We start from the raw sequence: 72,089 nt of genomic DNA on the forward strand, positions 1-72,089 counted from the left end.
TAGATACAAATACAAATACTACACAGAGTCGACGTGGTGTGATACTTGCATATCCAAACAACAAAAAGACACTAATTTCAGAACTGAGAGAAAACTAGTTCAAAGCCTCTAACAACTAATAAATGAATATGTGTTTTTGACTAAATTATCAATCAGTACACATCCAATATCCAATGCATTTAGTGTAAAGACGTCATGAACAGGAAGATAAACACATGACCTTTTGCAATTAGTTCATTTGAGGGATCGACAAGTTTACCTACCAGGATCGTTTCTGAATTTCCGGGCACGATGACCAACATTTTCGTAAAAATGAGGATGTGCTATCTCGTTTTGAAATATTTATTTACGGGTACAACCAACCTTCATTTTGCACCATGATTGACAATGCCTAATACAACTTGTGTATTTTCTGCTGTATGTCATCCCAGTCGAGGTCGATTTATTATCAAACTTTTGTCTTATAGATATAAATCTTGCATCCGAGAAAAGTTGGTGTTAAAAAAATTATTCAAAGATCAAATTGTAACGTTGAATTACAAAAAGTGAGTAAGTTTGCACGAAAAATGAAGACAACATGTTTACATAAATATATAAAAGTTCCAGAGGTATAAAATCTTTTATAATATTACTAAAATACTACTCACTGTAAGCGACCAGTCAGTCCTAATACTGTAAGGACATAGAAATTGATAAATATCCGTGCTATACAATGAAGGTAAGTCATATAGATACTGTTCAAACTCTGATCCCACTATGACATAAACTGTTATTGAAATCGATAATATTAATCCTATCCTCTTACAGCTAAACAGGGCTATGTGTAAAAGAGGGACACATAGGGATATTCAAAATAATAAATCGGAAAAATTACACAACCTCATGGTTATAAAAGAAAAAGCCAAACACTAGTTCACATATAATAACATAGAAAGTGTCATGAGAAATGAGTGTTTTTTTTGTAGTTTTGCAGTCTACCTTCTGTAAATTAAATTTTAGTTAGGGATGGTTATCATGGAAATTTGAAGAAAACTCAAATTTTCGTAGATATTTGATAACCTTTGTTTTAAAAATGATATGCATATAAAAATTTAAATGATATGGGAATTGATAAACATAAAATTACCTGGTATCCCTGTTTCATGATGACGTGTATCAATCGATGAATATTAATTCAATAGTATAGTTAAAAAGTGTGGAAAGTTAACGGTCAAGTTAATATGAAATGGTGAAAGTTTGAATGCTGCTTTTTTTTTTGCACTTTGTGTAAACACTGTAAAAACGTTGGATGATTGACTTTGAACTTTAACAATGTTTTTTTTAATTATTAGAACGAGTAATCACAAACCATTAAGATAGGAGCGAATCACTCATTGATGATCAATGAAAATGTACTGATTCAGTTAACTTTTAAATTTACAGGATTTATAGGAATGTACCATGACTAAACGTTATCATAAATAGTAAGATCACAAAAATACTGAACACCGAGGAAATTCAAAGCAGAAAGTCACTAGTCAAATGGCAAAATCAAACGTTTAAACACATCAAACAAATTGATATTAACTTTGTGAGTTGAAAATGTATCCGGTAGCAACTTTTTCATGAAGACGAAATACTTTTAAAAGATAGTAAGAAACACGTAGAATCAAAATTTATACCCGACACAATTCCTTTTCCTTTAAGTTGTTAAAAGATTGGGCCGGGCATGGAGTCAGAGCTTTGAATTAATTTTAAATAATTTCAAAGTTGTGTCGAATCTTAGGCCAAATTTTATCAAGGATTTAGGAGTTTATAAGCGTTTACTGCTACATCGCCAGACACGCGCCCTAGGGTACAGGGAGTAAAACAAACACTCGTCACCACAGTTTACTTACAGTTTAGCTTAATTGTCATCAGCTTTATTTTTTACTTTTGCTCATTTATATCTAGAATAAAGTACGCCCTGAAATATCTTCACATTCAATATTTAGCTTAGAGTCTAGTACGCAATTATTCAATATACTGTAATAGTCTAACTACATGACTACATGATAAAAATACTACATTAATTCAATACTGGAATAACAAATTTTATCATAAATTACACTCTGTGGTATCGAGTAAACGTAAAACGTAATGTTTAACTACATGCTTCCTTGCAAAACAACTACATCAAATCAATACTGCAATAACAAATACATGTATCATCTGTCGCACAAAACGTATGTCGTTTAATAAATTAAACTGTTTAGGATAATTTTGTAAAGTTTGTTTCCTGACAATAAGGAGTGGAAGAAATTGTTGAATATAAGGATATAATTCGAATTCGAACAATGAAAATTTTGATAATACTGGTGAGAATGATGTCATTTGTGTCTATTTATCTTTATTGTACAACTTGGAAATTTTGTCAATACCACTACTAACGGGGAAATATATTTTCAAACTGCGCATATATTTTGAATTGGTGTTCATTATTTTTTTATTAGAATATATTATAAACCACTTACAAACAAATAAAGTTCAAGTTTTTTTTATAAGGTCAAGACATTTAAGTTGATCTATTGACTGTGAAAACAAATTGCACAATGCTTCAAACTCAATGAAACTAATGTATATAGTTCAAATCACGGAGTGTACAAAAGACTGGTCGCGAAAAGTAACCTGTCGCCAATCATTCCTACTACTTTCGAGTAACTGATTTGTACTTCTATTTTGATTGATAGTTACGACTATAAACTTTGTCGAACGCAAGATGTTCAATTTACTTATTATATACGGGAAATGATAAATCGACATACCGAACACAATTGTTGAAACAAATTATGTATTACTGAAATAACCAGAAATATTTGGCCATAACTATTGATAGCATGCTGAATTTCAAACGAAATTGCGATTTAGACCTGTTTAGCTTCTACAGTCAAACCTATCTTAATTTAAACCTCGTTGTAGCTGATTAATAGTCTCCAACGGTCATCCCCAGACACCAAAACCGTTTTCTCTGTAGAAGTTTGCTCATTTTAGAGTTAATGTTTGCCCGAAATTGTGATTTCTACTCATAACAACGGTCATTTTCATTTTTTTAACAACGAAAATGCCATCCTGTTGAAAATAGTATTCAATATTTTGTGAGTGACTTTATCCGGGAACGGTGACCTTTCATTTCAGCAAACCAAAGACATTTTTGAGTTTGTACAATCATATATCAGAATCACAATATTTAGAACAATGAATTTAGATTCAGAATTCCTACATTCCAACTCTTCACTGCAGTTCAGTTTTTATACATAATTCCATATTTTTTTTTTGTTTTTTGTTTTGTTTTTTGTAGTGTGTATTGAATGCATATTTTCTATATTTTTTCAGCATAAACTAATATGTTTTGTGTTTATATAGGGAGATGAGGCCCACATGTTTTCATAACTTGTGTCCAATCCGTCTTGCTACTTTTGCAAATAAAATAACTAAACCTAAAAGTGAGATAACGAAATATTAATCTATAGAGTATCCAGTTCATAATGAGAATTAGAACATATTTTCACCGAAATCAAGCACTAGGAGAAATTTCTCGTGTTTCAGTTCTTTCTGCGATCCTCAATGCTCTTCAACTTTCTATTTTTTTTGGCTTTATAAATATTTTGATATAAGCGTCACTGATGCAGACGAAACGCGCGTATGAACTAAATTATAATCCTGGTACCTTTGATAACTATTCTATTGGAAATGGTATCACCAACTTATTTATTCTTGAATATTTACTCTTTCGAATGTTTCCTACACATTTAGAAAGCCGGATTTTGTAATTTTTAACTTGCTAGATTGTGCGAATGTTAATTCTTCGATTAAATAACCCCCGGTCTTGGCAACATGCAATGATAGAATCAGATTTATTTTATTGGAACTGCATTATTATGATAAAATCTTTTAGGTAGATTCATGTTATACTGCCATCTTGAATTGTGCTATCGCAGTACACAATCAGTCTAGTTATTTGCCCAAATTTGCAAATTTTAGACAGATGTGCAATTGTTATGGTTAGACGGTTTACATATACCAAAAAAACTTGCTGATTTATTGCATTATCCAGACTATTTACTCTTTCAGTAAAAAAAATTAACTGGACTAATATGGAAATATTCATATTTTACTTGTAAAACTTTTTAAAATCGTAAGTTACACTTCTATTTTTATAGACATTGCAATATGTTTGTAACAATTTCAAGGATGGTTTTAAAAGACTGAAAAACATTGATTGAATATGAATTAAGAAATTTAAAAAAGGTAAAGTCCATGTTTTAGGTTTTGAAATATAATATATTGAAAATTTGGTTGAGAATGGGTTTCTTGAGATTTTTCATTTATCTTTTCAAAATATTGTGCAGAATTTGTCTGGCACGAGTAAAGTTTTATCCTGTCAAGTACAAAAAATAAAAATCACACAATATTGTATTACACATACGAAAATAACTATCGCTGGAAGTTAACCAATCAAAAGTTTACCCTTTTTATTCCTGTGTACAATTTTTAGTAACCTTGTAATCTCAAGTTTTTAAATTATTTCATAGAAACAACAAATAAAAAAAATGGTTCTTTGAAACACCTATATATATGTATATGCCACTTATTTGTTTTACTGCAATGAAACGTAGGATTAATTCCCTACAACTATCAAACTCAAGAGGATATTTTGTATCGTCTCTTTTTTGTATTCAACTTTATGCAACGTACAATAAGTTGGTTTTATTACACCTTTTGATAACAGCTTTATATTATGTGAACAAAATTGTAAATTGAATAAATGTTAAAAATGTTTGTTACAATATATTCTTTATCAATATCATAAAAGAAAATGTCTTCAATAATTATTTACACATTGCAAAAACTGTTACGAGAAAGTAATTTGTTTGTTTTCTTATCAAAAGGTAAACAATGTAAATTCAATAAGCATTATTTTCATAAGATAGAAATCTTTAATTTCATTTTTTTAGACTGACTCTCACAGCGTTCATCCTTAAACTTGATGAACAGTTCGTCAAATTTTAAAACCTTTTTTTTTTAAACGTTTGTGCTGCACTTCACCGTTTTGGAAACTGATCTGGCTCTTGCTTTGGAAGACTTGAGATACTTTTCCCCATACATTAACATTGATTTTTATTGTTACAAAGGAACATTTACATGAAATGGCACTTGATTTGGGTTTTATTGTCTTTAATGAATGTGTATCGGGTTGTATACAATGTTTAGATGATTTTTAGAATGAACCCTGATCTTTGTAGAGTGCAGTATGTTTTGTGTTGTGTACTAGTTTTCGGTTAAAAAGAAGTACACAATGTACCTACTCGTATCAGTGTACCTCACCAACACCCTGCTGTAGAGATGCTAACGGTGAATTACTAACTCAAGTGGAAGATGGTGGAGGACTTGGTATGTTATGATGAATATGCACTTCAATAATTTTAAATTTGGAAACTCCAAAAGTCGAATATTCTTACTGAGTTGAAAACAAAAATCAGAATAAAACATAAATCGTTTTTTGTTAATTTTCATTATATATAAAAGTAGGATATCTATCATCATTTAGTATTCTTAAACAAATACCTTGTCAGACGTTTTTGATTACATTTATCGTGTTATATTAAAATCAAACTTTTCTAATTAGCATAACATCATTGTCACTTTATACGCCATGTTTATATATGTCATTTACCATACTGATGCTACTAATTGATCACAATTATTCATTTTTACCATCTTTAGGTTCACCACTTAGTGGAACTTGTTCAAGTGTAATTGGAAACGAGGGGGATATTTGCGATTCTTCTTGTGGTTGCAATTTAGGTTAGTTGCAATTTAGGTTAGTTCTTTTCTAATATACATGTACATGAAGTAATCATAAAAATGCATGCACAAATGTTTTGTATGTCGAATTCATTTGAAACACAAAAGACAATCAAAAGTTTAAAAGAATATCTATATTAAAATACCTTCTTGACTATATAAAAAAAGTATTTTACTGATACATGATTTTTTTCTTATATATATTAAAACTGACGTGGAAAGGTAACACACGGCCAGCGAAAGCTCTTGTTTTGAGAGCCCAGGTGGTCGTGTGGTCTAGCGGGACGGCTGCAGTGCAGGCGATTTGGTGTCACGATATCACAGTAGCATGGGTTCGAATCCCGGCGAGGGAAGAACCAAAAATTTGCGAAAGCAAATTTACAGATCTAACATTGTTGGGTTGATGTTTAGACGAGTTGTATATACATTATGTACACAGCCATGTATCACCATCATAGATGGCGATCCGATGGATACATCTGTTGTAGGGTTGTCACTGACTCAGACGTACTTATAAATATAATTATTTTCTGTGACTGTATCTTACATTCATTTGTAGGATCCTTTACTATGGATAATTTAGCTGATCTGTAACAATAACATCTTCATGCCTTATATATCATGTACTGCAGTACGCCGCTAGATTAAAACTGACGTGGAAAGGTAACACACGGCCAGCGAAAGCTCTTTTTTTGAGAGCCCAGGTGGTCGTGTAGTCTAGCGGGACGGCTGCAGTGCAGGCGATTTGGTGTCACGATATCACATGTACAGTAGCATGGGTTCGAATCCCGGCGAGGGAAGAACCAAAAATTTGCAAAAGCAAATTTACAGATCTAACATTGTTGGGTTGATGTTTAGACGAGTTGTATATACATTATGTACACAGCCATGTATCACCATCATTGATGGCGATCCGATGGATACATCTGTTGTAGGGTTGTCACTGACTCAGACGTACTTATAAATATAATTATTTTCTGTGACTGTATCTTACATTCATTTGTAGGATCCTTTACTATAGATAATTTAGCTGATCTGTAACAATAACATCTTCATGCCTTATATATCATGTACTGCAGTAAGCCGCTAGATTAAAACTGACGTGGAAAGGTAACACACGGCCAGCGAAAGCTCTTTTTTTGAGAGCCCAGGTGGTCGTGTAGTCTAGCGGGACGGCTGCAGTGCAGGCGATTTGGTGTCACGATATCACATGTACAGTAGCATGGGTTCGAATCCCGGCGAGGGAAGAACCAAAAATTTGCAAAAGCAAATTTACAGATCTAACATTGTTGGGTTGATGTTTAGACGAGTTGTATATACATTATGTACACAGCCATGTATCACCATCATTGATGGCGATCCGATGGATACATCTGTTGTAGGGTTGTCACTGACTCAGACGTACTTATAAATATAATTATTTTCTGTGACTGTATCTTACATTCATTTGTAGGATCCTTTACTATAGATAATTTAGCTGATCTGTAACAATAACATCTTCATGCCTTATATATCATGTACTGCAGTACGCCGCTAGATTAAAACTGACGTGGAAAGGTAACACACGGCCAGAGAAAGCTCTTTTTTTGAGAGCCCAGGTGTTCGTGTGGTCTAGCGGGACGGCTGCAGTGCAGGCGATTTCGTGTCACGATATCACAGTAGCATGGGTTCGAATCCCAGCGAGGGAAGAACCAAAAATTTGCGAAAGCAAATTTACAGATCTAACATTGTTGGGTTGATGTTTAGACGAGTTGTATATATATATACAGAGTCGCACTAAAATAATGGAAGTCTAGGATTTGTGATATAATTTTTATTCGTGTCGTTAAATACTTTTGCATTGATATCAAACTAGATTTTAAATTGGTTTATTGAGTCTTATTAAGTCTTATATTAGTTTTATTAGTAGGAATTTTGATTCAAAACAGTGAAGGTAAATCTTTTTTTGTTTCATACAGAGATCTTTTATATAAACTATATAAAACAAAAAAGAAGATGTGGTATGGTTGCCAATGAGACAACTCTCTACAAGAGACCAAATGACACAGAAATTAACAACTATAGGTCACCGTACGGCCTTCAACAATGAGCAAACCAATACCACTTAGTCAGCTATAAAAGGCCCCGAAATGAATGAAAAATTCAAACTAGAATGAGTTTCTTTCATGACAAAATAAAAATCACAAATCACGTACATGTTTCAAATGATGATTAAACAATGAAAAATATAATTTGTTTTATAGAAAATGTTAATCATATAATTTTAATTATAATCTACTCATTTACTCATATAGACAATCAATCCTCTGCGGTAATATCATTTTTCATTTAAAACTCAGCCGTTAGTTCATTCTGAATACTATAAACATTTTATGGAATGCTAATTGCAACAATTATTTAACAGGTTTGACATGTTATCGGCCGATGAGTGGAGCATGCTGTCTTCCACGAAAATGTTATGATTCCAAGTGGGTTATACAACAAGAGCTGTACTGGGCAAATTGCCATCCGCCAAAATGTTTTCTTCCTGTGTAAAATGTGTAACAACGAAATAAAATTTAAAATTTTGTTTTCTTGGTCTATTTCATGTTACACATAGTGTACAGAAATTTGACAAAATCATGGTGATACAAGCAAGGGATTTGGCATAGATGGTCATTAGGAAGTACTTTATCATATTAGAATGGTAGCCAACATGTTTTCGATTTTTTTCACGGCGGTCATCTTGAATTCAAAATTGACATCATTTTGCTCAATCATGGAGATTGAAGAACTGTTCTTACCATTTTCAACGCTATATATGTCATTAAAACTATTTGAAATATAATAAAATGATATGAAAATATGTGAAACAGACAACAATTGTAAAAAAAAATCACCACTTCCGGTTTGGGTCGAAAAAGTTCGTACACTCGAGTGAAATGATAGTGGTATATATATACAATCAAAATTTCCGTTTGATATATCAGTTATTATGTTAGACATGCTGGAGGAATGATTAGTGTCATAATCTACAATATTTTCAAATGTATTCCGTTTTAACAGCTACATGAACACAGTGTTGTACAGTTCAAGCCAGCTTTGTGACACTTACAATTACCAGAACAAGTTTTCTTGCAGCCACAAGTGTAACTCCTGGCAATATGCAGCAATTGCTGCTAATTGTGTCCAATGAGGAATCCACACTCCATCTGCGTTCTCCGTAACCCATCCCCAATCACCAGGACTAGGTAGGTGTTGTCATGTGTGACTGCCTGTCCCCATGCATGGCCACCTCGGTATGTAGCTAGTTTGGTATGATCAAGCAGTGCAGCTCTAGTGGGTCGAATGGTGTCATACTGTCTTTGTTTGGGTGCAAATAGTTCAAGTCTGGATATGTTGATGTCAAATGTTTTTGAAGTCTGAGCTTATCCATCGAATGTTTTATGGTAGTAACTGAGTAAGCTTGATCTAGAAATAATGGCATTAAGCAGCTAAGACTCATTTCAACAGTTGGTCCACGTCTCTCTGAAGAATAAAATGATGATTATTAAATATTTTCGGACGTAATATCTTCACTTATTAACTTCACCGTATTTAACCACTCATATTCATTTTGCAAACTCATGAATAGATAATTGTGGTTAGTTATATTAGTAATATTGTCAGGCAGAATGAGAGGTTCTGGTTTTGTTTTAAGATATGCAGGTTTTATATTCATGTAAGCACCAGGGAGTTCAGGTACCTTTTTAGATTTTGGTTTATGTGTATGTAATATTAACTCATCCCTTTCAACACCGATATTATCTTTAATTGGATGTTGAAAAATAGAGATTCCGGTCCCATTGAAAGATGATTTTGATGTTGTTGAGCTTGGGTTGTGATCTATGTTGTCGACTGCAGCTGTGGTAAACACTTTGCCCTTTAATAAAGGCGGGCATACCACACCTTCATTTAAATAACGTTCAACAACAGCTTCGCCTAGTTGAGTAAAAATTTCCCGTACCCGATCGTAAGAGATACATAACCCATGTTGAAATAATGCATTTTTAAGATATCTTTTCCTAGTTTTTGCAAAGAGTAACACTCCAAGATACACACAAAATGGTGTGTCACGATCAGCTGAATGTTTTTGTTGTACTGTAACCTTTTGGCTGTTTGGGTGATAATTAAACATTAAAAGTTGGGCCACAGCTAAGTCAGACTTTGTAGAAACGTTGTCTTACTGCGATTTGATATCAGGTTCATATTCTATCGTTTTCACCAACTGTAACAAAGGTGGGTTTATGCTATCATCGATATCTCCTGGGACCAAGGATCCAGAAAATGTTGTCTTCGTTGTAGCTAATTGGCAGCGAATCATTTCGGCCGTCTTTGTCATATGCATGGTGTCATTATAATCACAAGCAAAGGCTATAGCTGGTCCTATATCTTTTTCAAACATCAAAAGTACATTTCTGCCCTTTAGGTGTGCTTCCAATTCTGGCATCTTTTTCAATAGCTTGTCCTTCAGTCGAGTAGAATGTACCTGTACAGAAGAAGAACCAAGCTGTGCCAATCTTTCCTCGTACAAGTTTGCCAGGTCTGCTAATCGAAACACAACCGACTCTTCAGAGTTTCTTTGAGTTTCAAAAATGTATGTGACCAGATCAGTTAATGCAGTTTTTTTTCTATATAGTTTCCTCCTGTGTGCAACTGCTTTCGATCTCTGTTTGTCTCTTTGATCTCTCTTTGTTATATACAGCTGCGAGACAAGACGGGTGATACTTCAACTCTTGTGCTATAACATCACAACTACTCAGCTTTGCCAACAGTTGTTTATCATGAAGAGCTGTTGCACAATCCACTAGTCGTTGGTTTAGTTTCATTGTCATTGCCTCTCTTAAGACAGATAAAAAAGGGCAACAGTAGTATACCGCTGTTCAAAATTCATAAATCCATGGACAAAAAACAAAATCGGGGTAACAAACTAAAACCGAGGGAAACGCATTAAATATAAGAGGAGAACAACGACATAACACCGAAACGTAACACACACAGAAACGGACCAAGCATCAGACAAAACACCACGAGAATAACAAATATAACAAAGGTCACTCTTTGTCACAAATGAAACGTTTAAGCACACTTTCAACTGGATTTTGTTGTTGATCTGTAATAGAACGAGGAGTACACCTAAAAAGTTTAGGAGACGTAAAATCACTAAAACTTCCAGATGGTATCGGTGACATATTGCGTTTATGGGCTCTCACAAGTTTAGTATTATTGATATTGAACTTTATCCTACACAAATAACGGTACTTGGCATTTTCTTTTTTCATTGTGCTTTCAATACCATCTCCGTGGTTTAATCGCCGAATATCAAGAGGGATAGGGAGGGCATTTAATTCATGAAAAAGATGGATATTTTTGCCTAACATTGTATATCCTTTGTCTGACGATTTCAGTTGGTCTGTTGTGACCTCCTTACACAAACAACATGTTGTCCAATCAGTTTCCCAACTATCTGCTGAAGAAACTGATAAGCGAATTATTTTCGCCATTTCTAAAACTAAGTAACTATTATATAAACAAAAGTTATCAACAATGAACTTATAGAACAATAACGGAAATATTATCTGAGCAATAAATAAATGCAACAGCAAACTATAACCGAGTGAAACTAATCAACTATTAGAGAAGTGCACGAAGAGTGTGTGTCTATAACATGAATAAATTTACGCAACACAGAGAAACGTCACAGGTAAAATTCTAGAAATTGTATAAAATTCAAGATAACTTTTCAAATTATGCTATTTGATGTATTAACAACAGTATTATTATAGAACTGTGTTAGTAATAGGGATAGAATTCCCTCAAATCAATATCCGATCAGAATTGCAAATAAAACTTCGTAACTAAAAATATGAACGGTGGATAGACAAGTACCGAGACACGTCTTATAACAATGACACACTCTCAAAAAGGTTAACTAGAATAAAATTACTCCCTCTATTGGTCCATAACTTATTGAACCTAATGTAGCAATTGAAGTTTAGTCGAAGATTTGTGGAATATAACGACTGACATTATTTGGGTTATAAAACAGTCATATTCGGGATATTCATAAAACCAGGAGTGGGTTATCGACCGATATTTGACCGAAAGTGATACTTTATCTTAGATAACAATGATTTACTCCATTTTGTAACATTGTGGATACAATACAAGCAAAACGGGCCATACATATGATGTCTGTTCCCTGTGAAGACGTCATTTCGAAAATCCAAGATGGCCGCCATGATCGGATGATTTTTTTCGTGGCTACCCCCCTAATATGATTACATACACCTAAAGTCATGTTCTTACAAAGTTTCATGCTTGTATCACCATTTGCATGATTAACTAACAGGGCAAAGTCAAACTTCATTATGTCATTGTGATATTGGGCATCGTTTCCATTCTTAATTTATCTGTGGATGTAGAAAATATGCCGAAACAAATATTTTGAAATGTCATCATTCTGTTATGTTCATATATACCAAAAGCTACTTTTTTAAGGAGTTATTTGGGCATGATTCTATTTTCTTAAACAATTGAAGCTTGAATGCCTATTAAAAAAGTAAATCGCACTTGTGAGTATTTTCAAAACAATCATGCAGAAAACAAATCAATTGCAAAATTAGGAAGAACTGTTGCAGTTTGTGGATGTTCAAATTCGGGGAAATGTGGCAGAATTGAAGAAACGACATTTGGAACATATTCGCTGTCATCTTTGAACGAGATATTCCATAACGGTCAACTAACTCGTGATGGTGTCCTTTAAGTTTTGAAGAAAAGATTTCAACTTCATCATTCGGAACTTTTGGTACACAAATGTTCAAAGAAACAAATATTGATCTTCATAAAAATTCAAATGAAAGTCCCGTTTCAAATTAGATAATTACAATTAAAAGCTCAAAAGCATCAAACGAATGGAAAACAGTCATATTCCTGACTTGAAACAGACATCTCCTGATGTAGAAAACGGTGATTACACCTGGTTTTATAGCTTACTAAATATAAACGTATGGCTTACTTGTGAGCATTACACCTGGTTTTATAGCTTACTAAATATAAGCGTATGGCTTACTTGTGAGCAACAACCCTTTTACAAGGATTGCTTCTATATTGAAATAGGACAGTTCAGATTTGAAATTTTACTTCAGATATTATTTTACCTTGTAGATTACTTCTCTTATTATTATTTTTTTTTATCTCATACGTCTGCAAACTTCTGTCAATGATTGCATCAATACGTCAAATAAAACAACGAAGGCTGTTTTGACGTTATATGTGCTTTTCCTAAGCAGTTGGAATAGTGTGAATACATTATGTAGAAGACCCTTGCATACAATCATCACTGATAAGTGTCTGTAGACATACGTGTCTTTACGCTTTGCGTACACAATTTTACTTTTCTTATATATGTGATGAGTTTATTAGTTAGATGTTTTGTCTGTTTTCTGATGATTTGAGCACTTTTCAACATATTGTTATAGTAGAAGGTGGCTTTTTCAAAGAAAGCGTGTTTAATCCTGTCACATTCTTAAATGCCTATTATCCCAAGCCGGGAGACTGTAATTCAGCGATTGCTTCTGGTTAATGTTTCATATTTGTTTTCGTAAACTGTTTTGTTTTAAATTATGCCGTTAATCGAACTGTTTTATATTGTTTTCTGTTGGAGAATTTGACAGTCGACCATATGCACAAATAAACACTAGTCCGTGACCCCATGCCTTTCTATTTTAATTCTACAGTTTCAAGCATTAAATGCGTCTTTGTTTTAATTTTAAAAGAAGTGGCGGTCATAATATTTCACCTATTGATATTGATACAGCTACGTTTAGGAGCTATTTTGTGTAAAATATGTACTACTTTCTTTTATGTTCTCTCCGATTGGGTCCGATTTACTGGTTCTATACCTATACGGTATGGGTTGTTTTCTGAATTTTGTAGACAAAACTTTTACCTTAAAATGATACCATCTACTTCATTTGAACTTGTGATATTTCATGAAGATATAATCAGTTCTATGCAAAAATAAAGTAGAAATAAACAGTTATGAAAGTATTAAAAATTTACCCTCATAAATTTTACCATCCCGTTTTCATTGCTTTCTTGCAAATGAAGCGTACATGCAGTTTGTGTCATATATATATATGTGGATATGTATGTAATCAGAGTCGCCTATAGCTTTCATATACAGGAATTATTATGGTAAAATCTAATTTCTTTTTGGTGTATTCATGGCAACAATATTTGTTATAAAATATTGCTAAAAGGGAGAAAAAGATGTCGCATGATTCCCCAAAATTTGGCCAGAAGTTGAATCTCAATCGCTTGGAGTAATACCTTTTTTAATCTGTCTACATATATGTATCAAAAAATCTAATGAAAATCATGTCTTTCATCTCATTTGTTTTGTAAAATTGCGTCAAAAACGTCGTGTAGAAGTAAATATTACATTTATTTCTGGACATATGACCGGTATAGCTATGAAATACGGAAATTCAAAAAATAAAACATGTAAAAAATAATCGTTATGTTCTTATAAACCATCATTGAAAGCTAAATTAGTATTCAGCTGTCTAAAATAATTGTTTTTGCACAATATCTTTCATATTTGAAAAATCCAACATGGCTAAAATGCGAAACCAAATTTCTAACTGTGTATTACTACATTAACAGTTAATATTCTTTTCAAAGTCTCACTTTTGATTAATTTTTCTTTGTTCTGATATACATGTATATCATTGAAGTAAAATAGCCTCTTAGTTTTGGGAATTGGTTGAGTATTGAATACTTGATGAAGGTTAGCATGTTATTATGTTATGTTATGTTATTAGCAGTATACACTTTAACGTAACAAAAACTTTATTTAAAGAAAGATGCCAAGTTAAAGTGTAAAGTCTCATATCTACCTCAATTTTTGTAAAATTTTAAAATTTGCACCTCTTTTGTCTGCATTTTAGTGTTAAAAATCTTACTAAGATCTCTGATGATGCAAAATTGTACAAAATTTAGCAATTTTTTGCATGACAATTGTCATCTTATGTTTTTTGCATACCAAACACTTGTTAAAAAAGTTGGTAAAAGGGAATAAGTTTCTCACTGCTGAATCAACTATGCATTAATATATGCCAACATGTAGCATGAAATATTTATACAAATGATAATTTGATATATTCGCAAAAATACAACGCGTTAGGCCAATAGAGTACAGATATAAGCATAGTGTCATAATGTCTTATTTTGGTTGCTAATGACTGTAAAGAATAAAATTGACATTTCTTGGCATTCATAAACACTTAATCCACTCAGAAATTGATTTGAGGTATGTAAAGTCTTTAATTATTCAATTCTGAGCTTTGTAAGTATGGCATAAGGTAGCAATAAATAGTTAGGAAAAAATATCCAAATTTACCCTCATAAATTTTAGCACCCCTTTTCATTGCTTTCTTGCAAACGAAGCTTACTGTTTGCGTCATATATGTTCACATGTATGTAATCATAATGTCCCATATATTTTATATGTACATGTAATAGTTAAAATGGAAAAAAATATAATTTCTTTTTTGTGTATCTATGGCAACCATATCCATTTTTTGTCATATAATATTGCAAAAAAGGAGAAAAAGATGTCGCATATTTCTCCAAAATTTGGCCAGAAGTAGAATCTAAATTGCTTGGAGTAGTAGCTTTTCTGAAACTGTTTACATATATCTATCAAGAATCCAATGTAAATCATTTGTCTTTCATCTATTTTTGTTTGTAAAATTGCGTCAAAAGCTTCGTGTACAAAAAAGTGTTTGTAACTATTAACAATAACCACAATAAACCTATTTCTCGTACCAAACATAAACTAAAAGAACTAGCCAAGGAATTTGTTTTTGTCCCGGTCGATAAAGTTGCTAATAATATTATTATTGTTTGACGTACATTTTACATTGAGGTTCTGAAAAAAGAAATTTCTAATTCACCAACATTCCAAATGTCTGCATTTTCAGAAAACGACATCTGTAACAAACATAAACCTTTAGCTACCACTTTACAAGCAGAACCAAATACAATGAAAGTCCCAACTATGTATTGGCTTCTGAAGCTACACAAAACACTTTACAAATATAGATTTATTTTGTCTGCAAGCCATTGTTCCACTACTAAATTGTTTATTCCCCTTACCAGTACACTTGGTACAATCAAAATCCTAATAATAAATTGTTTAAATAAGGCCTTCAAAAATAGTGGAATTAATTACTTTTGGAATGTCAAGAACTCCTTGGAAATACTTGATAAATTGCATGCTTATACTGGGGATTTTGAATCTGTTCAAAGTTTTGATATTTCTACCCTGTATACCACATTGCCTCGCATTTTCATTAAGACAAAAAGGAGTAGGTTCAGTAAGACCCCTTTTTGGCCCCAAAATTAAGCAGTTTTGCAAAATTGTGAAAATGTAATCTTTTAGCTATTTTTTGGAAAGTAGAATACTTCTGCTACATAAATATGTGCTGTTTTTGACAATACAATGAACATATATCGTGTACTAGCATCATAAAGTCATGCTTAATTACCGAAATCTTCACAATTATAGCATTTTAGTTAAATTTTAGACAGTTTCCGTCTTAAATGAAAGTGGCCGCATTCGTGTTCATTCATAATATTGAAATGTAAGTTGTATTTGATGATAATACATAACATATATAAAGGTTGAGGATGAACACGGATGCGGCCACTTTCATTTTTGACGAAAACCATCTGAAAAGTGACGTGTTTTGGCATATTTGATAGATTTTTCATATTTAAGCTTCAATCGGAGCGTTTTTAATGACTGAATCAGTTAAAATCTTTTACATAAACTAATCGAATCAATTGAAATAGACACTTAAGTGTTTAAAAAGTGACCTTAATATCTCGTTAGATGAAACTGAAATTTGGGGCCAAAATCGGCCCTTACCGGACCTACTCCTTTACACACCTAATTAAATGGGCATTTAAAAAGTCAGAATGTGAATATATATGTTCAGACTCTTTTAGGTCATTTTTTAGAAGCAATAAACAAAAACACGATGTCAATTGGACATGCTTTGATACTACATATGCCCTTGAACTTTTACTAGATAACATTTTTGTTCGTATGGAGTGTCTGTATATCGTCAGGTTATCGGAATTCCAATGGGGACTAACTGTGCACCACTTATTGCTGACCTGTTTTTGTATTGCTATGAGTTACAATTTATGACAAAAATCAGCAAAGACCCATCGAAACAACATCTGATAAACAAATTTAATGATACTTTAAGGTATTTGATGATATTTTGGCTCTCAATAATGACGACTTCAGTTTGTATACTAAAGAAATTTATACTGTTGAACTTACTTTAAATAAAGCTAATACTACCAATGACCACTGCCCTTTCCTCGATCTTGATATCTATATCACTAACGGAAAGCTTAATTATTCATTTTTAGATGGTGACATTCCCTTTTCACCATCTTACGGTGTTTATATATCTCAACTTGTTCGATTCGCTCGTGAATGTAACAATGTTTTATATTTTAACGAGAGAAATTTATGTATTACTGAAAAATTATTAGACCAGGGTTTTCGATATAACAAACTAGTCAAAACGTTTACTAAATTTTATCTTTGGTATAAGGACATCATTTGTAAAAATAGCTCAACATGCAGGCTTCTTATACGTTCAGGTATTTCACATCCAATTTTGTATGAAAATATTCACTATTGAAACTAAAATTTAAAAAAAAAAAAAAACTTATTAAGAAGGAATATAGTTACGATACTGTTGTCATGTAATTAAAGATTGCATATTTTGGCGTTAATATTGGTACACTTATGGGATCTTTGCATCGGAACTAAACACATTTATTAAAAAAGAAACCGTTATTGGCATGACACGGGTTATGTTCTTCTCATATATGTTATGATGGTATGATATTAAACCCCTAACGGGAAGGATTGTGCCTGATATTCATATGATGAAATCATAATTTTTCAATCAGTTTAATTGAAGTCTGGAGCTGGCATGTCAGTTAACTGCTAGTAGTCTCTTGTTATTTGTGTATTATTGTCATTTTGTTTATTTTCTTTGGTTACATCTTCTGACATCAGACTCGGACTTCTCTTGAACTGAATTTTAAATGTGCGTATTGTTATGCGTTTACTTTTCTACATTGGCTAGAGGTATAGGTCCCAAGTCAAGAGCCTCTGGCCTTTGTTAGTCTTGTTTTATTCTAATTTTAGTTTCGTGTGTACAGTTTGGACATTATAATGGCGTTTATTATTACTGAACTAGTATATATTTGTTGAGGGGACAGCTGAGGGACGCCTCCTGGTGCGGGTATTTCTCGCTACATTGAAGACTTGTTGGTGACTTTCTGCTGTTGTTTTTTCTATGGTCCGGTTATTGTTTTCCTTTGAAACATTCCCCATTTCCATTCTCAATTTTATTATTGTAAATATTACATTGATTTCCTGACCTTTTTAATGCATTTTATTGCTCAATACCTTTCATATTTGAAAATTCTACCGGGGCAAAAATGCAAAACCAATTTCTAACTGTGTATTGCAATACAAAAAATATGATAAGGACCAACGGACGGACGGATAAAAGTTACAGAGTTTACCTGATTTATTTGGAAGCAGTTGTATGTAAAATGTTTTGCAAAAACAATGGAGTAATTTCTTGAATGCTGGATATATACCAGAGTTTTGTTTTCAAATCTGTAAGAAAAACAGGAAATTGCGACAATAATTGATTGAAAATGGTTGTTCTGTTGTGTAATTATATATGGTGAAACTGGTTCATAGTATATGAAAAAAAAAATCAAATGGCCAAAATCTACGTTTTGTTTATCTTTTTTATGCATATATATTAAAAAAAAATCGCATCCGCTCTTTCTCATAAAGATTTTTACAGGGTAGTGTACTATCAGTGAGACAAATAATATCAAAATTATAGAAACGTCTACCAGCTCTAACTCAAAATATTGACAATTCTGTGTTAAAGGGGTAAAATTCAGTTTGACTGCTTCAGACGTGATAAAACTTGACCTTTTTGAATTGGACCAAATCACTACGTAACATAAAGATTCCGCACCCTATTTTTTTAACATGTAATTACATCCCCTACTTAATATTTCATGCAGTTGATATCAAGAAATAAATAGGGAAATTGTATGAAATAAAACATGCAAGTTATACACTGTTTACACTAGGGACTATATTTTCGTAGACAACGAAAACCAAAGGACGATAATTGTGTCCTTGGACCATATGTTGCGATTATATAAAATCAAATCCTCACTTTTAAATCTAGTCACTGAATGTGCTGAATTTCCATTTCTTTAGAAAAATATAAATACAAGCTGTGACATTAGTACAATTTCAATACTAAAGTTTGCTATAAGACTATATTTAAATAGTAAAGCATACTTTTAAAACATAGCTGAATACTAGACTTGATGTAATACGATGTAGTTTTATGATAGAAATGTATCCGCTACTGGAACAAACAGCTTAACCAACTGTTCAGAAACTATCACAATAAATATTCTGCATAATTAAGATTACAAGTTTTATTCGTTCAGATTGTACGTGTTTTGTGAATAATCCGGTTATCAAAAACGCCCACTCAGTTTAGTATAATAAGATTAGAAAACTTCATTTGAAAATAAGAATATAAGGAAGATGAAGTTTTTCATTATACTAGTAAGTATATTTTACAATAGTGGTGTATCTCCAGAATACCTCAAAAAATAAACATGACTGATCATTTGGTAGCTTTTTGGACCAGGGGTTTGTGTTCATATTGCATTTTTGGTATAAGGTCTTTTTTTTTATCAAATCATGATGGTTTTTTTCAGCACAAGTGTTGCACTATTTTTTTTAAAAGAAAGAAGGTTTTAAGGAACACATGCTCATTTAACTTATTAAATTGATCATTTAGCATTCGATAATTATGTAAAAGAAATTCGAGACCGAGTATGACAATTTGACTGTGAACATAACAGTGATAGATGTTGAAACCGTTTAACACAAAGCAAAACTCTTAATTTCTTAATATTTTTTACATTCATAAACGGATATTTTAATAAAAATACATTATATCCAGTTTCCTATCAGCGACAATTGTTATTAAATATATCTTCATTGTTGATACTAACTGCGTCATTTAATGTTATTGTAGAGTATATTAGGGATAGCATTGTGTACCAATTATCATTTAAGATTGAAAAGAAGTACAACATGTACCAAATCATATGACTGTACTTCAACCGAACCTTGCTGTAGGGATACTAACAATAATACAATTACTGCAGACCAGCAAAAACACTATGGTATGTTATTGCTTAACTGTTGCTGAAGAATGTTTAGATTATCTGTAACAAGTATCTGTAAAAAAGTCAGATTTTTCAATTCTGGAAAGGTAAATGTTTTCCGCACAGTTCATGGGATAAATGAACGAGAGTATTTGTAAATACTGGAAGTCTGTAAACGCAAATTGTATATTGACATTTTTACGAAACGAAACAAAGTTGTTTTGTCTTATGGTTAAAAAAAATCTATCAAGCCTAAGTATAAAATTGTTAATAATATAGATCTAGGATTACTCCCAGAGTTCATGTCCAGTTTCTGTTTAAGTTAATTATTCAAAGGCTCACGCATACCATCTCATGTTTGACAAATTGACTTATCAGTTTTTTTCCATTTTTCGTTAAATATTTTTTTTCCAGGTTTAACTGCAGTTTTTTTTAAAATATTTAAGAAAATAGTTTTAACAACATACTAACATACACAGTAAAACAAAACGGATCTTCAAACTATCGTAAAGCCGTGGCACATACCTTATCTGAATGTGACCTACCGAATAAGCCTTTTAACCGGGTTTGTAATAACATGAGCAACACGACGAGTGCCACATGTGGAACAGGATCTACTTACCCTTCCGGAGCACCTGAGATCACTCCGAGTTTTTGATGGGGTTCGTGTTGCGTAGTCTTTACTGTTCTATGTTGTGTCATGTGTACAGTTTGTCTATTTGTCTTTTTCATTTTTAGCCATGGCGTTGTCAGAGTATTTTTGATCTATGAGAGTTAGAATGTCCCTCTGGTATCTGTCGGGCCTCTTTTGAACATACATTGTTGATGTTTTCTCTGAAATCATTAATATACTTTAACTAATTCGGACCATTTTTATGAATAGCTTATTTCAAATGCCAAGTGTTATATGCCAGAAATAAAAACTGTTTATTAGATATCTGCTAATTCTACTAGAAAAGCTGCATTTTGTTTTGGCTTGGTTGGTTGTTTTGTCCTTTTTCGTATTTTGTACGATTTTGTAATTTGATTTAGAATCTTCAGTTTGGATTTTCACTTATGTATCTGTAGCCTCTGTTAATATCTTCCGTATGATATGAATGTATACCTATTTTTTCAGTCCATGTTCCAGGGGGGTTAAGTGGAACTTGTTCCAGTGGACTTGGAAGGAAGGGTGATATATGTGACTAATCTTGTGGATGCGAATCTGGTAACTGTACAACGATTATTAAAACAAAAAAAAAGAATTTTCTTTTATGTTTTATGTTTTAATACGTGAACTGACAAGCGAATGTTATCATGTGAGACACAAAAAACCCGAAGTTAAAATGAAATCTATCACATCTTCAACACAATGAGACAATCATTTTTCACTTGTTCTTTAAAATATTTTGTGAAAATTGTCAGAGATCATAAATCAATGAAAAGTTAAAAAAAATTAAAGCATAGTCTTGACCATTGACCTTCACCTCAAAGTCATGTTAATGTGCCTATGACCTCAAATACTAATACCGTAACTCTCTATTACTTACCATTTATGATCAGCTGATACATTGACATATCACTTCTGTCAAATAGAAAATGTAAAATAACTCTCATATGGAGTCAGGATATAAGAAGCAATTAAGTTAAATGCATTTGTAGATTTTTTTTATTCTTACAGAGGGGAAAGTCAGAACAAATTTAAACAAATGTGGAAAGACATAATAAAATCGTCATTTATCTTTTTAGACCATCGAGATTCTTAAGGTGCAATACCACCAAATCATTATACGTCACATTCGGTTGTAAAGGAAAATAAGTAAAAAAAAAGCTCTTGAATTTGACAGTTGTAGGTAATTAATCCTACATTTTTGTTTCAGTAAAACATATCTGTGTCATAAACATGTCTTGGGTATTTTAAAGCACCATTATATCTTATTTGGGGTTTCTATACACTATTTTTCAAACTTGAGGTAACATGGTTACTAAAACTTGTACACAGGTTAATTGAGGGGAGAAATTTGATTATCCCCGGCTTAGTATATATCTAGGATTTTGATTGGTTAACGCACGTCGTTACAAAACCCATAGCCCCTTGGTGTTGCTAACCCATATCCCCGGACGTTGCTTACCATTATCCCGGGGAACATCACAGAAGTGTTCCTTAGTTCCATGATTGCTCCTTGTGAAATATTGAATTCTGTAGATTATCCATGATGTTTATAATTAAATATCTAATTCATTAACGATTTTGTCCTATTATGCCGATTTTTACACTTATTCCATTAAATGCATCACTTGACTGCCACATTTTCAGGGAGTGGGACTACTGACCTAGCTATGCAAATGACTCACGTTGAAATCACATCATCTATGACGTAACTCTCACAACATTGAGCGCCAAATTTGACTTAATCCAGTTTCTCTGTCTCCGTATTAAAAACGTCTTTAATAATATTTGACTACCTGTAGGGTTCTACCAAAGGTAGTACCCTACACCCCGTAGAAACTATGTAAAATTTCCAAATTTCAATAAAACCTTTTTAGATAATGAAGATAATGAAGAAAACGTTGTTGTCACGTTACACTTTGTACCCGAATTTCCAAAAAACTGGCCCGATTTGGACTAAGATCGGGGATAAATTCGTTATCTACGTTCATATCTGTAGATATGGATATTTTAACACCCTTCAGTACCCTGAACACCATTCGGCTACGCCACATGGTGTACTTGGGCACTCAGGGTGTTAAAATATCCATATCTACGGATATGAACGTAAATTGGTTGACTTCCAGTGATGATTAATTTCTTGTATGCAATGAAATGTTATGTGAATTGTGAATTAGTACTGGACAGGATAAAGCTTTACTCATGCCAAGTATTTCGTTATTCAAAACAAAGATAAATTCTGCACATTTTTTTAGAAAATGCAAATTTAACAAAGACTAATAGGGGAAATCAATGGTGGTATCACACCTTAAGTAAATTATAAGGAAGGCGTCCCAGAAAAAAAAATAGCCTTGCCAGACGTCATAATTATTTGGACTAGATGAGATGGTGCCCCGGTTACCCCCTTTTTAAAATTTATCCTAGATCTGCATATGAATAAGTTTACTTTTTTGTTCTTTGTTCTATGAATATCTGTCTTTAAATTGACAATGAAAAACATCTTTTAAAATTGTATATGATGGTCCCACAAAAATGTCAAAAATGCGTAAATTTCATTTTTTTCTAGCTTCTCTCGTGCGATAGCGGTACCTTTTTGGTCACTATTTATGTGTTGCGTTTCCCATGAAAATTTTAAAATTGTTTGTACGCACATTGAACGACAAATTTATGTGACGTATAAAAATTTTCTGACGTCAGACACTTAAATCAATAAATGTGTTCGTAGATAGTAGATGTTTTTGTGTTCTGTTAAATTGTTCCTTTTAAAATTGTTAAACGATGATGACTGATGTACCCGTATTTTGACTATTATATTTATTGTGTCTGTTTATTTAACGCATCAATGTAAAATATCGTGAATTGTGAATTAGTACTGGACAGGATAAAGCTTTACTCATGCCAAGTATTTCGTTATTCAAAACAAAGATAAATTCTGCACATTTTTTTAGAAAATGCAAATTTAACAAAGACTAATAGGGGAAATCAATGGTGGTATCACACCTTAAGTAAATTATAAGGAAGGCGTCCCAGAAAAAAAAAATAGCCTTGCCAGACGTCATAATTATTTGGACTAGATGAGATGGTGCCCCGGTTACCCCCTTTTTAAAATTTATCCTAGATCTGCATATGAATAAGTTTACTTTTTTGTTCTTTGTTCTATGAATATCTGTCTTTAAATTGACAATGAAAAACATCTTTTAAAATTGTGTATGATGGTCCCACAAAAATGTCAAAAATGCGTAAATTTCATTTTTTTCTAGCTTCTCTCGTGCGATAGCGGTACCTTTTTGGTCACTATTTATGTGTTGCGTTTCCCATGAAAATTTTAAAATTGTTTGTACGCACATTGAACGACAAATTTATGTGACGTATAAAAATTTTCTGACGTCAGACACTTAAATCAATAAATGTGTTCGTAGATAGTAGATGTTTTTGTGTTCTGTTAAATTGTTCCTTTTAAAATTGTTAAACGATGATGACTGATGTACCCGTATTTTGACTATTATATTTATTGTGTCTGTTTATTTAACGCATCAATGTAAAATATCGGAAATTGATGAGACTGCCATTAAAGTGAGAGGGTTAGCGCTATAGAACCAGGTTTAATCCACCATTTTCTACATTTGAAAATGCCTGTACCAAGTCAGGAATATGACAGTTTTTGTCCATTCGTTTTTGATGCGTTTTGTTATTTGATTTTGCCATGTGATTATGGACTTTCCCAATTGATCTTCCTCAAAGTTCAGTATTTTTGTGATTTTACTTTTTAAATATGAATTGTAACACTTTATAGTGACTGAACAGGTAAAACAAATACTTCTCAAGAAACAGAAAACTACTTGAAACGGCACCACTGCCATCAGGCTATGTATTGGTATTGTATGAATAAAAACTCGGATTGGAACACCATGGACGATGTGTTAGTTGTACTTCATATATCAATTATTATAGATAACGCATTTTTTTTAAGTCTGTCGGCTTTTTCATGCATTTTCTGTTCACATTTTCACAACAAAAAAGGCTAAACTAACTTTGTGAAAGTTATAATCAATGTCTCAAGTGTTTCATTCGCCAAAAATCTCGTGCGTTTCTGCGATAAAAATCACGCGCAATTTTGTGAATGAAAGAGGTAAGTAGATCCTTACGCGTTGCATTCGCGCATGTCATTTGCGTACTAACCCAATAATTTTTATATCACGGCCAGTCCACTGATACTGACATTATCAGCGAGTACACGTCAAAGGAAAAATGTACAAATTACCGATAATATAAAGAACACTATTTATCTTTATCTTTATTGTAAATGTTTACATAACAAAAATCATTATAACGAAAAATCGTTTTAATATTATACTTCATATATATTGATTAATACATTACAAGATTAAGATTGGCATATTCCTCGTCTGGTTACAAGTTCCATTCTTCATTACATATTGTCAGTATCTTTGAGCTTTGTTTGGTTATATCGACACTCATTCTGCAGATCCAACAGGTAAAAAGATCGTCTACGGCTTGTTCGTCATTCCTATTTTCTATTTTTTTTTAATTAACCAGCTTATTTTGTTGTGTGATGATCCTATACTGAAACATATGTACACAAAATATTTGTTACCTACATGAGTATAATGTCCTTAACCAAAAATGAATTCATTACAATGATACAAAAAAAGCAAAACTCTATGTCGTTCTTATGACAATTTGAAGAATCAATATGAAATCAGTTGACAGTAAATATCTAGAAGTCAAATTCAACTACCTACAGAAGGTCCACATCTTTCATTGATACTTCTAGTTCAGTGATTGTTACGTCGCATGTCTATTACTCTCTTTCATGAAATCAACAATATTGGCTACAAGAAGAAATTAGTGTCATGGAATCCTTAAAATCTGCATTGTTTCTTCAGGTGTTTTCGTTCTCTTCGCGTTTAAAAGGAACAATTACTTTATAAAATTTGATCATGGTCATTGACAGAAATCGTGCATAGGATAACGTAAATATAATAATTGAATAATCGAGGTAAACATGTTTTTATTGTATAAATAAGCCATTTTTAAATTAAATTGCTCTGGTATAATCTGTCTCTATTTCTATTTTTGATATCCGGATGCGAGTTTTTCGATGTTTTAAAGATCCGTTGGTGGCCTCTGTTGTGTTTCTGTATTTCGGTCGGGTTGTTGTCTCTTTGACACATTATCCATTTCCTTTCTCAATTTTGTAGACATAAAATTGATGATCAATTTCAGTAATGAAATAAAACCATATGCAACTACACCTGAATTAATAGCATGTAAGTAAAGAACAATATAATCTACTAAGTGTTTGTTTTCGTGAACAGCAAACACGTTTTATGTTCTGTGGAGGTCACACACGTTATTATAAAATGCCTTTAAACATGTTTTTTTCGTAAGATCCATAAGCTGCATATATTTATTTTATCGCGTATAAAGCAGATTTAGTACTTGAGTTTTTCTTTTTACTAAACACTTTTTGTAAGAAACAAAATAGCAATTGTTTGAATAATATCCGGCTGCAATCTTATTAGCATTTGAATTGACATGCATAAAAATTGGCTTCCGACTTGATACACGATGTTTTAATAATCTGTTTTTCCCTTAAAAATCATAACCACAGAACACTGTTTTTTTTATTATTTAGGGAATACAATGCATATACTAAAGAGGAATATGAATGATTCGTCACTATCCTACAATACAACTCGTTTTATTATCAGTTCAAATGCTAGATTCTATCTACTTTTTTACTGTTTTAATTTCTTTGTGGTTGTATGACATTTGTGTGAATTTTAAGTGCATTCTTTTAGGAAAATTTCAAAATACTCTTACACCAACCTGACAAATTTTGATACGCTAAGGAGGTTTTCGTTTTTTTTATACTTTCGTATGGCTTGTTATAATATAAAAGTGGGACAATTATAGATAATTACATCAAATCAGTAAATCTAGTTAAATTCGTGTGCTTGTGATCGCATGGACTGTGGAAGGTAGTGTGTAAGATCACAGCCGAAATTGTATCAAGGACTTCCTTTTAAAGGGATTTACTGCTTCACCACAAGAAACGTGCGACTAGGTATAGGTTGTAATGCACATATTTATCATCACAGTGTTCTTAAAATTTAGCTAAATTGTCATCAGTTTTATTTTTACTTTTGTTCATGTTCTATCCCCCAAATGTCTACACATTTAATAGTTCATCCCAACTTTGTAGCTTCGAGTTTTTATATAATAAAGTGTTATGTTTAACTACATGCTTACATGCATAACAATTACATGAAATCCATTCTGCATAAACAAATATAATCTGTCGCCGTAACATATGTCGTTTAGTCGACGAACTTTTATGAAGTTTTGTTTTGGACAATAAAGAGTGGTGGAATCTGTATATACAGCAGTTGAAAAATAAGGATATTACTCTGAAAAAATGCAGAAATTCATAATACTGGTAAGAAGGCTATTTTTAATATGCATATTTAATGCAACTAAAAAACTACTGTAACCTAACTAATATTCGCGAGCGATTTATTTTCGCGACTGTCTCGATTCGAAAAATATCGCTAATATAAATCGTCGCGAATATATAAAATTTGGATTTTTCCTTACTTAACTACATCAGGTAAATTTGAGAATCGCGAAATAGGCTACATGTAGAATGGGCTAAACGCGAAATAAATGTATTCACAAAAATAAGTTGGTTTACAGTATGTCAATCGCACTCTTTTTACCATTTTCGAAGGAATCTTTTTTTTAAACTGTGAATAGAGCATAAAATGTCTCCAAATATTTTGCATAATAGTATATTATATACCACTTACACTAAAAATGTAAAAGGTTTCTTTGGGCTACAATGAAGCTTAGAATGACCTATTGAATGTTAAACATGTTGCCTAATCCTGTAAACTGAATGTAAGTAATTTATATTGTGTAAATCACAAGACCACCTCAGAAACTTGGAAATTGGAAGAGTTGTGCACAATCTATCTCAAATCAATAGATCAAGTCGGTTAACAAAAGAAACCAAAAGCAAAAAGGAAATTAAAATTATTGTTATTATACCTCACATTATAAAGTAATTATTTGATTGGCTAATAAGAACCACGTGTCATAGTTTAATTTCGATGTTTATCCGAAATTTTGACAGGAGCGATATAATAATCCCAACAAATTGAAGGCTCCATCACACAACCCTATTATTCCTCGGTGAATAACCCCGACAAATTGAAATATCCATCGTAGAACCCTATTATTTACCGGTGAATAACCCTGGTCTTACCTCAATGATCACGAGCTAATGCCCTTTACAATATGACGTGACTTAACGTCAGATCAACAAAAACAAATATAGCTACGGCAAGGTTCATCAAGTGACAAAGAAACTAAACCGAACACTAAACCGAACAAGACTTGGAAAATTTCATCTAGTGTCGACGAATATCTCTTGTAAAAGGACCTCATTAGAGCCATTTATATTTTAAAGAAGAAGTCCACCCTTGTTGTACATACGCGAAATGGTATTAGACACAAAATAGTTTTCTAACTTACATTTTTGAGGTAAGTATTTTGGCAATTTTTTATTGTAATTTTATAGTAATTTGTTCGTTCGGTATATTATTCAATCATGGCCAATTACAATGTAAGACGGTAAATATCCAACACTGTCTAAAAGAGTAAGGATTATTCCCCTCCGGCTAAAGCCCCTATGGAATAACCCATATTTGGGTTGACAATTTTGCGGGCCATAATTGTATACTGTCATTAACCCTGATCTTTGTAGAGTGCAGTATGTTTTATGTTGTGTACTAGTTTTCCGTTAACCCAGTGGACCCAGTGTAGCTTCTCTCATGATTGTTCTACAACCGCTCCCTGCTGCAGAGATGCTTACGGTAATGCACTTCCTGGAGTTGGTTTTGGTTACATTGGTATGTTATTAATGCCTAATGCACTTCCATAATTGTTTTGCGGAAAGTCTCAATAAAGTAATTAAAAATCATTTATACTATTTTCCGATATATGGAACACGAATATCTACGAGTATCTTAATTCAGAATACTTAAGTGAATACCTGCGTAGTCGACATGGAATAGATTCAGATAAATTAGTTATCATAAAAATAAATCCAAAGATATCAGGAGTATAACGTTGTACGCCAAATGATCGTTTCGTCTTCAAATAAAGGCAACAGCTTTTCGAAATTTATAAATCGATTGAAAAAAAAAACAATTCCGGGTTACAAACTTAAACTGAGGGAAACGCATCAAATATAAGAGGAAAACTAGAATACAAAAAAACAACAACATTAAATGTAACACACACAGAAACGAACTAATATGCAAAGGTGTTGTTTAAAACAAAAACATGAAAATTAAGTACGAAGTTGAGGAGCATAATTATTCTTGTTTTACACTTTTAAATGTGGACACAAGCTGAATAAAGAAATCCTTTTTTACAACTTGTATTTTGATGATTGAATTTTAGAAATATGTTTTTCTCTCAATATAATTGCATCAATATCGAAGTTATCATGCAAGTAACAGTTTTACTATACATATTCAGATATATATATATATATATAAACAATATTAGGTCAATGAAAGAAAAATATGAATATTTTCGTATGAGGCTGAGAAACTGGGGAAGGGCGAGGTTCTACCGATCCCTTCCCCAGTTTTGCGCCGAGTACAAAAAATTTGATATTTTTCTGACATTGACCTAATATTGTTTTTATACTGCAATTTGAATAAATCAATTCATAGCTATTTAAATTGTAACACAAATTTCAAACTTATTTCCATCCCTTAATGAAGCCCTGACTGGAAAAAGTGTTCCATAATGAAATTGACATTACACAAAATATGGCTGTGTTACTATATTTAGGAAATAAACACAACTAATTGCAGTATAAATATATTTATCTTAACCGAAATGATAAAAGTTAGTATCCGTATTTTGTCTTTTCGATTTTCCGCTTCTGTTTTGATATAACAGTGGCATTCAAATTACTGGTTCGCCACATTGTCGTCTTCGCACTCCGCGTCTATGCAATGTCGATTTCTTTCTTAAATGACTTGACATTTCTAGTTTGAAGCTACATTGTGATAATTATATACATTGTGTACTCTTCAGATGATCTTGATATACTTAAATTATCAATTTTGACAATCATTAGGAAACCAACTTAGTGGAGCTTGTTCAAGTACTCTTGGTGAGCAGGGGGCTTCTTGTAGTTCTTCTTGTGGTTGTAAATCAGGTAGGTCTGTCTTTCCAAATCAATCATGAAAATGCATGTAAAATAAACGTTTATATATGTTGGTCAACAAGAGAAAAACAATTGTCAGAGTTGAACTAGTATACTAGCGGTATTCGATCTCTTGCTACTGAGATATCGTGGCATCAAATCGCCTTGCACTATGCCCGTTGAGCACACGACCACTTAGGCTACACAAAACTTCCGGTGGCCGGGTGTTACTTTTACTCGTCATTTTTAATCTGGCGTCGTAACTAAGTACCTGATATATAAAGCATGAATTTGGAATTGTTACAGATCAGCTGAATTATCTATTGTAAAGGATCCTACATGTTAATGTAAGATGCAGTCACAGAAATAATTACTAGTAAATCATATTTAAAGTACGTCCGAACCAGTGACGACTCTCTCTCTCTCTATATATATGTATATTAAAGTAGTTTTTATAAGCCATGTTATTTGTTTTATTTACAGAACAGTACGATAAATCAGACTCTTTAATTGTGATTGTTATTTGTTTATGTTGTTTTCAAACTTGCCCAACTTTGAAAATGGGTTTTTATTGTACAATCACACCACATTTGCCTATTATTCTTAAATTTGAACTGGCTTGCGTTAAATCCTGTTTTAAACAATTAACAAAGAAAGAATTTAAAATATTAATCAACACAAAATGATAACTTAAATAAGGGCATACGTTTGATAAGTGTTATATGATGTTATCCGGTAGAGATTGCATTCAAAACAGGGAAGGTTTCTCGTTTTTTTTCTATACAAGTATAAACAATTGTTTAGAATATTTCGTACAGTATTTAAGTTGCATCACACAATATATAGGTATTGTTCATATTTAAGTATTTGTGCTAGGAAGTTTTTTTTTGTAATACAATGAATACTGTGAAGAAAATTAGAGTTAAACTAGCCTTTTAAGAAAAAAAAAACCCAAAACAACAAAAATACAAATTAAAAATAAATAAATAATTGTTTACAACGAAAAAGACTAACAACAATATTAAAAATAATCTCTTCAATAGTCAAATAACGTATTTCTAGCTGTCGTACTTTCTTTATATTTTTCTCATAGTCGTGAGTTACATATTGCAATAATACAGACACTTCTATAAAATACTTATTGCAACAATTTTTTGACAGGTTTAACATGTTATGTGCCAACGAGTGGAGGATGCTGTCCTCCAGCGAAATGTTATGATTCCGTCTGGGTAGAACAGCAACAACTGTAATGGGCAAATTGTCGTCCACCAAAATGTGTTATTCCTATGTAAAATGGGTCATTTTATCACACAATAAAGTAATACAACCCGTATTTCTTGTTTACTTCGTTGAATACGGAGTAAAACCAATTTATGTTATGTCGTGGTAATGCGTACCAATATATTATCTGTGGATTGTTCTATGTAGTGATGTGTCACTATTTGTTCGGGTAGGGTAAAGTATGATACCTATTAAAAAGTTTAAACTCGCTGCATTTTGTCACCTGTTCTAAATAAAGGCAACAGTAGTATACCGCTGTTCAAACTCATAAATCCATGGACAAAAAACAAAATTGGGGTAACAAACAAAAACTGAGGGAAACGCATAAATATAAGAGGAGAACAACGTCACAACACTACAATGTAACACACAGAGAAACGGACCAAGCATCAGACAAAATCCCACGAGAATAACAAATATAACATCAAAACCAAATACATGAATTTGGGATAGACAAGTACCGTGACACGTCTTATCGCAATGTCAATTTACACTCAAAAATAAGAGACATGTTCTATAAGTCAGGAACCTACTGTTCAATAATTGTCGTTTGTTGATGTGGTTCGTATCGTTTCTCGTTTCTCTTTTTTTGCATATAGGTTAGACTACTGATTTTCTCCTTTGTATGGTTTTAGTCATATGCTGGAGCCCTTTATAGCTTACTGTTCGATGTGAGCCAAGACTCCGTGTTGAAAGTGCACTTTGACCTATACTAATTTTTCTTATACAAATTGTGACTTGGATGGAAAGTTGTCACATTTGCATGCATATCACTTCTTCTTATATCTACCTAAAGTAACCTAATGCATTTAAAAGATTACTCAACTAAGACTCATTGTAATGTACCGAACATGTAACTCAAGCTTTGTTTGGATGCATCAACGTACTTCCAATCATTATATTTCAATATATTACAGTGATATGTATGGTAAGTAGATTACCAGGCTAGTACTAACACGAGCGACACGACGACGGGTGACACCTGTGGAGCAGAATCTACTTGCCCTCAAGAGCACATAAGATCATCCTAAATGTTGAGGGGATTCATTTGGTCTTGTCTTCAGTTTTCTATGTTGTGTTTTTTTTTTATCTATTGTTTGTTTGTTTGTTTGTTTGTTTGTCTATTTTTTTCTCTTCTTTTTTAGACATGGCATTGTCAGTTTATTATCGATTGATGATTTTCTTTATCTCCATTTGGTATTTTTCGCCCCTTTTATACTTTTACATGAGTTTCACAAAATATTTCTATCATCTTTTCTGAGGATTAACATAGAACTGTTGCACTGTTAATTGGCAAGTTTTTAAAATTAATTACTGGTTCCAACAGACAAACGGACTGCACAACAATAGGGCATTTATTACGAGGCATAATTCATTTCTATGTGTGGAGCACTGGGCAGATACCTCTTCTTCTTGCAATTGATTCACTCAGTCTGTAAGGGTATCATCAACTCATTATTTTTTATGTAGTATCTCAAATTTATTTTGAACCAAACTGAACAAAACATGGTTTTAACCGATCTCCAAACGACCAAAGATTCTAAAAGAGGAAAATCTTAATTAAACAAATGCTTACGTATACATTTGTCAAAATCAAACTGAAAGTTCGTTATTTCCGTTTTTTGGAGATTACATGAATTATAATACCATGAACAATAAGTCTTACAGAAAAAAAAAATGATGCAATTAAGAACAACGTAGTAATTTCTTATCAATTAATATTTTAAATACACAGTATAGGAGTATATACCGTAAAGAGGCGTGTTGATATTATAATTGATATTGGAAAAAATGACGAGTGTAGTCGGATAAAGATTTGATTAAATGGAGGTAGGAATATCTCCTAAATGAATCTAAGTCGGAGTCATTGAGCATAATTGAAGGGTCAATTTAGCAAAATTGTAAATAATGATTCATCATTACATTCACTAACCGGGGGTAGTTCGAAATAGAAATCAAGACAGTTTTATATTATGAACCATATATTTATATTATGCTGTGCATATTTGATGTAGACGTACAGTGAATGCATGTATATGCATGTGCAAAAACTTCAATGAACAGACGGTTGTAGATTTCACAAGATTTGACAACGTGGTTTATAGTCACCCGTCGTGAGATCTCCTTCAGATTTGGGTGGGGTTCTTGTTACTTAGTTATTATTTGTCTGTTTGTCTTTTTGTTTGTCTTTTTGTTAATTGGCAAGTTTTTAAAATTAATTACTGGTTCCAACAGACAAACGGACTGCACAACAATAGGGCATTTATTACGAGGCATAATTCATTTCTATGTGTGGAGCACTGGGCAGATACCTCTTCTTCTTGATTCACTCAGTCTGTAAGGGTATCATCAACTCATTATTTTTTATGTAGTATCTCAAATTTATTTTGAACCAAACTGAACAAAACATGGTTTTAACCGATCTCCAAACGACCAAAGATTCTAAAAGAGGAAAATCTTAATTAAACAAATGCTTACGTATACATTTGTCAAAGTCAAACTGATAGTTCGTTATTTCCGTTTTATGGAGATTGCATGAATTATAATACCATGAACAATAAGTCTTACCGAAAAAAAAAAATGATACAATTAAGACCAACGTAGTAATTTCTTATCAATTAATATTTTAAATACACAGTATAGGAGTATATACTGTAAAGAGGCGTGTTGATATTATAATTGATATTGTAAAAATGACGAGTGTAGTCGGAAGAAGATTTGATTAAATGGAGGTAGGAATATCTCCTAAATGAATCTAAGTCGGAGTCATTGAGCATAATTGAAGGGTCAATTTAGCAAAATTGTAAATAATGATTCATCATTACATTCACTAACCCGGGGTAGTTCGAAATAGAAATCAAGACAGTTTTATATTATGAACCATATATTTATATTATGCTGTGCATGTTTGATGTAAACGTACAGTGAATGCATGTATATGCATGTGCAAAAACTTCAATGAACAGACGGTTGTAGATTTCACAAGATTTGACAACGTGGTTTAGAGTCACCCGTCGTGAGATCTCCTTCAGGTTTTGATGGGGTTCTTGTTACTTAGTCGTTAATTTTATATGTTGTGAATTATTATTTGTCTGTTTGTCTCTTTGTTTCTTAGCCATGGCGTTGTCAGTTTATTTTTAATCTATGAGTTTGACTGTCCCTCCTGTATCTTTCGTGGTCCCTCTTTTATAGAAGATACAAGTTTACCGATGAACAGTGCATTACGAACTTTGGAGCTGTTCAACGGTAAATTTCATCACATGAGCCGCATGTTCGGATTGTATAAATATTTGGATATTTTGAAGTCAATCAATGAGAATCAGCCAGTCATTGTCATGTTTCAATTCTAAACAATACGGTTCAACTACAGCTTATCAGAAAATGATGCATGTAAAACATTCAGTTGCACTTCTTTAAATATACACGATGGAATTAACACAGGAATTGCCTTTACAACTACTATATTATTCAAAGGTCAATCATAGGGTTTTGCGGTATATTTTCAACATTTATTTGCATTGAACTTCTACGCGTTTTATTTATACTAAAATTCTGTGATACCCCTCTCTTTACATAAGGTCTACCTCAGAATTTAATTCTGGCCGCTATCCATTTATTTCTAATTATTACATTGCCGAGATATGATATGACATGTAAAGATCATATCTTGGGACCAGTGTGTAAAGATTCTCTATGAATATTAAATATATTAAAAAAAGACGCCTGGTTTGTGAAACTGCTGCATTTTATATGTTGTTTATTTTCAAACGGCGACCTTCTTTTGACTTTCATTTGATTTTTCCGTCAATTTATATTTAACTTGAGATGTTAACCTTTGATATGTCCCTTGATTAATTGTTTGTGTTTAAACGCCAATGTCAATCGCCACTTTGGGGCTATTTTGTGACTGCAAGTTTATTTTGGTGCGGGAAGACGGAGTGTCCGGAGAAAATCACTAAATTTCGATAGGAAAACTGACATCTTGTGAATTGAGGTTGGAGTCAAATGCACCTGTCTTAAACCTTAATACGACAGACGCACTTTTCGTCTACATAAGACTCATCAGTGGAAGAGCATTTTTGACCCAAATGCTAAGAAGTTGTGCAAAATACGGCTCAGGTTATTTAAAAAATCCTTAGTATTACGAAAAAATCATACATTTTGCAACAGTTAATTTATAAAAATGACCATACAATGAATATTCATGTCAACTCCGAAGTGCTAACTACTGGGCTGGTGATATCCTCGGATACGAAACGTCCACCAGCAGTGGTATCGAACCAGTGGTGCAAATAGTTTTCAGAAGGTACCAGGCTTATATATCTAATACGCCAGACGCTTGTTTCGTCTACATAAGACTCATCAGTGACGCTCAGATAAAAAAATGTTGAAAGTAAAACTTTACTTCGAGATCATTATAATAAAGATCTAAATACATATATTCTATTCAGTTAAGAAAGTCTTAAACATGCAAAAGTTTTTCTGGGGAAAGTTTAAGTGACTTCTTTAATCAAATTAACGACGCAATCACCAGTTGAGTGATCATGATGTAATGTACTTCAAATTATAAAAATGTCGTAACAACAATCCCGTCACTTACCTTCTCTTATGACATCACTGAAAGAAACTATTAACAGAAAGTTCCCATTCGGAGCACCTTATATGGTATGACTGGCATTACAACATCTATATTTAACAAGAGAAAATTGACGTCCGTTCAAGCAATTATGTGTCATATAAGTGGAAGTTTGTGAGCACTGGAGAAAATTTCAAAATGTATCGACAGACAGTAGGATAGTTAATTTTTAATAAATAGATATAATTTTATATATAGATAAAGTAATCCCTATATTTAAGAATGAACGTGGATGTATTTAAAAATAATACAAATATAGTTATGTTTATATTTGCTGATGAGAATGTAAACTTTATTCCAAGATATATGTTCTACACCATTGGTACACTTGCCGTTACGTATAAGTTTGTTTAAAGGTTTTGTGCGCTTACACGGATCTCAAAGTGACTTCTGCGCTTTAAGTACAATATTACCGTAAAATTTAGAATGTGAAATACCGTTTCTACTGGTAAACCAAAATTTACTAGTCAAATTCTTGTTTCAATGGAAGAATTTAGCAAAAGTTTTAAGTTTTAAGTAATCAATGGTGACACACACGGGTTAACTTATACGCTGGAATATATATACACAACCGTATGATGAAGCCACAGGAACTTCGCATTCTAAAAGAGGATAATTATCAGTAGGGAATGAAAACCGTTTTTTATCGTAAATTTTAGTTATGGAGTTTCCCGTTTGAAATTGAAATGACTCAATCTAGAGAAGATCGACTTCTGTTGTTAGATTTATTAAAAGTAAGTTCCTATCGGTTAATTTCGATAGAATATGTAGAGAACTCTGCATTATTTAACAAATCATATCATCACCGGTTTGTAGACGAAACGGGAGTCTGGCGTATTAAATTATAATCCTGGTACCTTCGATAGCTATTTACTTTTTTTTGTGTTTGTATGACATTTGAGTGAATTTTATGTGAAACCTATTTTGAAAAATTTCAGAATATTCTTACATTAACCTAACAAATTTTTATACTCTAAGGAGTTTTTTTGTTACTTTCGTATGGCTCGTTATAATGTAAAAGTGGGACATTATTATATATAATTACATCAAATTAGTAAATCCAGTTAAATTCGGATTTTTGTGATCACATGAACTGTAGAAGGTGTAGGATCACAGCCGCATTTTTACCAAGGACTTCTTTTTAAAGGAATTTACTGCTTTGGTTGTAAAGCACATATTTGCCATCACAAACTTATAATTTAGCTAAGTTGTCATCAGTCTTATTTTTACATTTGTTCATGTACATTTAAAATGATACAATCCCTCAAATGCACATTTAAAAGTTCATCGCAACTTTGTAGCTTTGAGTTTTTATATAATAAAGTGTAATGTTTAACTACATGCTTTCTTGCATAACAATTACATGAAATCAATTCTGCATTTGTAAATATCATCTGTCGCCCAAAACATAAGTCTTTTAATCCGGAAGTTATCTGGGGACTTTTGTGATGTTTTGCTTTTGGACAATAACGTGTTGTTGAATCTGAATGAACAGTTGAAAATAAGGCTAATACTCTAAAACAATGCAGAAATTCATAATACTGGTAAGAAGGCTTTTTTTTTATATGCATCTTTGTTACACCTGAAAAACTATGTCAATCGAAATCTCTTTTACCATCTTCGATGCGAAATAAATGTGTAAACTGCTGATAGAGCATAAATTATCTCCGATTATTTTGCATTGAAATATATATCACTTACACTTAAATGTATAAGCCTCTATGGGCTACTTTTTTTTTTTTTTTTTCAACTTTAAATATTTTATTTCATTCCTGGTTGTGAACAATGTCCCTTAGCGCTACAACAATGACGCTAAGGTTCATCCCTGTGTTATTAATTGCTAATGAAACCAGGGGATTTGATTAGCAAAATATATGTTATATTTATATCGTGTGTTAGTTGCATTTTACAAAGTATTCATACGAGCACACAATACATACATATTATTCAGTGATCCTATATATAAACAATCATATAAGAAAGAAATTATAAAAAAGAAACCCAAAAAGACGGATTTTTTGTCCGTCATTTGTTTTGATTATATAAAAACTAGTTTAACCGAAAGTAGAATGATCAAGCATGGTTGACCTCATGGCCCTCATGGCTTGACAAATAATTTCATGAAGTGGTGAGTAATTTATTGCAGTCATTAAGTCACTTATCAAATGTGTAAACTTTTAAACTTGTAATAATCAAATATTTCTATTAAGTAATAATGAAATATGTTGAAGAGATCAAAGAAGGAGCTATTGACCTCTGCTCTTGATTGATATGTAAATTATTGATTGATTGATTCTTTGTTATTTAAATACTGACTGAAGTATTTATATCAGGTCTAATTTTCATAAAGAATAAATATAATCAAGGTTTCAATATTTTCCTCTGAAATTTTCTCAAAAATAGACTATCTGGATGATATAACATTTGTGTTTCAATTTCATTTTTTAGAACTGACAACATGTTCACAAATTTAGTTCTCTTTTCTGATAAATAAAAACATTTATAAATCACAAAACAAATCATTGTTATGACATGATTAAGTGGATTATATTCAATATCTTCAATTTTATATCCAAGCACAAGATTTTTAAGACAGAAGATATGTTGGTCTATATTAAAATACATAAATATGTCATAAATTGTTGACCAATAATTTTTTACCCATTTACATTCAAAGAAAAAATGATTATAGTTATCACATTTGGCACAAATCACACAATTTGGATTATCAGATATTTTCCAACGGTGCAAATTAAGATTAATTGCTGTAATATTATGCAGTAATTTCCATCTAAACATTTTCATTCTATTATCTTTTAAAAAATGGAACGTAAAAGTAAGGTTCTTCTTTATAAAATAAGTAACGTTATCAAAAGTAAAATGATTTTTCCATACATAGAATCCTACTGGGAGCTCTTTATTAGATATAATTAAAATATTATATATTTCTTTGAATGAAATTTTGTCCAGTTTGTAATACAATCCATGGCTATTCATCTTTATATCATGTTGAAAATGAATTTTAGTATTTATAGATGTTTTACTCTTTAATTTTTCCTTCCAAGATTTGGGTATAGCTTTTCGTAAAATACATGTTTCTGCTATCCAATTTTGTTTCCTTTTAAGTTTGTCTAAGATTTTTTTTGAAATTTCTCCTTTATCATCGATTATATCGTTTATAAAAATTATATCTTCTTCTATCCAATGTTTAAAAAACAAACTTTTGCCTTGATTCTTAATATATTGATTTCCCCATATAACTTGTTTCCTGATATCTAAATAATTCTCAGGTTTTTTTGTCTTCCCGCCACCATTTTTTATCCAGCATTTTAAGATTTCTAAATAAAAAGTAGGCAGATTTTTTATGTTTTCTAATGATTTATGAGAACCCAGGTTCATTTTAAATATGAGATTTTTACCCCCAAACTCACTGAAATAATAGGTTGGAATAATTTTCCAGTTTGCCCAAGTTTCATCTGTTAGCCTTTTTACCCAATTTATTTTCATTGCTTCAATGTAAGAATCTATATCTGTCATTTTTAACCCCCCTTCTAAATAGTTTTTTCTTAGCACTGAGCGTTTAACTTTCTCACTACCACCCTCCCATAAAAAATTATATATAATCTTCTTAAACTTAGATATAGTTTCTTTGCACAGATTAATTAGTGATGCAATATATGTTATATTAGGTATGACAAGTGTTTTGATGATAGTGATTTTACCAATCATGCTTATTTTCCTTTTTTTCCAATCATTAATTATTTTTTCTGATTTTTCCAATTGTTTTTCTGTATTCAGTTTTTGACATTCTTTCTTGTCAGAGCCAAAATAAATACCAAGACTTTTTACGTTATGTTTCCAATTAATATTTTCAAATTTGTCTTTGCAATGTTTAAGTTTACCTAGCCATATACCTTCTGTTTTGTTTCTATTGAGTTTGAGTCCTGAGAGCGATCCAAAGGTTTCAATTATATTAAGTGCATGCTTTATTTCATTTTTAGATTTTAAAAAAAGAGTTGTGTCATCTGCTAATTGTGAAATTTTTAGACCATGAGTTTTTTTATCAATTTTGATTTGTATTCCTTTTATATCATTAGAGTCTCTTATTCTGCAAGCAAGTAATTCAACTGATAAAACAAACAATAAAGCGCTTAAAGGACACCCTTGTCGAATTCCGCGCTCAATATTAAAGGTTTCTGAAATCCATCCGTTATTTAAGATACATCCTTTTATGTCATAATATAGGGTTTTAACCCACTTCTGAAATGATTCATTAAACCCAAATTTCTTTAATGATTCCAGCATAAAATCCCATTCCAGTGAATCAAATGCTTTAGAAAAGTCAATAAATAATATAGCTCCTTCAATATTAAAATTTTCAGAATAATCTATGATGTCTTGAATTTGACGCACATTGAATCCTATATAGCGATTTTTTATGTATCCATTTTGATCCCTATGGATTATTAATGGTAAGATTTTCTTAAGTCTTTGTGCTAAAGTATATGTTATTAATTTCACATCTATATTTAATAAAGTTATTGGACGGTAGTTATCCAGGGACAAAGGGTCATTTTTCTTATAAATTAATGATATTATCCCAATCTTTTGGGTATTAGATAAAGATTCTTTATCATAGCAAGTATTAGAAACGTTCAAAACTATGTTTTTCAGTTTTGGCCAAAATTGTCTGTAAAACTCTACAGTTAAACCATCTTTCCCAGGTGTTTTATTTAGTTTCATTTTAAAAATGGAGGATGTTAACTCTTCTAGTGTTAACTTACCATCTACCTGTTTACTTTCAGAAGATGTCAAAGAATGATTAATCTTTGTTCCTTCAATATATGATTTTAAGATTTCAGTATCTGGGTTGGAGCTTTTGTATAGGACTTTGTAGTACTCTTTACTCATATTAAGAATTTCACTTTGATCTACAGTTACCTCCCCATTTTGGGACAATAACTTATTAATAGATTTTTTTGATTGCCTGTGTTTTTCTAAAGATAAAAAGAATTTTGTATTTTTTTCACCTTCTTCAACCCATTTGATTCTTGACCTAATTTGAGCCCCTTTTGCTTTTAATGAATATATATGGTCTAGTTCATTTTCTAATTGTTTAATTTCATTAAAAAGATTTTTATTTGTGTCTGTGGGTAATGTATCTAACCTATCGTTTAAAGTTTTAATTTGGCTTTCCAAAACATTGATTTTATTTTTTCTTTCTTTGGCTTTCGATTTACAGTATTTAATTGTAGTGTCTCTGGTATCAATTTTGAACAAGTCCCACTGAGTAAGAAGATTTTCATTATTAAATTTATTCTCATACTTATCAATCAATTTATTTATTATTTCTTGATATTGAAAGTCAGCTAAAATACTATTATTCATTTTAAAGTAACCCTTTCCTCGATTACTTGAATAAATATCTAATTTTAAAGAAATAGCTTGATGGTCTGTACTTGAAATTTGAGCTGGTCTGATGTCAGCTGATACTGTCAGCATGCGTACTTGTGAACTTATTATAAAAAAGTCGATTCTACTAGCCTCATTTGTAGAATTTTTCCTTTTCCAAGTATATTGTTTTTTGGTTTTATTTAATAGCCTCCAAATGTCTATAAGTTTATTTGTTTTAATTACCTGTTTAAGATTATTTACTGGTTTTTTAAACTTTTTATGAAGATTTTGATTTTTTGTATCTAAACTAGATAGACGGTCGTTCATATCTCCTCCTACAATTAATGCACCAAGACTGTGCTCTTCAATCAAGCCATGTACTTTTTTAAAGAATGTGTTCCTTGCGTGGACTTCATTTGGTGCATATAAGTTTAATAAAGTAAATATCTTATCTTGAATTTCTAAATTTATTAAAATTATTCTTCCTTCATTGTCACTAAATTCATTTATTAATTTAAAATCGAGTGTTTTGCGTAAAAAGAAAGAAACACCTCTGGAATTTGTTTTGCCTAGACTGTGATGGTGTTTTCCATGAAATTCATTATTAATTTTAGTTATAATATCTTTTGAGAAATGGGTTTCTTGTGCCATTAAAATGTCACACTTTTGTTGTTGAAACCATGTGTATAGTCTAAAGCGTTTATCTTTCTTTGCTAATCCTTGACAATTTAATGAACAAATATGAAGATTTTTAATGTTCATAGTAGTTAGTTGTATTTGTTGTTATAGAAAACAGTTCTAAAAATCCATTTAAATGCCAACAGAAGTTTTGCTTATCGAGCTCGATTATGACCCAGATAAACACCAGGTTATTTATAGATCTATATATAGCATTGTGAAAGTTTAAATCTATTTTTAGTTTCATTACTGACTTTCCGAAAATCTCTCTCAATAGGTAAATGATATGTACCGGATTTAGATAGTTTTTAAGTGTAATTATTTTGCTGTTAAAATTAACACTTACGGTATTTATATAAAATATGCTACATTCTACCTTGTAACAAATTTTCTTTTCTTTTTCAGATTCAACATCAATGATTGATATGTTGACCTTGTATGAGTTACCGACTACCTGAATTATTTTTACAGTCAACATGTGCATTATATGGAATGTAAACAAATGAATAATTCTAGAAGTATTTATATTTGAAACATCATATGCAGGATTTACATTGCAATATAGTGTGGATACATCATTATTTTGTGAAATTGATATTCTAACTGAAATGGATTTTAACCATTTATGGAAATTTATAAATAGACATGCTAGAAGAATGAACCTTGACAGTATATTAATCCCAAACTTAGAACTATAAAATTGAATTAGTTTACTGCCTATATATATAGCTAACTGAGATCCATATAAGTGAATTATATTGGACATTTCAACAAAATCGTTTAAAGTGATGCTGATGCTTTTGCAGTTCATGAATGCCGTACCAGTTTCAAGCGACTTATAAACAGTGTTTGTTTCTGATAAATATTTTGTCTCTTTATTCAAAAGATAGCTTTTACATTCTAAACAGTCTTCATATAGACTTTTATTTGTATTTGAAATATTTACCATATATTTAAATACCTCTTTACATGTACTTGTATTTAATTTTTTCTTCTTTGAATGTATTCTATCTGTTATATAGACATCACACTCACAAATTATGTTTATGTTAACATTATAGACACAGTCTATAATAACAAGAAAAAGTAAACAAAAATATATATACAATATGAATAAAATTAAAAACATATTTTATAGAAAATGTTTTTTGTTTTTCTGTTGTTTTTTTTTAATATTTTTTAGAGGAAATTAGGATTTAGTTTTTTTCACAGGTTCCTCTCTTGCATGCAGCTCATCAGTAGGGGTGGTTGCATTTTGTTTATGGCGCGTTCTTGTCTCATCATTGGGTTTTTGAGAAGGTGTTCGAAAAGCTTCCTTTAAGAAGTGATCCATGCTTTGCTGATCTCCAGAAGAACGGTGTTGTTTGTCTTTTTTGGTTTTTTGTCGTTTAGCTTTTCTAACCTCCCTCTTTTCGTCTGTAGAATTTGTATCAGATGCTTTCGGATTTTCTTTTGATTGATTGTTTTGATTATTACTGTCTTGTTTCTCTGCTGTTTCACTTGCAACATGTATTTGTTTGTTGAATGTAAATCTGTTTTTAGAATTCGACAGATCTGGAGATTTGAGTTTATTATTATTTCTGATTTCCTGTTCCTGCTGATGACTAGATTTGTTGTCGGAATCAGAATCGGATTCTGATTGGCTTTCTTCACTGGAGGAAACAGTTTCAGCATTACAGTATTGGGCTGTATGGCCAGATTTGCCACAAGTTTGACACAACCAGTCATTCGGACAAGTAGTGCAGTAATTTGATTTATGTCCACTGCCTCCACAAGTTCTGCATACCCAGTCATTTGGACACTCAAAAAGCTTATGCCCCTCTTGCAGACATTTGTTGCATTTGACTGTTTTTTGAGTGTCTTCTTGGCCTTTGTGGAGAACTATAGCTCTATATTTACCAATAAGAAGAGTTTTTGGTAATGGTGTGGGGATGGGATCACAAATAGCAAAGCGATCACCTGTCTGACAGTTTGTTAGACGCCCATCAACTCTTAACCTCTCCCTATTTATTTTGTGTACAATACAGTTCTTCTCTTCTAATGCTCTTTGGATTTGTCCATCATCCGCTGAGCAGGGTATATTTTTTACTCTCACCCAAATGTTTGATGGATTTTCATTATTAGCTACCATAGGATTTCTGGCGTAAGTTTGAATAAGCTTCTTTCGAATGACAATACCATTGGTAAGCATTTTTTCCCTGTCCTCATGATTATCAAAGTACAACCTCCACATTCCCCTCACTCTTTGTAAGCCTTTTAAGTGACTGGGGTCTACAAGGCATTCAACTGCTTTATATAGTTCGACATGCGTGAGATATTGATCTCTTGTGGGCTTACTAGAGCCAAATAAATCATCTTCCATTATGAAAATAGGTTTTACGTCACTTACTGACTGATCTTTTGAAGATGTATCTTCGGAAGAGGCTATTTCAGCATACGTTTTAGTCTGGGTTTTTGGAATTGTCCCTCCGTCCGCCATATTGTATAATATTGTATAACAACAATCAGCAAAACTACACTGTTTTTACGATAAATAACTTCAAAATGCACCTCAATTTGCACTCAACACTAGGGAAAATGTCTAATGAAGTCACATGAAATCAGAATTTAAAGAATTGCTACTTATAATATCAATATTTCTTTTGTTTTTCGAGGAGCTCTAGCCTACCGTGGTTATGGCTAGGGTGCGTTCGAATAGCAGCCTCTATGGGCTACATTAAAGCTCAGAATGTCGTTTTGCATGTTTAACAAATTGCCATATCCTGCAAACTGAATGTAACTTATGTATATAGTGCAAATCACAAGGCAAATGTAGGAACTTATAAATCCATAAAAATAAATCATGAAATTGTAATAGTTGCCCACAATCTGTCTTAAGTCCATAGATAAAATCGGTTAACAAACGAAACCAGTGCAGAAGAAAATAAAAACAGGTGCAGGATTTTAATAACATAACCTGTAAAACGATCTAAACTAGATTAAGGTTTCCAATATGGGGCTTAACTAATTTTTGTTTCTAAATTCTGAGCTCTGTTATATGCAAGGAACATGACTTATGATGTGTTCAAATCCTAATCAACTGTACATACCTGAATATAAGCATGTAGTTGTTATTTTCAATCACTATCATTAACTTTTAAATCCAATACAATATATACAACCTTATACATAAGTTTCACATTGAGTTAATTGTAGATGATAGAAATCAGTGCCAACAGTTTGTAAATTTAACGATGACTGAGGGTAGTGACAATTGCAAGTCAGCTATAACTCATTTGTCACATCAACAGAGTTTCTGTTAGAATATCTGTTTTCTATAATCGTTCGCACTTGTAACGTTGTGTCAAATATTCAAACAATTTAGGGAACATCTGTATGTGTGCGATACGTCAAAAAAAAAGAAAATAATAAGAAGAAAAACAGCGTTTTTATAACCGATCTAGCTTTTATTCAAGCAGACTGTGATAACATCCTCATGATCCTGAAATACATCAATGTAATTTCGTGTTGCAAGTGTTACATGATTTCGAATTACTTTTGTAAAACAGTTTTTATACAATGCATTAATTATTGTTATAATTATACCTCACATAATAAAGTAATTATTTGATTAGCCAAAACGGAATCGCGTGTCATAGTTTAATTTCGATGTTTTTCCAAAAATTTGACAGGAGCGATTTAATAATACCAACAAAGCCTCCATCGAACAACCCTATTATTCCTCGGTGAATAAACCCGACAAAATGAAGCCTCCATCGAACAACCCAATTATTCACCGGTGAATAACCCTTGTCATAACTCAATGATCACGAGTTAATTCCCTTTACAATATGACGTCACGTTACGTCAGATCAACAAAAACTACGGCCAGATCCATTAAGTAAAAAAGCAACAAAACCAAACAAGACTTGGATCTAGTATCGATGATTTCTCTTGTAAAAGGACCTTTTAGTGTTTTGACAATCTGTTACAATATTTTACCTTTTTTTCATCGTAACTTGGTCGTTCGGTATAATAATCAATTATGGCCAATTAAGTTGGTGAATATCAAAAATGTATATTGTCATTAACCCTGATCTTTGTAGAGTGCAGTATGTTTTATGTTGTGTACTGGTTTTCGGTTAAGAAGGAGTACCCAGTGTACCTACTCTCATGATTGTACTTCAACCACTCCCTGCTGTAGAGATGCTAACGGTAATGCACTTCCTGAATTTGGAGGTGGCCTTGGTAACTTTGGTATGTTATTTGTGCATAATGCACTTGTATAATTGTTTTTGCGGAAAGCCTCAATAAAGTATTTATTGATAAAAAAAAGTTTAGAAAAAAATCTATTCTCTTTTCCGAATTATGAAACAAGAATATCTTCGTGTATCATAATTCAGAATAATTAAGCGAATACCTCAACGGTCGACATGGAATACATTCAGATAAAGTAGTTATGATAAAAATAATTCCAAAGATATCAGGATTATAATGATGTACGTCAACTAATCGTTCCGTCTACAAAATATGATAAGGTGATAATCAAACAAAAATCTGAAACAATTAAGTACGATTATCCTTGTTTTACACTTTTAAATTTTAACATAAGCTAAATATAGAAATTCTTTTTTACAGCCTTTTTTTGATAATTCAATTTTAATAAAATTCATAAATCACTTGAAAAAAAAATCCGCGTTACAAACTAAAACTGAGCGAAACACATCAAATACATTATCAAATTTGACAATCTATAGGAAACCCACCAAGTGGAACTTGCTCAAGTACTCTTGGTGAGCAGGGGGCTTCTTGCAGTTCTTCTTGTGGTTGTAAATCAGGTAAGTCTTTTATTAGAAATTGCTGAATGCACGTAAAACAAACGTTCATTTATGTTGATCAACAAGTGAAAGATAAATGTTAGACCAATAAGTTGAATTAATAATAAAAAAACCGATACTATATACATATATAAAAATATATAATTCATATAATAATTCGTCCAAACATCTCCCCAACAATGTTAGATCTGTAAATTTTCTTTAGTAAACTTTTATTTTATTATTCCTGCACCTGGATTCGTGATAGATAACGTGGCATAAAATCGCCTGCACTATAGTCAACGAGCTAGACCACACGACCACATAGGCTCTACAATAATAAAGCTTTTTGTTATTTGTTAATGTTGTTTTAAACTTGCCTTACTTTGCAAATAGATTGTTATTGCGCAGAGTTGTCATTGAAATCACACCACATCTACCTATATTTTTGAAATTTAAATTGGCTTGCAGCTTAAACCTTTTTTTTTACATAAATAACAAAGAATTGTTTTCAACATTAACCCTAACAAAATAATAACTTCAATTTAGGCATACGTTTCATAAGTTATCTATGATGTTTTCCGGTACAGATTTCATTCAAAACAGGGAATGTTACTTGTTTTTTTCTATTAAAGTATAAATAAATATTTAGAATATATCGTACCGTATTTAAGTTGCATCACACAACATATAGGTTTGGTTCATATTTTAGTAATTGTGCTACGATGTTTTCTTTCGTAATACAATAAATACTGTCAAAACTATTTAAAGGAGACTTTCATGTTACAAATAATTGTTTGCAATGAAAAAGAACAATATTGAAATAATCTCTTCAATAGTCTTATATGTATTTCTGTCGTAATTTCATTTTTATTTTTCTCTCAGTCGTGAGTTTCATATTGCAATAATACAGAAAATTCTATAAAATACTTATTGCATAAATTTGTTGACAGGTTTAACATGTTATGTGCCAATGAGTGGAGCATGCTGTCCTCCAGCATTATGTTATGATTCCATCTGGGTAAAACAGCAACAACTGTACTGGGCAAATTGTAAACCACCAAAATGTGTTATTCCTATGTAAAAGGGGTCATTCTATAACATAATAAAGTATAACAGCTCGTATTTCTTGTTAACTTCGTTGATACGGAGAACACTCAATTTATGTTATGTCGTGGTAATTTGTAACCATATACTACCTGTGAATTGTTCTATGTAGTGATGTTTCACTATTTTACGGGTAAGTTGAAGTATGATACCTTATAAAATGTTTAAACTCGCTGCATGTTTTGTACCTGTTATAAGTCAGGAACTTGATGTTCAATAGTTGTAGTTTGTTGATGTAGTTCATCTCTTCTCGTTTTTTGATATACATGAGACTACTGTTTTTTCTCCTTTGTATGGTTTTACACTAGTCATATGTTGGGGCCCTTTATAGCTTACTGTTCGGTGCGAGCAAAGACTTCGTGTTGAAGACCGCAATTTGACTTATACTAGTTTTACTTTAACAAATGGTGACTTGGATAGAGAGTTGTCACATTTGCATGCATGTCACATCTTCTTATATCTATTTAAAGTAACATAATGCATTTAAAAGCTTACCCAACTAAGACTCATTGTAATGTATGGAACATGTAACTCGAGTTTTGTTTGGATGCACCAACTGACTTCCAATAGTTGTATATCAATATAATACAGTGATATGAATGGTATATAGATTACCAGGCAAGTACTATAATGATTAACACGACGGGTGACACATGTGGAGCATGATCAGATTGCCCTCAAAAGCACATGAGATCATCCTAAATGTTTGATGGGATTAATTTTGTGTTGTCTTTAGTTTTCTATTGTTATTTTGCTTGTCTGTTTCTTTCTTCTCTTTTTTAGCCACGGCATTGTCAGTTTATTGTCGATTGAAGACTTTTCATATCCATTTGGTATTTCCGCCCCTTTTTCTACTTTTTACCTGAGTTTCACAAAAGATTTCTATCATCTTTTCGGAGGCTTTACATAGAGTTGTTGCACTGTTAATTTGAAGATTGTGTCGTAAGTTTTTAACATTAGCTACAGGTTCCAACAGACAAACAGACAGCACAACAATAGGGCATTTATTACAAGGTATAATTTGTTTCTATGTGTGCAGCACTGGGTAGATATCGCTGCTTTTGGACTTTCTCAGTCCGAAATAGAAATCGAGATAAAAGTTTTATGTAATGAATTATATATTTTATCATGCTGTACATATTTGATGTAAACGTACAGAGAATGCATGTATATGCATGTGCAAAAACTTCAATGAACAGCCAGTTGTAGATTTCACAAGATTTGACAACGTGGTTTAGAGTCACCCGTCGTGAGATCTCCTTCAGATTTTGGTGGGGTTCTTGTTACTTAGTCTTTAATGTTGTGAATTATTATTATTTGTCTGTCTGTCTTTTTGTTTCTTAGCTATGGCATTGTCAGTTTATTTTCAATCTATGAGTTTGACTGTCCCTCTTGTATCTTTCGTCGTCCCTCTTTTAGAGAAGATACAAGTTTACCGATGAACAGTGACTTACGAACTTTGGAGCTGTTCAACGGTAAATTTCATCACATGAGCCGCATGTACAGATTGTATATATATTTGTATATTTTGAATTCAATCAATGAGAATCAGCCAGTCATTGTCATGTTTCAATTCTACTACATTCACAACAATACGGTTTTATTATAGACGATGCAATTGACATAGGAATTTCCTTTAAAACAAACTAAAAGTGTGCCACTTGTACTATGAAGTTTCGTTAAAAATATGTTCTTGAATGGAGGTTGATATGAACTACGATATTATTCAAAAGGGTTTTGCGGTATTTTTCAACATTTATTTGCACTGAACTTCTACGAGTTTAAATATATACTAAAATTCTTAGCTACTCCTCTCTACATTTCAGGTCTTCGTCAGAATTCAATTTTCACCGCTATCCATTTATTTAAACTTGTAACATTACCGAGTTACGATATGACATAAAAGGTCATAACTTGGAACCAGTACGTAAAGATTTTCTATAAATATAATATATATTAAAAAAAAACATGGTTTGTGAAACAGATGCATAAGAACCCAAGAAAACCCAATGTTTGAGCGATTGGTCATCTTACTGAAAAAAAAACCATGTTTTATTAGTTTCAAAACAACCTTATCGTCTTTAATAGATAATAATCCAATTTAAAGAGTATTTTTCATAATTTTTGAACAAATTCAAATAGGATACTTGTAAAATTTGTTTGCAGATTTTGATCGAGTTTTAACTCATCTGCAATAAGGATATTACATATATATTTTAAAATATTTTAAAATATTTAGGTTATGAACATCATGATAGTATCGTTTCAGAATGTTTGCAACCAAACAAATAAAAAATAAGAACTCTATACTAGTGGAAATAGCCATAGAAATAGGTGTAATATGAGGCAGGCATTACCTGTGAAAGGAGACGAAGTCTGTATGAATTATTTTTTTAAATGCAAACATGTTAAAACAAGAATGTGTCCCAAGTACACGGATGCCCCACTCGCACTATCATTTTCTATGTTCAGTGGACCGTGAAATTGGGGTCAAAACTTTAATTTGGAATTAAAATTAGAAAGATCCTATCATAGGGAGCATGTGTACTAAGTTTCAAGTTGATTAGACTTCAACTTCTTCAAAAACTATCTTGATCAAAAACTTTAACCTGACGCACAGACAGACGGACGAACGGACGCACAGACGGACGGACGAACGGAGGCACAGACCAGTAAACATAATGCCCCTCTACTATCGTGGGGCATAAAAAGAACGGAGATACCGTAACGTTTTCGATTTTGGTTCTGTTGTTATGGATTTTAGTTGTGACATTATTTAAGTTATGACGTCATATGCAATGTGAACAAAGAAACGCTGTCATCAGGTAACGTTTTCTTTTCATATAATCATATAAAATCATCGAAATTGGTATTGAGTTCCTTCTTAATCCTATATTTTAATAGACTGATAAATATATATTTTATTCAAAGTCTCATGCAAACAAGACAGGAAAAAGGAAGTTGAGTTCTGCGCAGATGCGGGGATTTTAAAAAGTCTAATAAAAAATAGTTAACGATTTTGGGTTCATTATTAGAATGAAAATTTCGGGAAAATATCCGGTAATTTTTTTTTTTATTTCTATATTTTTAATTTTTCTTCCGTAATTGGGGACTTTTTCCCCATGGTAAAACATCAATTATCTACATGCAGACCAAAACATGTAAAAAAGTAAACGTCAGATTAAAGCTGTTTAATGAAGACCAATCGAGGGTGATGTACGCCACAGTTAACTTGTACGACAGTCAAAACTGTTTAGCATACAATTGTTGTAAAAACGTGTGAACATTTGGTAACATGATGTTCCTTTAAACATCAGCTATCAAAATTGAAAAAAAATGGGTTAATTTGGAAGACAATCTGTATACAATGGTTGTTGCTGGTTAATGTATATCATTTTTGTTGTTGGTAAATTGTTATAAATTAGGTATTTAGCTTTCTCAATTAAATTGTTTATATTTTATTTTCATGTCATTAGATATAAGACAATGTGGTATGAGTGTCAATGAGACATCTTTTCACCCAAGTCACAATTTGTAAAAGTAAACCATTATAGGTAAAAGTACGTCCTTCAACACAATCCCTTAGCTGACACCAAAGAGCAAGCTATGAAGGGCCTAAAAATGAATATGGGAAAACCCTTGAATAAGAAAAACCAACGGTCTGATCTATACACACGAGAAACGAAAAAACTTTTGAACCACTGCTTCAAACGACAACCACTGTACAGCAGGTTCCTAACTTAGGACAGGTGCAAACATGCAGCGAATTAAAATGTTTTATTATGCGCCAACCTTCACCCAGTTTGAAACAATAGTGTAACATCACACCATAGAAATAGTATAAATTATCAGGTAAAACAAAGAGTTTCAGAAAGACAAACATAACCTAGGACAACATGCCACTAGAGAAATAGGTAAATACAAATATTTTGTAATTATGTATACAATGGAATACAAAATTATATATTACAAAATAAAAACAAATGTTGTTCATAGTAGGAGAACAGAAGTGAAAATAATAGTGATGCGATGATTTGAGAGTATTCGCAGTTATTAGAAGCTTATTTATAGCCAAACTTGTGCAATGCCAAAATAAATGTATCGATAGACAGTAGGATAGTTTGGAAGAAACCTTTTAATAAATAGATATAATTTCATGTATAGATATAGTAATCTCTATGTTTAAGAATGAACGTTGATGTGTTTGAAAAGAATACAAATATAATTATGTTTATATTTGCTGATGACTAGATCGACATTTGTGCTAATCAAAGATCAAATTACACCATTGGTACACTTTACGTATAAGTTTTTTAAACGGTTTTAGGAATTGATATGGATCATATAGTGATTCTGCGCTTTGAGTACAATATGACCGTCAAATCCTTGTTTCTAGTGGTTAATTTAGTAAAAGTTATAAGTAATTAAGGGCAGCAAAATCCCATACATAATAATGTACCGGTGATGCAGTGAATACATTCGTTACAATCTATGAAATCACTTCACACACGGTAAATAATACGTTTGGATATATAAACACCACAGTGGAGCCACAGGAACTTCGCATTCTCAAAGAGGATAATTACCAATGGGGAATAAAAACCGTTTCTTTTATCCTGAATTTTAGTTATGTAATTTCAATTTTAAGATAGAATGCCTTAATTTAGACTACTGGTGTTAATGCTAGATTTGTTAAATGTCATTTCCTTAGGGTGAATATCGATAGTATATGTAGAGAACTCTGCATCATTAAACGAAAAAAAAAACTCATAAAGGTAATGGTAGGTCTTGGTGAATGTATCAACCACATATAAAAAAGATGTGCCTGTTTGGTGACAAACGGAGTTTCAAAGCAATACTGGGATACATCTTTTATTCAATGAGCGCAGTTAGTGCCCATAGGAATACTTAATACCTGTCTAGACACTTTATCGACAACAAGCACATATAGGTTGTCCAGTAAAAAAAATATAAAGCTTCAATCCATATAATCACTTTTACAGTAGGTGTACAAGGCAGACTTTCCCTTTTCGTTACAGAAAAATGCTCTAAATGGGTATGAGAAAATAATTTAGCAAAGAGAAGTTCAAACGACTAGGTCATTTAATATGTAAACTTTTTCTCAAATGATTGTTTGGATTGGTAGTGAGGAAAGAAGGAAAAGCAATACGGTTAAAAAAATAAAAAAAAACACATCAAACGCACGTCTTTTATCTTAAGGGAATTGTAAACACACCAAAAATAATTATTATCATTAGTTTGGTCTTGAATAGCCGATAATACGGTATGGGTTTTTTAATTGTTGAAGGCCGTACGGTAACCAATAATTGCTTACACCCACCTCACTATGGTGGATAGTTGTTGCATTGCAACCATACTGCATCTCCTTATTAGAACGTCCAATCACTAAAAAATGCTTGTTTAAGTGAAATTATATTTGTGACTTAAACCGTCATCCTTGTTTTTTGACTAACAGGCGTAAACAAAAATGTGACCGATTACCGGATTTAGAACAACACGACGGGTTCCACAAATGGAACAAGATTTGCTTTCTTTTCCAACTCAACTGACATCACCCTCGATTTTTGAAGCTCAATCTTTTGTTTTCTTTGTTGTGCTTTTTGGACTGTTGTTTTCATCGTTTTTTTTTTGCCGTTGCATTGTCAGTTTGTTTTCAACTTATGAGTTGGAATATCCCAAAGGTATATTTCGTTTCGCTTTTTCAAATTCCAAGTATACGAGAACAATACAGAACATATATGTCAAATAAACCAGTAAGTTAAAAACATAAACATATTTATCATAGATACAAGACAGTTTTGAAAAAAAAAGTTATAACTCATTGTGTTGTTACATAGACATTAATTGTATTTTGGCTGGTTTCATATCTTGTTTATATCAGTGGTTTATAGATGAAAGTACCAATATCAAACTCACCATTGTTAGTAGTGTGTTGTGATCATGAGCGATCATAGTGATAATCATAATCATATTAATAACATTTGCCTGACGCATGAATATATTTGTTGGTTAACGCGATTATATGTACTCCATTAAAGTTGCTGCCTGATAAACTACAAAAACTCTTACTATTATTCTAATGAATGTTTTGTATTAATTATTTAATTTAAACGTGAAGTGAAATAAAATGGTTTAACGTCGAGCCGAAATGTGTTTTATCGCCTCCATCTTGTTTACATTGGTTACGAAAAGAAGTTTGATCAACGGTCGTCTATCGAAAAATAAATAACGTCAGTAACAACTCCCGGAAGTCATATCGAACAATCATTTCAATGTATTTCTTTTATGCAAATCATTTAAGAATTATATATTATGTTAACGCTTATACCCGTAGTGTATTATTTTCCGCCGGACAATGTATAGTTAGAACATAAGATGGTTGTTTTGTCGCAAAACATTGCTTGCACTATTTGGTGATTGTATTTTGTTTCTTCAATGATTCTTTGACTTCTAAAAGTTTTTGACTAGAAAGACCATTTCAATCACAGTGAAACATTTTAGCAAGAGACCAGTATTCAACCGCAGTTTTATACTCATCGTTTGTATCTATCACCATATTTTTATTAAATATAAGTACTATGAAATAACAAAACAGATCGGCTAACCTAGTTTAAATTCAAGTGATGTCACAAAATAAACATGATATGAAAACAGCCAAAATATAATTAATGGCTTGTTTACTATGTAATAACACAATGAGTTATAACTTTTTCAAAACAGTCTTGTATCTGGGGAAAATATGTTTATCCCGTTAAGGACAATGACTTTAACATAAAAGTTAACATATGGTCCATGGTATTTTACTGTTTTTTTTTCACATAGGTATACCGTGTTGTTCTCGTATACTTGGAATCCGAAAAAAAGGATTAGAAATATACCTTTAAGTTAGTGATATTCAAAATTATGAGTTAAAAGAAACTGACAATGGCATGCGAAAAAAAAAACGTTGAAAAGACAAAGCACAACAACGGAAAGAAAACTATAGTTTAAGCAATACATGTGGTACTGTCGTATTGCTCTAAATCAGGCGTTCAGTACAATACATAGGACGTGCATTAAATAAGAAATTGAAGAGATTTAGCTTGTGTTTTACAAAACGAGTATACTTTATTGGTAGTTTCGTGCAAGCTTGCTTGTCTGAAGGCAAAAGGTTGTCTCTAAGATCAAAGACAGGCTTGGCCTAGGACTATAAATTGTCAATTGATGATTCAACCCAAAGCATGCTCTACTTGGTATTTAGCGAAATCACGTAGCAACCCAGTTAATGATTTATGCGTTAAATTGTCCTCACCTGCGATCGAGTATATTTTGATTGAACAAGAAGCCCTTCCGTACATTCAACACTTGAACTAATTATGGTTGTAAAGCACAGGTGTAAACGTGGAAAATTATGTAATATGTCATATAAACATAATTAAATGCAAAACCTACATCAAATTAATCACAGAATACTATATACGTAACAACTGTCATCCAAACATATGGTCGCTACAAAAGTAGTCAGGAGACTTGTGTGCAGTGTCTGACACCTCTGGAGTGCGTTCACATTTGAATACCAGTATATAGCAGTTTGATATAAGGATATAATTCTGAAAAGATGAAGAATATTATTATACTGGTGAGAATACTGTTATTGTTGCATACATTTCTAGGTATCTTTCAATACGACTGGATAATTTTTGTCGATTGCAATTCTTTTTAACACTGGCTGACTATAAATGTTTTGAATCAATATAAGAAGGGAGAAGCGGTTTATATTTGAAAAAGAAGAGTTGAGAATAGGCTTGCGTCGTCAGCTACATTTTTTGTTACATTTATAAGAAAAGTAAGCATATAACTGATGGATGGAAAACTATAATTGTTTTGTATGGTAATACAGTGATACGCGGTATATACAAGTCGATTTTAGACAGGCTGGGAACGTTGAATTAGACATAGCCAAAAAAAAAGGATATAAACACAATTTGCATTTATGAAATATATTTTGCTGATATAAGTAATATGTCTTTTAAAAATAACTCCGAGTAAAACACTTTAAGACTTTTGATAAATACTGGCATGTATCATTTTAATCAAATTTGCTTCATAATTTGTAAAAATATTGCCAAAAAAAATCGGCTCAATCAGGACTCTATTTTAAGGAAGTGGATTAAATGAAAACTTACGATTCGATAGTCCAGCTATGCAAGTTATAAATAGTTCTTCTGTTATCCATCTTTTTGACTTTACAAATGCAGATTTCAGGATCAGCAGCACTACCGTACATTTATATTTTCGCTTTATAGTCACAATTATTCACTTATAATTTGAATCTCTAATACAAATTCCAATATGACGTCCTACTTACGCTTTGTATTGAAATCTAATTAGCACAACATATGTTTGAAACATGCACACAAACTTAATGTTTATAATCTTGTTATATTCATTGTATCCTAATGACATATTATAGTTATAAACTGTTTACATAAGCTTTATAATGTATGTTTATTCAAACATCCTACATTTTACCCTAGTGTTAGTTTTCAAAAATTGAATGATAAAATGTAACGTACATATTTCAGAAAGGGTAATATTGGTATCAGATACAGTGCTTCCTGATCAACTTTTAAGTTTTATTTTGGGGTGACTCATACAGTTCAACCCAATATTGCATCATGAATTGTGTCAATAGTTTTACTTTTTTGATAAAACGGTGCTGCACTTGACGGTTTTTAAAAACCGATATGTTCTTTTTTTTATAAGACTCGGGATGCGTTCCCAAAATACATACATGGATTTTTGTATTATAATAGGAACATTGAAATCAACAGTCACATGATTTTGTTTTCTATTAGTTTGAATACAATGTTCAACTTATTCTTAAATTTGTTATTAACCCTGATCTTTGTAGAGTGCAGTATCTTTTGTTTTGTGTACTAGTTTTCGGTTAAGAAGAAATACACAATGTACCTCCTCCAGTCAATGTACCACAGCCGCTCCCTGCTGTCGAGTAGACTCTGATTCCCCTTGGTATGTTATATATAGACAATACATGTACATATTTATAATCGCTTTGATTGGTTAATTAAAAATAGAAAAACATTAATCCCGTTTCACACATAACTAATTATGTTATTAAAAAATTTGACAGAAGCTATTTATGAAATTCCAAGTGAATTCAGTTTTGCAGGTGTTTTTTTTTCATCTTTATGTTGATGATTCAATTGCATACAAATTTTTTTCATATAAATATCCTCAGTGACGAAGTTTATCTTGCAATCGACTGTTTAACATGTTTAACTACACAAATACAGTTTTACAGCCGAACCGAAACGATAATAGTATAGTAAGCGTTTACATTTACATTCTTTCCCGCTTCTCTAAAGAAAAGCATTCAAATTACTATTTAGGCCGCAGTGCCATCTTCAAGGTCCACGTCTTAGCACTATCTGTGTCATTACTTAATGGCTTAGTTTGTTTTTAAAAAAAGGTAAATATTCAAGAGTCGATGGTAGATTTATGTACGAAAACAAGTATTAGTATTCGCTCTGAAACAGGAACTAATTATATAAGTATATTAAATTCCGAGTTATCGACTTGATACAGTACCTAACATATTTAATATGGCAATCTGTAGGTTTACCATCAAGTGGAACTTGTTCCGGTTTACATGGAGATGAAGGGGATATTTGTTATGCTTTATGTGGGTGCAAATCAGGTTAGTGTATATTTTCAAAAAAATAAGTATCTTTCATATTCATTTCAAACTTTCATATATGCTGACGAACATTATAAACTCAAACGTATCGTTTATAACAATCTAGAGTAATACAAAAGATTACCATGTTTTGCATTGATTTTAGAAATAAATTTGAGATTCGCTTGCTGTTTTAACTTGTGAACGGAATTATTAACGGAAGATTAAAACAAAGAACGAAACAAAATGATAGCTTTTATAAGTTCACACCTTTCGTAAGTCTTCAAGCATACTTGATTTAAAACTTATTTGAGTACAATAGCACACTTACGTGCGATGGGGAAGCTAAAGTGTGACGGTATACTCTAAGGTACGATTCCTCCATACGCTCAAGTACGATGGTTCGCGAAAGTATAAGCGTAAGGATAATGACGTCAACAGTCGTTTATACAAACAAAAAAATGAACCAAGGACATGCTTTCCAACTAAATATGCCGGAAGACAAATTAGGAATATTTGATTGACAACTTTTAATCCAAATGTCCATGACTTGATTTCAGACCTAACCGTGCATGTATCAGCTAAAGCAAATGTGTTTTTATCGAGTGTCACCATGTGTCCTGTAGCCAACTTTTTCACTTTATAGTATACCGATATTATAAGTTATATGGTTCGCTACTGACCCCATACGGATCCATAGAGGATTAGTAAATCCATAGGGGGTGAGGCCGGAGGCCGAATCCCCTATGAATTTTATTCACCCTCTATGGATCCGTAGGGGGTCAGTAGTTAACCGTATAACGAATTTATCGGACGCTGGACTTTTTCTGCAGCGTTTTGTTGAAAAATAAACAATGAAACACAACAACATTAATAGATGACGTCGCAATTAACGCGTCATGAACTCCATATGAAACTTACTAACCCCATACGGTCTCATAGGGGGTCACCACGTGACGGCATTTAACCAATCACAACGTGATAATTCATCTGTGGTCCGATAAGTATCGTGTATGTAGCTTCTATTGGAAGCGAAAGGATACATTTAAATCATTCTTATTCACGCTTAAAGCAATGTACAAATACATGTTATTCATCTGAAAATTAACGCATTATGTAATTTTATTCACAATAACGACTGTAACGCTGTGTAAGGGGATGAGTTCACATTATATATAGACTAAATGAGCGTCAAGCTACACCATTTCTCAACATATTTACATCTTAGCTCCTTTGTCCTACAAGGGGTGATCTGAGCCGGATCACCCCAGTTGAGTTTCTTTGTTTTGCATGCTTTCCTTTGTTATGTAAAATTTTGGCGGGAATGTCGTCTTCACTATAAAACTTAGAATTATTTATACGAAAAAGACAATCTATCAAAGGAGTAGGTACGGTAAGACCCCTTTTTGGCCCAAAAATATAACAGTTTTACAAAATTGTTAAATGTAAACTTTTAGTTATTTATTGGACAGTTGAATGCGTCTGCCACATAAATATGGGCTGTTTTTGACAATACAATGCACATATATCGGATTGTAGCGCCATTAAGCCATGCTAAATTCTAGCATTTTAGTTAAATTTTAGGCGGTTTCCGTGTAAAACGAAAGTGGCCGCATTCGTGTTCATCCTTAATGTTGAAATGTAAGTTGTATCTTATGATAATACATAACATATATAAAGGTTGTGGATGAACACGGATGCGGCCACTTTCATTTTTGACAAAAACCATCTATAAAGTGACATGTTTCAGCATATTTGGTAGATTTTTCATATTTGAGCTGGAATCGGATCGTTTTAATGACTAAATCAGTTAAAATCTTTCACATAAACTAAAATCTTTCACATAAACTAATTGAATCAAGTGAAATAGACACTTAAAGTGTTTAAAAGTGGTAAAAATCTTTCGTCAGATGAAACTGAAATTTGAGGCCAAAATGAGTCCTTACCGGACCTTCTCCTTTATGTAGAAACAATCCAGTGTCTATGCTGGGATTCGAACTCAAGACCTTTAGCTTATTTTCCCACGACACATACCCCTACACCAGGACGAATTGATACCAATTTTCAATTATTTAACATACTTAAAGGGAGCAAGATATTTTCATAAGTAGGGTGATTTAGCAAAGGTTTAATCAGTGGGGTTTGATATAAAAAAAACACCTTTAAACCATTTTTCCAAATAAGTGAGTTGTCAGACTGATTGCTTAATGGAATTTTACTCTTTCTCAAAAGTTAGTAAACAAGAATTGGGCGATTTTTTAGAATGTGTCGATTTAGTGTGGGCCGATTGGCCAGTGAGGCTAGTTGACATGGTTTCAAATTTAATCATCGTGTTCGGGGATCATAAAGGGCATACATCATATAGTAATATTTAGATAAAATTGAAAATGTAAATGGGGAATGTGTCAAAGAGACAACAACCCGACCATAGAAAAAACAACAGCAGAATGTCACCAACAGGTCTTCAATGTAGCGAGAAATTACCGCACCCGGAGGCGTCCTTCAGCTGACCCCTAAACAAATATATATTAATTCAGTGATAATGATCGCCATACTAATTTCCAAATTGTACACAAGAAACTAAAATTAAAATAATACAAGACTAACAAAAACCAGAGCCTCCTGACTTTGGACAGGCGCAAAAATGCGGCGGGGTTAAACATGTTTATGAGATCTCAACCCTCCCCCTATACCTCTAGCCAATGTAGAAAAGTAAACGCATAACAATACGCACATTTAAAATTTAGTTCAAGAGAAGTCCGAGTCTGGTGTCAGAAGATGTAACCAAAAAAAATAAACAAAATGACAATAATACATAAATAACAACAGACTACTAGCAGTTAACTGACATGCCAGCTCCAGACTTCAATTCAACTGATTGAAAGATTATGATTTCATCATATGAATATCAGGCACATTCCTTCCCGTTAGGGGTTTAGTATCATACCATTATAACATATATAAGAAGAACATAACCCGTGTCTATGATATATGATGTATATAATAATGGTTGTGTGGCGTTCTAAAGTAGATTTTATGAATTGTAAATGATTTCTCGTCTAATCTTAAATAGCTGGGATGTAAATTAGTTATCTCATTCGGACTTGGTGTGTCAGTGTTAAATTATCCTCTGGCCTCCGGCCATCGGAGTGAACTTATACTGACACACTGCGTCCGTCTGGGATACCTATTACCTAATAAGCGCGAAGTGTTAAAAATTTATTCAACAGGACATACAGTATTTTGTGACATCTAAATTACCTTCTTGGCAATTCTTACGTGGTCGATCCACTAAATTTAGAAACAATTATTTAAGCCCTCTGATAAATTATAAAGACTATCACATATGTTATACCGTAGTTTACTAGCTTTTAGAAAACGACTTGTGTTTTGAATCAATGTATTTTATCGTTTAATCCTTCGGTCCTAAATACCTAGTTGGTCCATCGCACTCAAGGATGATACATGTAAACCCTCGTACTTTATCGTACAAACAACCATCACACTTTAGCGTGAGACACCAACGCACGTTAGCGTAAGACACCATCGTACTTAAGCGTACAAACAATTACCGCACTTTAGCGTGGGACACCATCGACTTTAGCGTAGACCATTGCACTTAAGCGTGACCATCGCATTTTAGAATACCATCGCAACTCAGAGTCCTGCATATATAAATATGTCAATGTACACTTTAGTTTATTCATTCGATTATGCAGTTGTTGTAAGTTTTAGGTATTGCAAAGCACGTTTGATAAAGCTGCTAGATGCAACACGCAAAAACGTAGGTGCAATTGCTCACGTGTTATGACATAAACAATGTTGAATATCTTTTCGTGTATAAACTTTTGCGATTTAATATCTGAAGCAATAAATAACTATACTTTGAAAAAGTTTTCTCTTACTGTACCGTTCGTTCCACCAAAATGTGTCGAGTTCGTTGTGCATTTGTAAACGTTACATGTTCAATGTATAATCATATTATTTAGCCTAAATGTAACTCTATTGTATTCCATGACTACCGTGGATCCGCCTCTGAGATTATGGATCCATAGATTGTTTTTAGTGTTGTTTATATCAATAAGAAGATGTGGTATAATTGCCAATGAGCCAAGATGATAAAAAAACAATGGTCAAAATACAAACCTAATTATCATTTAAACCTAGTTTCGTCATACACAATCTTTCTTGTCATTTATTGTCATAAAAATCCATGCTTTATGGTAAAACATTTTTCTTTACTCAATGTCGTGAGTAGAATATTTGCATAATACAGACAACTCTAAGTCTTATTGAAACAATTTGTTGACAGGTTTAACATGTTACCGGCCATTGTCTGGAGTATGCTGTCTTCCGAAGAAATGTTATGATTCCGCCTGGGTACAGCAAGAAGAACTGAACTATGCAAACTGTATGGCACAATCAAATGGAACTGGACCTCCAATATCTTGTCTTCCTGTATAAAATGTGTCATATCGTAACACAATACATTATAAAATTCTGTAGACATTTAAACGGAGCTTACACTAGTACTGGTATTACGCAGGAGTAATGATGCAACATATTCTGTCATCAGTTGATATTTTGAATTCTGCCCTTTTGCGTTGTTAGCTTAGTTTTTAAAACAAGTTTTATCTCGAATATACTTGTGCTTTTCTCTTGGTCGATTTGTGACGTTTGAACAGCGGTTTACTACATTGCACTGTTGCCTTTATTTATTGGTTTGTCATTGATAGCTTTATTTCATAGAAAAGTAAATGTTGATAGCATGAACAAACAGATCTGATAACAGACATTCAAAAAGCATGTTTTAACAGTTTTACATATTGTCATTATGCATTTTCATAGAAAAGCATGGAATTCAATTATACAGAAATATTTAAATGTCGATAATATGAACATGTAGTTACTTATTTGATAACATGTCGGGCAGAACAACTGTTTGTGTTTTAAAATCTTCTTTTTCAATAAAAATACATAAAGGTTTATGTACCCTTGTGTTGATTCAATGCTAAACATATGGAAATGTTATAGAAAATCCACAGCCTTTATCCTTGTAATCTTATATTTGGCAATAAAATGATTGATAGATATAGCATTATTGCATGCAGTGCTAGCATTGATTTCCTTATAACAAGTTTATTAATGTAGTTATTGGTTAAAACAAATACAAATATGGACCTTTTAGGGTGCGCTAGACTTTAGTGAATCAGCACGAGGTATTTTCGAATTTACAGGTTGGTTTTAAAATCTTCTTTGGCAATAAAAATACATAAAGGTTTATGTACCCTTGTGTTGATTTAATGCTAAACATATGGAAATGTTATAGAAAATCCACAGCCTTTATCCTTGTAATATTATATTTAGCAATAAAATGATTGATAGATATAGCATTATTGCATGCAGTACTAGTATTGATTTCCTTAAAACAATAAAATTGAGAATGGAAATGGGGAATGTGTCAAAGAGACAACAACCCGACCAAATAAAAAACAACAGCAGAGGGTCACCAACAGGTCTTCAATGTAGCGAGAAGTTTATTAATATAGTTATTGGTTAAATCAAATAAAAATATGGACCCTTTAAGGTGCGCTCGACTTTAGTGACTCAGCACGAGGTATTTTCGAATTTACAGGTTGGCTATCATTTTTTGTCAAAATAAACAATAGCACATCATAGAAAAGCAAGTGAGTAATCTATGTTTCAAATTTTATAACAAACGTTTCTGTATTGAAGGCTGTGGATTCTTTTATAAAAATCTTGGTTTATTTGCCACAAAGTACTCTTTTTCTATTAAATGCAACGAAACAGTAAATAATAATGCTTTGCATCAAGTTTCCCCTTAGTACATGTGCAAAATGGCCTATCTCTATTTATCAATATACTATAGTTTTGATACAATTAAATTTTGAAAAGTTCGTAGAAAAATTGCTACAGAAGGCGTCATAAACCTTAAGACCAAGACGTCTGTTCGAAATTTTAGCAGCAATAAGTTAGATAAGATGTTTTCAAAAATCATCTTTTATAACTTTAAGATTTAATATTAGGTCCAATAATAACACTTACAGTGCAACCCCCCCCCCCCCCTCCCCCCAAAAACAGATATGCAAATAAAAATTGAAAAAAATCAAAAGGTTGTCAAATCAAACGCGATTTCTGGTTATTTCATTCTTCACTTATCTGGGTTTGAGAAAGGCATAATAAAGAAACATTAAATAGAATTACCGGACTTTATGATGTTTTAGAGTACTGGTATATGAAGATAGCAATCTGACTTTAGTATTGCAGATTGCATTTGACAGTATAATCTTTAAGTTAATATATGAAAGGATTAATATTTACGAAGAACGGTAAAGACAAATATTTCAAAGCCATTAAAGTTTTGTTCAATTCATGTTTAAAATAGAAAGGATGGGTACGTGTATAAATTTTTAAAAAAAACAATGTTTCAAGATTTCATTCCATAAAAGCAATTATGATTCATCTGTGAATGCGCGAAAGTTTGCTAGTCTGTGTACACAAAAATATTTGTTTGTTCAATTGCTGTATTTAATAAATTCAATAAATTGTTCCCCTAATACTTGCATATTTTTTTGTGTTATAAAAGAACATTGACATATAATGTCAAAAGATTGGATTTTCATTGTCTCACATGTACGTAAAACAGTTTGGATACAATGCTCAATTTATACTTATCTTTGACCCTTTGTAGAGGGCAGTATGGTTTGTGTTGTGTATTAGTTTTCGGTTAAAAAAAAATACAACACAATGTACCTCCTCTAATCACTGTTCTACAACGGCTTCCGATTTAAGAGTTGCTAGCAACGTAGAAATCGGTAGCCTTGGTATGTTATATATAGAAAATACATTTTCATAACTGTTTTGATTAATTTATTCAAAATTCAGATAAAAAATAAATCTTTATAAACATGTATCCCGGTTCACACAAAACTAAGTATGTTATTACATGTTGACATATTCAGCTATTTACAATTTTAGTTTTGCATTTTTTTGGCAGTTTCATATTGAAGATTCAATAACATACACGTTTTTTCATTAACTGTACTGCCCGAACCAGTGAGTGTTACCAAGATGAATAGGTTTCAGTAAAGATAAATCAATCAGGAACGGACTTTTATTTCACTACCAATCCAAATGGTGAAAAACTGAAAATACAAGTAAAAAAAAACAATTTATAATGTGTTCAGTGATAATTAAAGACCATTAAAAATACGGATACACAGTTCGTAGATGTATAAAGCTGTTAATGTTCTGTATAATAATTATTAGATGAATATTCTTGCACACGTCGGGTTCTGTCTAAATCTGTTTAAATCGTACATACGAACAGTTTGAACGGTTAAATGTTCATTGTTCCTTTATAACATAGAAAACATATCAAAACAGTTCATGCTGATGTAAAGACATAATTTGTAATGTTTTAAAGGTAACTCACGCTGTGGTTAGCCACACATTGTTCCTTTGGAGAACGTGTCCGCTGAATATTCCTTGCAGTTGTGCACAAGGCCTACTGAGCAGTTTTCGTCACTCAGAAGAAAGGGGAACGTATCATGGGTTCATACACTATCCTGTATAAAACTCCTAAAACTGGAGAAATAAAGTTATGTATGCTATTAAACATAAACAATATAAAATGATGATCAAACGAAGAACAAATAATGAATGAGTTCCAGAACAATTAACCATTTCCTCATTAACGAAGTTTATCTTGCAAACGACTGTTATAATCAACACGCGTATGGCGTACACAATTATAATCCTTGTACCTTTGATAATTATATTAATACACCAATGGGTCGATGTCACTGCTGGTGGACGTTTCGTTCCCGAGGGTATCACCAGCCCAGTAGTCAACATTTCGGTGTTGATATGAATATCAATAATGTGGTCATTTTTTTTTTTATAAATTTCCTGTTTACAAAACTTTGAATTTTTCGAAAAACTAAGGATTTTTTTTATCCCAGGCATAGATTACCTTAGCAGTATTCGGCACAACTTTTTGGAATTTTCGATCCCCTATACTCTTCAACTTTGTACTTGTTTGGCTTTATAAATATTTTTATTTGAGCGTCACTGATGAGTCTTATGTAGACGAAACGCGCGTATGGCGTACACAATTAAAAGCCTGGTACCTTTGATAATTATTTTAATACACCACTGGGTCGATGTCACTGCTGGTGGACGTTTCGTCCCCTAGGGTATCACCAGCCCAGTAGTCAACATTTCGGTGTTGACATGAATATCAATAATGTGTTCGTTTTTTTTTATATAAATTTCCTGTTTACAAAACTTTGAATTTTTCGAAAAACTAAGGATTTTCCTATCCCAGGCATATATTACCTTAGCAGTATTTGGCACAATTTTTTGGAATTTTTCGAACCCCCCTGCTCTTCAACTTTGTACTTGTTTGGCTTTACAAATATTTTGATTTGAGCGTCACTGATGAGTCTTATGTAGACGAAACGCGCATATGGCGTACACACTTATAATCCTGGTACCTTTGATAAATATTTTACTACACAAACACCGAACCGAAACGTTAACAGTAAAGAAAGCGTTTATATTTACATTTTTGTCCGCTTATTTCAAGAAAAGCTTTCAAATTACTATTTCGACGTCAGCATTCTAGCAATATCGATGTCATTACTTGCTTTTTATCAAAAATTAAACAAATTAAAATTCAAGTGTCGTTCTTTTATTGCAGTTTATGTTTAGCTTACCTGACCAGAAGGGCCAAGTGAGCTATTCTCATCACTTGGTGTCCGTCCTCCTTCGTCGTTCGATTTTTACATTTTAAACACCACCAAATGGAATGGAACCAAACGTGGCATTAATGTTCCTTATGAGATAACTTTGTAGCCGATCCACTATCCAAGATGGCCATCAGCGAGGAACTTGAATTAACATAGGACCCTATGAGAAATGCATACAAAAGTATTCTTTCAGAGAACCACTGAATTGAATGAAGCCAAATGTAGCATAAATGTTCCTTATGAGGTGTTGACCAAGTTACTTTTGTAGCCGATCCAGCATCATAAATGGCTACCAGTGGGGAATTTAGTTTAACATAGGACCCTATGGGAAATGCATACAACTGTTTTCTTATAGAGAACCACTGAATGGAAGGAAACCAAACTTAGCATGAATGTTTCTTATAAGGTGCTGGTCAAGTGTTGTTACCTTGTAGCCGATCCACCATCAAAGATGGCTGCCGGCGGGGGACTTAGTATAACATAAGACCCTACGAGAAATACATACAAATGTCTTCTTTTAGACAACCAAAGAATGGAATGCAATATTATACCAATTTGGCCTTAATAATTTTTTTAGTATCTGTTAGGATTTTTATCTTTTCTATATGATTTCAAAAACCCAATAAGAGTCAGATGAGCGACAAAGGCTCTTGAGAGCCTCTAGTTTTATTACACGGTAAGAAAAAAGTATGTGTAACGGTTCTGAAACTGGAGCTAAATATCCTACATTCCGAGTAAAAATCATAACCGACTTAGTATATATATATATATATATATATATATATATACAAAAAAAAATTCTTTTCAAGCGGTGTATAGAATTACATATTAAAAATTAAATACACAAAAAGAGTTTTAAAAGCAGCATTGTCTAGCGCTTTTATCCATCTTGGAACTTTTCAAGACTATGAACGTTGTTATGGGGAACACATTTGTTTTATGACGTAACGTCATTGTTCGTAACATATTAGTAGTATGACGCAACGTTATTGTTCATGTAACTACTAAGCATTAAGCTTGGCATCAAACACTTTTATGAATTTTCTCTCTAGTTCTTTACGGTATTCTTCTGTTAGTTCCGTACATTTGAAGAACGGGAAAAATTTGAATTTTCCTCCCGCACAAATGTCTAAATGTTGGCTTAACGGAATTTGTCTGTACTCGGGTTGTCGTATTTGCTGTTTATGGATCCTGACCCGTTCACACACACTATTTCCTGTTTGACCTATGTAATTTTCTTTACAGTTGATACATGTTATACAATAGAGTAAATTTTCTGTTTTTCAAGTCATGTTTGCGTTTACTGTAAATTTCTTACCGTTTTTGAAATATTTCGTACTACCGATTTTTAAGTAATTATAATTGTCTCTGGAACATACTCCACAGCGGGAATCGCCACAAATTTGTACGGATGATATGTTTTCAACTATATCAAATCGCGCTTTTGTAAGTTGGCGTTTCAAATTTTTCGGTTGTCTTCTACTATAAATGATCGATTCTTCTTTTATCAAATTAGTCATTATATCACTTTGATGTAAAATCGGAAAATTCGATTTTATAAACTTGAAGGCATTTGGTAATGACGGATCATGAGTAGTCACAAACGGGAGGACATCATCATCGGTTGTCTGTTCCTTCGGTGTTCTCAGTTGATTTGTAGACATTTTATTTGTCCTCTCAATACTGTCATCTATAAGTTTTAATGGATATTTCTGTTGTAAGAGATACATCTTCAGTTCTTCTAATCTTCTTTTGCGAAGAGTTTTATCCAATACAATTGAACATACTCGTCTTGCCATACCATATGGAATGTTTCTTTTTGTATGTGATGGGTGGCATGATTCAAAATTTAAATACTGGTGTGTATCTGTCTTCTTGTAATAAATATCCGTAATGATTTTATTGTTGGAGAGTTTAATCAAAATGTCTAGAAATGGGAGTTTCAAGTTACTACTTTCAATAGTGAATTTTATTGACGGATGCAATGAGTTAAGAATTTCATGGAATTGTTCTAAGTAAAATGCGTATATTCTGACGTCGTTGTTCTATGACGTCGGGTAGCTTATTCATTAAAATACATATGACGTGTGAGTACAATAGGAACAGCCCTAACAATATATTCATATTTTACCACGGGTGTGTACTCAAAGTGTTTGAATGACGTCATGTTAGAATTATGACTTTTGAACAGAGTTATACTACTGTTGCCTTTATTTATCGGTTCGCAATTTTCAGCTATATTTTAGAGAAAATTATATGTAAATAGCGCGAACAAACAGAACTGATAACAGAAATTCAAATTGTTGTTTTAACAGTTTTACATATTGCAGAACGATTCTGATGAATATTGCCATCCTTTTGCATTACACTTTCGTCGACCCTTTTATTCGCGTGAGATATGTTTTATATATCATTATGCATGTATAAGCAAGTCAGCTTCAGCATCCATAGAAATGCATGGAAATCAATTGTACAAAAAAATTGAAATGTCGATAATATGTACATGAAGTTACTTATTTGACATCATATTTGGCAGTACAACCGTTTGTAATAAAAGATAATCTTTGGCAATGATTAAACACGTCTGTTTGAAATTGAGGGAAGCGAGGAATTAGATAAGATGTTTGAAAAAATATCTTTTATAATGCTAGAATTAAAAATCATCGGTGCTGAAGAACTTCGTAATTCGTTCTAATAGTACAAATTGATATAAAATTGCAATAATTTCAGTCATTATGGATCAGTTTTCCAAATAAATTGCAAATCGATAATAGAACACCACAACGTAGTCAAGTTTAAATCAATTTATTGTTATTTGTGCTTATCGATGAATATAGCTAAATATATATGCGGTATGAGCTTTGCTCATTGTTGAAAGCCGTGCAGTGGCCTATAGTTGTTAAAATGTCTGTGTCATTTAGTCTCTTGTGAAGAGTTGTCTCATTCGGAATGAACACACATTTTTAGCTTGAAAAAACTTTATATAAAAATCAATCCAAGTAATGTTTTTAATCTTTAAATCTTTTGTAATTACATTTTGAATGATTTTATTGACACAAATAGCATAATAAAATAGGTCACTTAGCAACTTGTAATCAAATACACCCATCATTTCTTGTGATTTCACTTTAACAATATTTTAGTTTTTCTCAAATTATGAATTCGAAAAACTACGAAGACAAAATTTAGCATGAAAATATTAAGATAATGAATTTTCAAGCTAAAAATGTGTGTTCAAACATGCATGCAGTGTATTCTTCCCTCCGGCATGCGTTAATACAATAGGACGAAATGCGTTGAGTTAGGTCGGTTATGTCGAGTAAAGTAATTTTATTGGAAATCTCTAGTAGAGTCCACCGTTTTTCCCTGGACGAAGGATTATTGTAAACAAAGGGCCCCTTGTGTATACTTCCCTGGGTTATACAAGGTAAATTATATTCAGGTGATTTTTAATAAATATATTTCAAGTCTTAAAAAAATGCATCTTAACATTATGACTGGAATATGTTTATCAATCATATTTCTCTTTTACAGTGCATCTGAATGTTTAAAAATTAATTAGCAAAATGCGCATATAGTGTTTGTTTATGTAATTTATACATGATTCTCGTTTCACTTTTTTTTTTATAGATTAGACCATTGGTGTTCCCGTTTAAATGGTTTTACACTAGTCATTTTGGGGCCATTTATAGCTTGTTGTTCGGTGTGAGCCAAGGCTCCGTGTTGAAGGCCGTACATTGATCGATAATGGTTTACTTATATAAATTGTTATTTGGATGGAAAGTTGTCTCATTGGCACTCACACCACATCTTCCTATATCTATTAGGTTATATTATCTTTTAGGGTATTATTTTGTCCAATCTACATTAGAAAAGGTTCTGTGTTCTGTTTTGCTTTAAAGATGTATATCACTAGATCAGCAGCACTACGAACTTTTTCTTCGTCGCTTTTCAATCATGAACAATCACTTGTAATTCGAAGCTCTATTACAGCAGTATCATACTTCAAAGTTTAACAAGCAAAACTCTTAAGAGTTCTGGTACACCTTTTAAAGTTGAAATAATAAATGAGTTGAAAGGCAAACACCTTAATAAATAAATACGTATAGTGGTTTAGTAAAAGTATCCAATACTTTTTAAATGTCAGACTACTTAATAAAAATAGAAATTGCCCAAGGAGCAATCATTTAATCCCATTAAATAACTCAATGACCACCATCCTTGATGGTATACTCTACCAGATCCTAAGCATGGATACATGCACAAACAGTGAATGGGCAAAAATAATCTTTGCAAACGGACAAGCGGAATAAGTGCTTTAAATTCAACTGATGTATTTAAAATAAATTAAAGAAAATACAGTACATACTGAATAGATCTTGAAGAATGACTATTCTGCAAATGCAACAGGTAGAATAATATTAGGGATTCGTTGTAAAAAAAATTGTAAGCGCCACGTTGCAGATAAATGTCGACTACGGCGTAAACATTGTAACTATTTTCGGAGGTTATGTAATTTAATTAATGCGTTCACAATGGTATTTTATCCTGACATTGGTTCATAAATTATGAAGGTTTGAATAGATGAATGTGCCAGGTTAACATTATGTTCGGGGGTAGAGTGCAAATATTTTCAAAGAGTGACTGAACAAATAGGATGCCTTTAATGTGTTATGACAATAAATAAGAATACAATCATACCCAGATCTAACTACAAAACAGCACCAATAAAGAACTCAGAAGTCAGATAAGTGATTTAACATTTGGCATAGAACATGCACACTTTTATTGTATTATACAAGCATTAGAAAATATTCAATGACAGTTTCTGGGCATTTCTTTCACATTTACATTTAATTTCTATGCAAGTCGTTGTGAAGCATTTGATAATTAATGTTTAAGCATTAATTCATAATTCGGGATTGCTGTGTCTAATAAATAATAGTTGGGAAGGACGTTTTTTTTCTTTGTTTGAATCGCCCTCATAAATGATACTTTGAATGTACTTTAATATCCATGCAAATTTTGTATATAATAGGGTTATTTGCTGTCAAATGCGTAATCATCGTTTTGATTCAAATTCTAATATTTTATTTATAGCATACAAAAACGTATATCTAAATTAATATGTTAATTCGTAAATTGTTAATTTGTAACTTGTTACTGTGAAATTCATAATGCTTAATTCGTAAATTGTCAATTTGATACTTGCACCTTTGTAGTTTCAACATTCTTAATCGGTAAATTGTCAGTTTGTTACTTGTAACTGTGCAATTTCATAACTTGATGCTTCATTCGTAAATTGTCGATTTGTAACTTGTATCTTTGTATCAAAATTCAACATTCTTCATTTGTTAATTGTCAATTTGTAACTTGTAGATTTTAAAATTCTTTATTGGTAAATTGTCTTTTTGTATATTGATGTTTTGTAACTTGTAACATGTGACTTGTCGATTCGAGAATTGTCGATGTGTGAAATGTCGAAGCGTTAAATGTCATCGTTGTATTATGCTAACGATCATTATGACGACAGATGGCGCTCGGGTTCTTTTTCGGTGTATAATCCTCCTGTAAGTCGGAGTACCTCCATGTGGAATATATACCTAAGTAATTTTAATCCATTAATTACAGCAAATGCGTCTAAAAAAAACAAAA

The 72,089-nt window shown here is 32.2% G+C and overlaps 3 protein-coding genes across 3 annotated transcripts; all 3 read left to right on the plus strand.

The window, feature by feature from the left end:
• The first annotated feature begins 2,195 nt into the window (after nt 1-2,195).
• LOC139484909 (uncharacterized) lies at nt 2,196-8,390 on the plus strand. Its single transcript, XM_071268956.1, has 4 exons — nt 2,196-2,336; nt 5,262-5,409; nt 5,743-5,823; nt 8,228-8,390. The coding sequence occupies exons 1-4, from the start codon at nt 2,316-2,318 to the stop codon at nt 8,356-8,358; spliced, it is 381 nt and encodes a 126-aa protein (XP_071125057.1). The 5' UTR covers nt 2,196-2,315; the 3' UTR covers nt 8,359-8,390.
• An 18,729-nt stretch (nt 8,391-27,119) lies between these two features.
• LOC139484911 (uncharacterized) lies at nt 27,120-31,401 on the plus strand. The gene is made up of 4 exons (XM_071268958.1): nt 27,120-27,278; nt 28,608-28,752; nt 30,000-30,080; nt 31,230-31,401. The coding sequence occupies exons 1-4, from the start codon at nt 27,258-27,260 to the stop codon at nt 31,316-31,318; spliced, it is 336 nt and encodes a 111-aa protein (XP_071125059.1). The 5' UTR covers nt 27,120-27,257; the 3' UTR covers nt 31,319-31,401.
• A 5,995-nt stretch (nt 31,402-37,396) lies between these two features.
• Nucleotides 37,397-47,978, plus strand: LOC139484910 (uncharacterized). Its single transcript, XM_071268957.1, has 4 exons — nt 37,397-37,529; nt 46,143-46,293; nt 46,794-46,874; nt 47,807-47,978. Exons 1-4 carry the CDS (start codon nt 37,509-37,511, stop codon nt 47,935-47,937), a joined length of 384 nt encoding a protein of 127 aa, XP_071125058.1. The 5' UTR covers nt 37,397-37,508; the 3' UTR covers nt 47,938-47,978.
• The last annotated feature ends 24,111 nt before the right edge of the window (nt 47,979-72,089 follow it).

Source organism: Mytilus edulis, chromosome 8 (assembly GCF_963676685.1).
Source record: "Mytilus edulis chromosome 8, xbMytEdul2.2, whole genome shotgun sequence".
NCBI classification, from domain to species: Eukaryota; Metazoa; Mollusca; class Bivalvia; order Mytilida; family Mytilidae; genus Mytilus; species Mytilus edulis.

Coding starts and splice junctions, on each gene's coding strand:
- LOC139484909 (XM_071268956.1), top strand. CDS start 2,316: ATGAAAATTTTGATAATACTG. Junction 5,410..5,742: donor GGAAGATGGTGGAGGACTTG/GTATGTTATGAT, acceptor TACCATCTTTAG/GTTCACCACTTAGTGGAACT. Junction 5,824..8,227: donor TTCTTGTGGTTGCAATTTAG/GTTAGTTGCAAT, acceptor ATTATTTAACAG/GTTTGACATGTTATCGGCCG.
- LOC139484910 (XM_071268957.1), top strand. CDS start 37,509: ATGCAGAAATTCATAATACTG. Junction 37,530..46,142: donor TGCAGAAATTCATAATACTG/GTAAGAAGGCTT, acceptor TGATCTTTGTAG/AGTGCAGTATGTTTTATGTT. Junction 46,875..47,806: donor TTCTTGTGGTTGTAAATCAG/GTAAGTCTTTTA, acceptor ATTTGTTGACAG/GTTTAACATGTTATGTGCCA.
- LOC139484911 (XM_071268958.1), top strand. CDS start 27,258: ATGCAGAAATTCATAATACTG. Junction 27,279..28,607: donor TGCAGAAATTCATAATACTG/GTAAGAAGGCTA, acceptor TGATCTTTGTAG/AGTGCAGTATGTTTTATGTT. Junction 28,753..29,999: donor AGTTGGTTTTGGTTACATTG/GTATGTTATTAA, acceptor GACAATCATTAG/GAAACCAACTTAGTGGAGCT.